This window comes from Notolepis coatsorum (genome assembly GCF_963971535.1).
Source record: "Notolepis coatsorum genome assembly, chromosome: 9".
Taxonomy (NCBI): Eukaryota; Metazoa; Chordata; class Actinopteri; order Aulopiformes; family Paralepididae; genus Notolepis; species Notolepis coatsorum.
The window spans coordinates 6,911,950-6,972,897 of record NC_140173.1 but is presented as its reverse complement, the minus strand read 5'-3'; the positions used below and the strand labels follow the sequence as shown (position 1 = coordinate 6,972,897).

The following is a 60,948-nucleotide window of genomic DNA, read 5'->3' as shown; positions in this document are numbered from 1 at the left end:
CTGTTTACCTGTGTAGACAAGTTGTTTCCATCAGTGATTGCCTTGGTGCATATATATCTGTCCCCACTGGAGGGCGCTCTGGGCGTAGCCACTCAGGTATTCTACCTTAGGGCGACTATAAAAGAGGTGGTGCCCGCCCCTGTTCTCTCCTCCAACGTCTCTCAAAGAGAGAAGAGTGTTGTTGTACTGCCATAAAAGAAGCCACGCCAGTTCAGGCACAAGGTAGAAACCATGCCTCTTGACCACATTATTACCGCCTTGAAGTGAGTTCTGTTAACAAAATTGTGATAAATGTCACTATTGAAAATGGGGGACCCCGATGTAAACAAGACGAAAGTCTTTCTCTGGTCTGCATCCCCTTAACAAGTGTGTGTATTGAGCTGTATTGTATTGTACCCATTCTGCAATCTGTTAATACAATCAATCAATCAGGTAACGTAATCGTGAACGCGCCTCGTCCTCTGCGTTGATGGGAACTAGCCTCGTGATTGTGGGAATGATGCAACAAAACCGCCGTGCTGCTGCTGTGCACGTTGTTACCAAGTGAAAGCAAGACCGTGGTGCTGCTGTGCGAGTGTGAGGGGGATGGGTCGTTGTGACTCAACTGAAGGACCGAATGATAAGCGAAGAGGCGACTGTTGTTCATACACGGGTAAATGTGTGATTAATATTACAATATTTAATATTGCAAGCCACCACGTCGCTTAACTAACGTCAACGCGAGCTAATTTAGTCAAGTGTGGGCAGATGGATGGATAACCATGACATGTCGAGCTACGCTAACGTTGTAGAAACTGACTAACTGGCTTCCTCTCGCTAACCAGTACATGCTAGCTCCTCGGCCAATGTCACAGAAGCGTGTGTGCTCTAGCTAACGTTATTATTATCACAATGTGCTCGGGTAGCTTTAATAATGAACTGGCTGACTTTGTCATTATCGTTGAGAAGATGCGTGTTTCCACGTTGTGTGGAGAGGGAGCAGGGTGGCTATAACGCTACTAGGCTGCCTGTAGCTACATGCTAACTAACCCAGCTAACGTCGCTGTAAGTGGCGTCTCTTCTCTGCTGCTGCATTGTAACGATAAACCACGTAGTTAGAACAGCGAGCATTATAGCTACAACATTGCTCGGTGTCACTACAGGCCAAGTATTACAGGCCGACGTTAATGTCAAACAGAGACGCATGCTATACACGGCCCCAGGACAGTTAGCACATTCTAGCCAAGTCACCAGGTGTTTGATTGATTGAAAACTTTATTAACAGATTGCAGAATGGGTACAGTACAGCTCAAATACACACAATTGTTAAGGGGATGCAGACCAGAGAGAGACTTTCGTCTCGTTTACATCAGGGTCCCCCGTTTTCAATTCATCGGGACATATATGACATACAGATAGACAGTACTGCTACATGTACAGTGTTGGTGACGTTATCTGGGTTATTATGGGTGGTTTTTGTGAATTTGCTTGAGCCAGAGGCTATATTGGCCCAGCAGCCTCGAATACAAATTGGCTGTATGCGATCAACTAGATGGAGCCAAACAAATCCAATTACATATAATCACCTTACAGACTTCGAATTAACCCTGGCTAGCCACCAGCCAGGCACTGGTAAATTGTATCTGGGGCTTGTATTGGGTAACTTTAGTGTTACCTCTACATAGATAAGTAGCGTTAACCAACCTGTGTTTGATTGATCAGTCTTTTCTATTCTTAAAAACTAATGACTTAATTACGAATTAAAGAGTCTAAATTAATCATCCACTATATATATATATATACTAACTATAGGCTAAAAAGTTGGTTTCATGCAGGCAGGGCGATATGGTTTAATAACATTAGTTAGCTGACCATGTGAATGCACTGACCTATATCTAGCAAGGATAAGTGAATAATCACTCACTGAATCATAGCAAGCCATATGGTATGATGTAATATGTAGCCTCTGTATTATACTGCACCTACAACACATGGATAATGTTATGGGATAGGTTTATCAGAACAGCTAGTGTAGACCTAAAGGGATACAGTAGTTGTGGTTTTTAGAACCCTAGCCCCATTTCCTACTTACTGATGTTGTGGATTGGTAGAGTCCTTTCTTGGCACAATCCATGCTAGTAGCCACAATAGATAGCCACAAGCCAAAGCAAAGTCAATGGGATCATTTCAGTTAACTTCAGTCAGCTTGTACAGACATTGCTTTTGCATTCGTTTCTGGCAAACCAGTTGGCTTGTATGAGGAACAGCATGAATTGAGCTGAGAAAGGACTGATCAACAGCATCATTTTAAAGTAGCAAATAAGGCAAGGGTTCCAAAAATTAGAACTATCCTTATCAAATGGCTCCTCCACTCAACTAGTTTTTTTTTCTACATTTAACTCTTATTGGAGACATGGCTTTGACTATACAGATTGTTATTTTTGCAGAACATGTCACTAGAGAGCACCCTTTTCACAGTCTTCCACTGGGTGGGAAGGGCTTCTCTGTACTACCTTAAAACCAGTGTGATGCAACTAATCCTGCAAACCTAGTATCATGGTCGCTCTTGCCCACTGTCATCCAGGAAATGCTAACGTGAAACTCGTATTATAAGTTGCTACATCTAGTGATCATCTATTGATTGTGAAAACTGAAAACAATTGTTTTTTCCAGCTAATCTGTTCGTTATAACAAGATTGTTGTAAGTAGTGTTGTGTTGGAGTGAAAACAAAATTTGACCATTTAGGTGGAAAAAGAAGTATTGAAATACATGTGATGGGGATCTTTAATCTGTGTAACTATGCAGCCTCACTTGTTTATGCCTGCATCTTTTTGTCCAACTGCAGGTGGGTGTACAGGAGAGGGTGACGATGGCGCATGTGGGGGCAATAGTTGCATCAGTCATGGGAGTGATGGCCATGCTACTACACTCCTCCGTTCACAAGATAGACGAAGGACACCTTGCTGTTTACTATAGGTAGCCATGACTACACTGACTCTTGGAGGATAAGACCAGACCAGTGTCATAAAGCTATTTCTTTTTATTGTCAACATAGCGTATGAAAACACCCCAAACCTACAATGCATTTCTCTTACTTACAAGTATGGTCCATTTAGCCAACACCAGATTATAGCTCATATCCAGATGTCATAGTCAATTATAAAGGGTTAAAAGTCATAATTTGTGACTGGGCATTGTACCTTTTCCCCGGACTCTCGTGTAGGGGTGAGACGATACATCGATCCAGATCGATATATCAATCTATTATCAATGATCCAATAGGATCGATGCAATGTAAAAAGATCGATATTGCGATACTCTTATTTTGAAAATCCTGCGGAGAGTCGTATCCGCTCTACAGCACGGCAGTAGCGTCTGAAACGTGGACATTACAACAGAGCAAGGCTACATAGTGTGCCTATTTTGCGACCCAAAACAAGTCCCTGCTGTTTTATTCCGCAACTGGTCAAATGCATCTAACATGCTTTGCAATCCTCGCTATTCCGTCATGCCCACGTCGAGTTAAAGACCGAAATTAATGTTATGTTAGTGTAAGCTAAACTCTGATCAGAGCCATAGACGGAGAGAACAGCAGAGTGGGGAAAGGGGGGGGCGGGGCAGGCATTCTCCCTTTCTGTGTGCGCGTTTGGAAAGATCAGATGAAGTCAGAGTATATTATATTGATAGTAAATGTACTGAGGGTGAGGGTGGACAGATAATGTTGATATTTAAACATAAAAAATACAATACATAATAAATGTATTCATGATCATCATCCAACATAAAACAATTGTAGGAACGGTTTGGAAGAGGAAGGCGTTTTAGGTTGTGAGTTCCAAAACATTTTACTTAAAGTTTAAAGCTCAATATATCTAAATGATAATAATAATAATAATAACTTTATTTGTATAGCACTTTTCATATTTCCGTTGCCTTTTTTTAGTTGATTTAAATGTTACTGATTGTGTTAAATGTGCATATAATATCGTCTCATATCGATCGCAGGCCTGAATCGAATCGTATCGTGGCAGACTTTGTGATATTGGCAAATATTGTATCGTTGTCCAAAGAATCTATATCGTATCGTGATGAAACTGGTGATTCCCACCTCTACTCTCGTGTAATGCATAATATACTCTGGGACTAAATCAAATCAAATGTATTTGTATAGCCCAAAATAGCCCCATGGGCTTTACTGGTCAAGAAGAAACATCAGATGGGCATAGAAACCTGACATTTCTTATGTGCATTAAATGAGAGGGAGGAATAAAAAATGACTCCCAAGGTTTTTTATGGTGTAGCTCAGACGCATGATGGGTATCAAATTTGAGAGATGTCCTCAAACCGGCTTCTCTGATTTGGGGGGCCAACAACTAGCATCTCCCTTTTATCTGTGTTTAAGGAGCAGAACATTTTGCGACATCCAATTTTTAATGGCAAGCAGGCAAGCCTCGATATTTTGTAGTTTGGGAGGAATCATTCGGCTTAATAGGTAGGTATAATTGGGTGTCATCAGTATGGGAACGTATGGGTTCCTGGTTGAGAGGCAGGTTAGGAGATAGGAAGAGTATTGACAGTAGAATAAATGCATTGTAGGTTTTGTTTTTTCTTTGATGATAATGGAAAACAAAAATACAATTGCACCTTTTAACTCTAATCGCTAACAAATGTATTTGAATTACAACATAGTAGACTACCAGTACCACTTTTCCCTCCCAGCATCACAGTTTTCTACTTGTAATTCAGACTAAGTAATCGGTATGTATGTGTTTCAGAGGAGGAGCGTTGTTAACGGGTCCCAACGGTCCAGGATACCACATCATGCTGCCCTTCATCACCACATTCAGATCAGTGCAGGTACCATCACCTCTCACCTTGTACAGATCAGTGCAGGTACCATCACCTTGTACAGATCAGTGCAGGTACCGTCATCTCTCACCTTGTACAGATCAGTGCAGGTACCATCACCATGTACAGATCAGTGCAGGTACCATCTAGGGCTGTCTTAAATACTTTGAAGCTTTGTTCAATGGCACAAGCTTCGAACATAAAAAAAAAGTTTAAAAAAAATAACTAATAATAATAATCTTTTTTTTCAATTTTTTTTTTTTTTTACTTCAATTTGTGTGTGCATGGGGCCATTGGGTGGGGCCGGGGGACAAATACACTGGAGGAAAGTAACCCAGCTCAGCACTGCCCAAATTATATCATCACTATTGCCTGTTTGAAGGATATCATCCTCAAACACATATACACCTACATGCCTTGTAGAATTCCACACATAAGAAAGAAAGATACTGGGATGAATAAACAAAATAGGAAATAAAATGTAGAAATGCATGCAATACATAAATAAATATGAATCTCCATATATGAAATAGAACATTTAGATAAGGTGCTACTGAGATGTTTTCGTGAGTTCTTTGTTTTTTTGTGGAAGTAGCCCATAAAAATGCATGAACATTCACTGATAATTGGTCTGGAGTCTACAAGGTCTACATTGCCGGACCATGTAGAATCCGGACCTTGTAGACTGACATAATTCTGTGCATAGTTTAGTCTACACAGGCCATATTTCAAATAATCAAAATCTTACTTCATTCATCTTACTTCATTCATCTTAAACATTCTTGATTTGGGGGATTGGTAGTTCCCATGAAATCTGAAGTTCAAACGACAACAGCGATCCACCTTGAATTAAATCACACAGCCGAGTGAAACCTTGTTGGCTGCGTCAGTCACAAAAGGGGCTACTTAATTAATTCAATCCACTTTATTTATAGAGCACATTTAAAAACAACAAAGTTTACCAAGTGCTGTACAAGTCTCACAACATACGATAGAAAAAAAATATATATTAAAAAAAAGCTAAAAATTTTCCCGAAGCTTCGAATTAAAATCGAAGCTCGGCCCCGAAGCTTCGATTGCCAAAAAAATGCTTCGAAGGTCAGCCCTAGTACCATCACCTCTCGCCTTGTACAGATCAGTGCAGGTACAATCATCTCTCACCTTGTACATATCAGTGCACTTACCATCATCTCTCACCTTGTACAGATCAGTGCAGGTACCATCATCTCTCACCTTATACAGATCAGTGCAGGTACCATCATCTCTCACCTTGTACAGATCAGTGCAGGTACCATCATCTCTCACCTTGTACAGATCAGTGCAGGTACCATCATCTCTCACCTTGTACAGATCAGTGCAGGTACCATCATCTCTCACCTTGTACAGATCAGTGCAGGTACCGATCTGTACAATCCTACCACTGCAGTGAAATGAGAAAAAAATAAAAATAAAAATGTACCTTCTGCCCATCCCCCAAAACCATAACGGGTATAGAGAGCCACTGTTCAGAACTAGTATATTTATCATAGTATATTTGTTAACCTGTTAACACATTTGTGGCCATTCGATTTCCCCATCTAGCTATAGCTGGGCCAGCTTTCCATTACATAGTTTCACTGTGCGTCACCTTGTTTGTAGAGCTAAATCTATATTTTATTATAGCTATGGATACAATACCATGGTAATTTGACAGTAACTATTAGGGGTGGAACGGTTCACAAAATTGACGGTTCGGTTCGTATCACTGTTTTAGGTTTACGGTTTTCGGTTCGGTTTATGTCGTTTTTAATAAAAAAATTTAACCCTCCAAAAATACCATACATCAACATAAGATATATAGCCTAAAAATAATCCAATTTTTCAGTTATTCTCAAGGACGTAGTCATGCAAAAACTGAAAGAATGAGGCCATTTGACATCGGGCACATTATTTTGACGGTTAGAGCTAGGAGAGATTTTGGTACAGCAAGAGGGGAGGCATTGCTGATTTAAACATGCTTCTCATTTATTTGGTAAAATAAACTGACTGAAAAATAGGCAACATTTGTCAAAGTATTAACTTAGTGCAAACAAACAAAATAATTAAACCTTTCCATTTTTGTGGCCACATTATAGACAACGGCCAACATAAAGTATGCATAATGCTCAACCAGCACTAGACTTTTTTATCAAAGTAAAAGTCACAGAAAAGATGATTATGGTTTTAAATAAGGACGTTTATGGGGTTTCTTAAGGAATGTTGTAACTGTTACAAAAAGGAGATGTTACAAGGGAATGGGGAATATAAACCCCCCCACAGTGGTGTGTGGAGTTGGTACGTCCCAGCAGGGACCAGGATGTTATGGGTTGGCAATACAGACGCAGTTGACACACACGCTCTAGTCTCCTGGCTCGTTATTGAACACAAACCGTTATCTTTGAACCTCTGTTGTCAAGCTTCGTCAATATACCCCCCTTCTCCACTAATCGAACTGGTGTCGTGGAGTCACTTCGCTGTGAGCGTTTCCACGGTTAGCTTGTGGCTAACGTTAGTTATCTCACGGCTAAAGTTAGTTAGCTCGTAGCTAACGTAACATTAGCCTAGCTCGTGGCTAACGTTATATAACAGAACAATCCACACATGCCCCGAACCGTGGAGGTCGTACCGAACGGTGTACGGTTCGAATGCGTACCGTTCCACCCCTAGTAACCATCTTCCGTTCAAGATGCAAAATATAATAAAAATGTTCATGAATACGTTCACGCGTTAACCTGTGGTGAATATAAGTATAATTTCGGAATGATCCAGGCTAATTCCTGGGAGGCCGGCTACAGGGCGCAATGTGAATTCTACTAAAACCATTGGCGTTTCGTTCCTGGTCACGCTACTATTTTCTTTTTTTAAAAACTTTGACCAGTCAGCTGGTTCTTTTAGCGTTTATCGCTTTTTCTGGTCAAGTATGACCGACAGAAACAGGTTGAATGGGGTATAGATCGGGGGAAAGACACTCTGAGAAAATACGGCGAGTCCGGGAGTCGAACTCGTGTACCCCAGATCCGTGACGCGCACGGTTGTCCCCGACGCCGAAATAGCGTCCGAGGTACGCGGTGAGTTACTGGAGCTCCCCCACGCTACTATTTTCAAATCGAATCTATATCATAGTTATGCATGAAAGGGGGGGGTCGTTTCTGATTATTTGATTGCCAGTAACGTCATTTGTTATTACCACAACACACGCCGATCAGGGGGATGGGTATGATAACCTTGCACGATCAAGCTGAAACGTCAGATTGTCCGTACCTGTGGTCGGTGGTATCTAGGGCTGTCCCCGACTAAGGATTTCGATGGTCTACTATGATTGGCCAAAATTTGCCGTTAGTCGACTATTGGTCGACCAAAAAAAAATACATATAATATTAACACTTTAATAGCCGGAAACGCCGAAACTCGTCATTGCCCGCCATGCTCATTCTGCCGAAGACGCCGTAACACGTCTTTGATGTCAATATTTCAAAAATCTGTGATCGAAATCATATTTCTCCCCGGGGACCTGAGATATACTGCTGAGCTCCACTCAACTCCCTAACTGTTCAAGAGCGCCATCTGGTGGCCGATCGGCAGATCGCCCAACAGGAAGTCATGTGGATGAAGTGGTGCTCACCCATATTTCGTCCGGGCACTCGCTATCATTAGCAGGACTCCATCTTGACACAGTGAACACTGATCGGTGCAAATAACTCGACAAACATGATTTGGACGTATATACTATTATACAACCTGGAAATGGATCGGGTATTTATACATCGCCCAGCGGCGCGAGGAAGATACGGTAAGATCCAGCGTTATTTTCCAACGTGTTCTTTACTAACTGCTCTGATGATCATATCACCCACACTAGATGAATGATATAGCTTTGCCCACGGAATTATAAACGACCCCCCGCCCATCCGGTCAACATCAGATCATACGTAGTAACTCCTAGAACCACGTCCAGTTGAAATTTTCTTATCTCGCACAGATTCCTACCAAACTGTATTTGATCATCAATATAATGCATTTGGGGCTATAAATCAAGTTCTGGAGAAAGCTGCACAAAACGATAAAAACATACTTATACTTTAGACCGTATTTTAGTATGAATATGTGAATGAAAAAGTATAACGTTGATACACCCTGAACAATAGATATAGGACTTTGAATGGGCCATGGTAATGTCAATTGAGCAATACAATTTAAAAAGTTATAGCCCTGCAAAGAAGGGGAACTTCTCCATAGACATAGAGATGGCGAGGGATGGTAAATTATGAATTTAACCATGGCGATCAAAGTGTTAAACAAAATAATATATATATATTTTTAATTTTTTATTTGTATCATTACATTTGGGCTGTGGGGGTGCTTAATGTCTGAAGGAGTCGACTGAAGGCTTCTTCTCCTCTGCAAAAGCATGCAATTGGTCCACTGATGGATACATCTTGATATTTGTCTAGTGTGTTCATTAGATGGGTGAAATCCTCTTTCAGTGCCTGTTTTCGTAGGCAGTTAGCCTCTGGTATGCGTGCCATTAGCGTTAGCCACGCTTCTAGGCCTCTTTTCTTTTGGAAAGAATGACCAAAAAAAGAGAATTTATAAACACTTTTTTTTAAATATATATTCGACTAAGAGGTTGGCCAATCTACTACGGCTCCTTTTGACAGATTAGTCGACTAATCGACTAATATGGATCAGCCCTAGTGGTATCTCAAAAAGAATATTCCAATTATTTGATCGCCATCTGGTCCATCCTATGTCCATCTGGTCCACAACATAACCCACCACAACATATGGATCGGGGGTCCCGAAAACTATTCAATGCGATCGGATGAAGCCCTAGGTTACCCATTACTAGAAAAGTCCGTCCGGAGCGGTTTAAATGTAGCACCCGGTCTGGAACAGGGTTTACTGCACTCTCGATACTGCCTACTAGCAGGATCTTGCCGGTACTGGACCTTCGGAGTCCCAGTATGCCTTTTAACGAGTAGCGTCCAGCTGCAGCTCCGGAGCTATCCCCTCACGGGGCGCTGTGGCAGCCACAGAGAGTCCATGCTGATTGGCGGAGAGGGAACCGTGCACTGATTGGCGGAGAGGGGACGCCGTGCGCTGATTGGCGGAGAGGGGATGTCACTCCACATTGGGCCTACCCCCTCCCCCTTGACCAAGCTCGGTTGAGACGTGCGGTTGGAGAGAGGGTCGCGGCCAGGAATTGATTGATTGAACATTTTATTAACAGATTGCAGAATGGGTACAATACAGTAAAATACTTTCGTCATGTTTACCAATGTACAGTTTCTTCCCCTTCGGATGTACATATCTTTTATGATCTCTTTTTACTACACAGTTCTGTATTGTCATAAATGTCCTGATGAATTGAAAATGGCCAGGGGACCCCGATGTAAACAAGACGAAAGTCTTTCTGGTCTGCATCCTCTTAGCAGCCGTACTGTATTGTACCCATTCTGCAATCTGTTAATACGGTTTCAATCAATTTGCTTTAGAATTTCTTTTAACGTTATTGCCATAAAACAGAACGCAGTTCGTTTCTCTACTTTTCTGTGAACGTCTAGCAAAAAACGGCGTTGCAATCTGATGAAAAATGTCTGATATTCTATAATCCTATTTCAAATTGCATATGTCCGGAATCCGGATGGCAGAATTCAGTACTGTATCTACAAAACCTTCTGTTTAATCATCTTCCCTTTATTCTTTTACTTAGATTTTTTGTACACGTGATCTCAAGCAGGTGTTGAATGCTTTTCCATGTCTGGTCAATTTTAGCATGGTGTTATTCATCGTCAAAGATGACCACATTAAAAAGAAAAAAAAAAGATATTCTCCTTTGGTTCATTACAATTGACTCAAGCCTATATTTCTGACACTGGGAATACATTCCCTAAGATCCATAGATGTCCCTAGATAAGAGGTTAATGGTGTTACATCTTATCCTGAGTATTTTGAGACACTGGGTAACAAATCCAAACATAGTTCAGTTATTGGGTTGTAATGCTAAAATGTGTTTAAAATCTAATGGCATTACATAACTATTTACAGCTTTTACGTAACGCAAGTGTTATTGATCTAAGCGATAGTTATTTCAACATGTAAATGCAATGCAGAACCAGTCCCATGGCCAAATTATGGTAGAATGGCATTATCTAGAAGAAAGCACAAACATAATTTCTGTTAGGCCAGTACAGCTCTTGTGCATTAATCTCTTCAAATAAGGGACAATAATAGGACGAGAGTTGCACACAAGAAATTGGCCGCTCATCACCACAGATCAAACTGAGGTTGAGAAAGGGTAGGGACATAGATAGATAGGTTTATTGTCACAGCTTTTCAGTGGCGTCGCGTGGGTAAAATAACAGGGGAAGCCAAAAAAAATTTATTAAAAAGAAATTATTAAATATTTTTATTATTATTATTTTTTTAAGTCAAGCAGTCACCATGTACACTACAGTATGGCTCGGCGGCCAGTCAAACTTTCTTTTTATTTATTTAACAAATTGCAGAATGGGTACAATACAGTATGGCTCAATACACACAATTGTATAAGGGGATGCAGACCAGAGAAAGACGTTTGTCTTGTTTACATCAGGGTCATTAATACTGCTGGAGCATTGGTTCATTTTTGGTCCGATTTTTACTTGCACGATTTTGCGCGCCGCGTGGGAGCAAATTCGAGACGCATATTCGGTTGCAAAAAGGTGTCCCACAGTCTCCGCTATGGCCGTGAATATTTTCACGCGGATCGGAATAACGGCGCGCCCGTGGGACACTTTTCCGTTTCGGCGAGTTTATTCCACGCTTTCGGCTTTCCTTTTCTAAGTATTTTCGGGGCTACATGTGAATGAGTAAAAGTTGCGGGACGCCCAGATGTTTCCACGATAGAAAGCTTGCGTGGATCCCATAATAGGCTCACTTAATACAGCGTTTTTAAAATCACGTGACATTTTCAGGGTCACGAGCCGACCTTTTCCCCTCGTTTTCGATGATGGAAGTGATTTAGGAAAAGCTTCGGCACGCCGAGAGGTACCCGTGGATTTAATCTTGCGAGGATCGGGGCAATATTCGGCCCGTGGGAGCAGTCATGGGTTAATACAATTTTCAGAGTGCAGAGGGGAGGTGTGCAGAGGGGATGCCAGACTAATTATTCTGCTCACAGCCCCGTTTTAAACTTTTAAGGTGTGGCAGTCAGCTCGAATCTGATTGGCTAGTATCGGTTTTGGACTCTACATACATGAATCACATGGTTGAGGCTGGAGAAAGACACCTACCCCCTGCCTCTCCTCTAGCTGCAGTGAGCATAGTGAGTCTGACAGTGTGTTAGAGAGTGAGAAGGAGAAGAGGGAGACATTTAAAAAAAAATATATATATATATACGGTATATATATATATAACACAGATGCACAGATGAAAAAGAATGTAAACTATATTAAAAAAAAATTATATATATATTTTTTTTTTCTTATTTGATATTAATTCATATTTTGATAGGGAGGCCTGGCTTCCGTTGGCTTCCATAAGGATTCGCCACTGCAGCTTTTAGAATGTATATAAATTCCGAAAACGTGATATTCTTGTTTTCCTTGGCTCCTCAACCGCCATATGAGTGTTTTTGTTATAGATTATTATTATTATTAGTATCATTATTATTATTATTTCCAATAGAAGGATATGATTTATGGGAATATTATGATTATCTGTGTAGCCAATTGAATGGACTCTCTTGTACTGTGGGTGGATCACCTGTCAGGCGGGCCAGCCACAGCGCGGCAGAGATCATAAATTGGTGATAGGAATCAGCTGGGTGGTGTAGCCACGGGGGAAAGCGTGCAATTTTCTGACCACTTTAGATAGTCTTTGAACCATTATAGGAACAATAGGATCGCTTTGATCACCTCTCCCATGTAAACCATTTATTTTCTAAATAAATCGGATATCTGTGGTATCTGATAACGGAACTCAAGGTGTGGAGACTATTCTTTGGATGGAGCGCGTACGGGATCACGTCCCCGACTACCACTAGAAGCAGACCCAGGCAGAGGCTGCAGTACAACCGTAGTAGTGTGCACATACATTAAATAAATAATATACATTATATACATACTAGTGCTGGCAGGCGATTAAAAAAATTTATCTAATTAATTACAGGATTTGTAATTAATTAATCTAATTAATCGCATTTTAATCGCATTACCATTTTATGCCTCATATTCTATATTCTATAATCATATTTCAAATTGCATGTGTCCGGATGGCAGAATTCAGTACTGTATCTACAAAACCTTCTGTTTAATCATCTTCCATCTATTAATTTGCTTAGATTTTTCAGGTCTGGTCAATTTGAGCATGGTGTTATTCACAGTCAAAGATTAAAAAAATTATTGATATTCTCATTTGGTTCATTACAATTTACTCAAAATAAAATGTTCATTCAATCAATCACCGCGCAGATTGATTGATTGAATGAAAATGTTTAACAGATTGCAGAATGGGTACAATACAGTACGGCTCAATACACACAATTGTTAAGGGAATGCAGACCAGAGAAAGACTTTCGTCTTGTTTACATCAGGGTCCCCCATTTTCAATTCATAATGAATTGTAAGTAAGGGTGCAACTTGCACCGTGCAATCCATTCTTTGTGGATCTAGCCCACAGTATTTCTGACACTGGGAATACATTCCCTGAGATTCATAGATGTCCCTAGAATCAGATACCAAGAACATGCAAATGGACCATATTAAAAAAAATCTGTAAATGTGTATTCTACATGCTTATGGAATGAATGATACAAAAAAAATATAAAAAAAAAAATAAAAAAAACTTTTTTTTGTAATTAATTTTGAGTTAATTTTCATAACGCGATTATTTGCTGTGTAATTAATTAATCTAATTAACGCGATAAACTGACAGCCCTAATACATACAAATACAATACATTGAAATACAACAAATATACTTAAAATAATCCTATACTATACAATATTACTTTAACAAGACATTTTGTACGTGACCATGATGGTTCAGACGGAGTCTCTCAGTCAGTAGCCTATTGGCCCGGTGGAAGTAGCTGTTTAGAGTTATTTTGGAGGTGGATCTGAGACTCGTATAGATAGATAGTATAATAGATATATATAATCTCCACTGTCCACATTCTTAAAAGGTTATCATAAATCTGAAGTAGAGTACTTGTCAATTTAGCAACACATATTTTTTTCCTAATTATATAATAATAATACAAGGTCATATAATAAATCTTACCTTTTAATTGTGTTTCTCCATCTTTGATTAAAGTATGTGTTATAATATTTTAGCATTTGGATTATATATTAGTGTCATGGTTCCTGCCAGGCAGTGCTTCCTTCCCCTCTATATTGGGTTCCAAACACAACCTTGATAATTACATTAGATTTAGACTATTGTATTATTAGATTATATATTGCAACTATATTTATTGTAGGGCAAAATAACTGAGGACATGCATACCCTCATCTAGGGCTGGGCGATATGACGATATTATATAAATATCGGGTACAGTTCATTAACGATACACTTTTTTAACGTATCGTGGATATCGTGATGTTTTGCCCAAGAGGATTGTGTCGCGTCAATCTGGTCCACCCCGTTCAAACTTTTGAACAACGCCGCTCCCACACACACACTACTGCATCAAAGTTAGTACTTATGATTAACAAAGGCATTCGTTTTGTGGCATTAACGTTCTATAGTTACACGTTATATAGTTACACATCAGCGTATTTACCCAAACATAGCAACGTCCGATGACGACATAGATAGCAAGCGTTACTGTTCATATCTCAGTCCGTGCCGAGTTGTGCGTGCCCATTCTGCGGTCTGTTAATAAAGTTTTCAATCAGACAGATGTATGGAAAGGCTTTTATTATAACATTTGTTGCAGTAAAATCATTATGCCTCGTTGTCATGCTGCGGTGCGCTAGTAATCACTTGTCCGCCGCGGTGAGCTGTTGTTGTTGTCGTTGAGCTGAGCTGCTCTCGTTAAAATCAATGGAGGGCATTCAGGAATGTAAAAAAAGAATAGCGCTTGCCGTTTGGTGCTAAGAACAGCAGGGCGGGTACAAGCGGTGTGACGTAATTGGCAGACTCGACTGTCAATCAAAATTATTCTGTTGCCGGCTGAATGATTGAATGAATGAAAACGTTATTAACGATTGCAGAATGGGTACAGTACAGCTCAATACAACAACAGTGGACTGACTGGAGGATGAAGACCAGAAAAAGACTTTCGGCTTTTTTACATAAGGGTCCTCCATTTTCAATTCATCAAAACATTTAGAGACATACAAATATACAGTAGTTTCATAAAAATGCTAAAATCCTATTGATTGATTGATTTAAAACTTTATTAACATATTGCAGAATGGGTACAGTACAGCTCAATACATACAGCTCAATACATACAATTGTTAAGGGGATGCAGACCAGAGAAAGACTTTCGTCTTGTTTACATCAGGGTCCCCCATTTTCAATTCATCATATTTCATATAATATCTCATTGCTAAATATATGCAATATATAATCTAATAATCCAATCTAAATCTAATATATAATATAAAAATGCTAAATGCATGGGTATTTTATTGTCTTTAATGTTAGCTTGCAAACTCAAATACTGTCTTGGTAAGCCTCATAATGAATTGTTTGGGGAAAAAAAGAAAAACATCATGATGCGTATCGTGTATCGCCGAAAGGTCAGAAAATATCGTGATATATTTAGGCCATATCGCCCAGCCCTACCCTCATCTCGCACCTTGTTGCTCATATGCACATGTCCAGAGTTAATAATATTGTATATTGTTTACACTGCCTTTTTATTCTATTTTTATTTTTACTTCTCCCCTATACTATAATTATGTGACCTGTACCTGTATGTCTTCTACTACCTGTACCTCCCCTCCCCCCTCCCCCATGCTGCTATACCTGATTTTCCCCAAGTGGATCAATAAAGGAATATCTTCTCTTCTCTTATAAATTAATAAGGCTTACCTTGTAATTGCGTTTCTCCATGTTTGCTAAGGTAGAGAAACTAACTGCATTCTGCTTTCGGTAGAGACACTTTCTGTTTACGCCAGACTAGGGCTGCGCGATATGGCCTAAAAATTAAATCCCAGATAATTATTTTTTAAATCGGATTTAATCTATTTTTTCCCCCTTGAAAACTAGAAACGCCAAGGAAATCATTCAAATAACCTTTGTTTTTATTTGACACAAAAAAATTACCAAACTAAGATGAATGTCCCTATTGGGATTGGGAAGTGCAAACCTAACTTTCACCAATCTTCACTTAAAAATAAATAAATGTATAATATAAAAGGTTACTCTTGATCAAACAAAAATTAATGTCCCTTTTGGGATTAATAGTGCAATAACTTGCTTTTTCACCAAACTTCACCAATAGTCTTGATCATCAAACAAGAATGAATTTCCCTATTGGGATTAATAAAGTGCAAATCTAACTTTCACCAAACATCACTTTGTAAAAATAAAAGGTGACTTGAAGAAATTGTAATTATTTAAAAAAAAAATTGAAAATCGATTTAAATTTTTCTAAATCGTCCTAAATCATTCATTCGAATTAATCGATATCGATTAATCGCCCAGCCCTACGCCAGACGTAATGTGGGTTTACGCCAAACGTAACGTTGGCTAAGGTAAAGAAACGTCCGTACTTTCCACCAATCGGCGCGCGCGCTCTCTGTGGCTGCCACAGCGCCCCGTGAGAGGATTCTCCGGAGCTGCAGCTGGACGCTATTGCTTTAAACGGCAACATACAGGTCCCTGACATTGAATAGGATATTAAAATAAAAAAAAAGGGGGAAACGATTTTGGCCGTTAACCGCTGGTGCCCAATAACGTGTATATATACGTGGTTGGCCGCGAAAGTGTTGAGCTATAGCCCCATTTTCAGAACTTGCCTAAAGGTACATGCCTAAGTAAATGGAAGATTGCTCCACTTCTACAAGGTAAATTTGCATGTCCCTGGTATCTAGGGACCTTGGGGGTATGTATTCCCAGTGTCAGAAATATTACTGTTACTAGGCTTGAGTAAATTGTAGGGATGCCCCCCGGACCCCGGTTCTAAACGGGAACCGGTACTAAATTAGAAAAAAACTGAGTATTGATAAGCTCCGACGTTATCTATACTCTAGAAATTATTATTACTATGAGTTTTTTTTTCGAGGAATTTAAACGTTGCGAACTATCTCTCCTCTCTCTGTCTCTGCACGAGAAGCGAGCCGCAGCGAGCCATTATTATTCGCACTCAACTTCTTTTGCCATTGCTATGTCTACTATACATTTTCTTGGTTTCTTGTTCGAATGCATTTATTTCTATAGACCAGTGGTGCCCAACCAGTCGGCCGTGATCGACCGGTAGATCAATGACATGCAATATAATTGATGTGAGCAATGTTAGCTGCTAACTAGTAATACATAGGTTAAGCTAACTGGCGTTAGCCGCTAACCCTGGAAAACGCTCAAAGTGGACTCCACGACACCAGTTCCATTCGTGAGAAAAGGGGGTGCGTTATATTGACACGGCTTGACAACAGAGGTTCAAATATAACTTAATATTTATTGGTTATTTGTTTCTTTATATCAGCATCCAGTTTCCACCACCGTGTGTTAAAACTCTTCCTGTGTTGACGTTAGAGCGTGACATCATCGCCTACAACAAGCTTACACGCTCAAAACGCAAACCGTAAACGCAACCCGGAGCGCACCAAGACACAGCCTCTACTAATAACATGGAGTATTGAACCGTTTTTAACCCTTTCTCCGCTGATGACGTGTTAAGACGTCATTCTCCGCCATGTGTAATCTGCCAATGACGTCTTTGAGATCAATATTTCATATTTTCGTCATGGTATTCACATTTCACCCACGGCGTCTTTGCTGGTGTTGTAGGACTCCGCTCAACTCTCCAACGCTTCAATACCGCCACCTGGTGGCCGATCGGCGAGTTGCCAAAACCGGAAGTCACCGGAAGTGCTTAGTCCGTCCCCTATTCTGTCCGGCCACTCGCTATCGCTTGCGGGACTCTATCCAGACACCGTGCATATCGATCCGTTGTCATAACTCAATAAACAACATGATTGGACGTGTATTAGTATTATACAAACCGGAACTGGATCACCTAGATCAACATCCTATAATGGCGATCTTTTTGCTCCACGCTCATCACCCAACGGTAAGAGGAGACTGGGGTGAGTTTCAGTGTTTTTCTTTACCATTTTCGATACAAACTGCTCTGATCTATATATCACCCATACTACATAAATGATTTAACGTCGGTCATTGAATTATAAACGACCCCCCCCCCCCCCCCCCCCGGTCAACCACAGATGAAGAGTCATAACGTCTAGGACCGTGTACAGTTGAAATTTTTAATCTGGCGTCGATGGGTATCAAACTGCATTTGATGATCTAATATATGCATTTATGGCTATAACTCACGTTCTATGAAATACTGCAGAACGATAGATAATTGATGTTGAATGGGCCATAGTAATGTCAATTTAGCTATACAATTTAAAAAGTTATAGCCCTGCAAAGAAGGTGAACATCTCCATAGACAAATAGAGCTGGCAGAGAGGCTACAAGGATGGATATAAGCTCCGGCAATGAATGGGTTAACAGCTGGGTATTGGGTGGGACATTCTGATTTAAGAACTTTCTAAATAAAATAGAAAGTCTCAAAATAGTTAATTTATCTGACTGCTTGTATTGATTGATAAAAAAGTAGCCATGTGCAGTAATAGTTATATAAAAGAATAATAAAGCAATGTCGATTCTGTTCTTAATTATTTTTTATAGTATCGAGAAAGTACCGAACCGTTAAGCAGTATCGATGAGCGTAGTAGTATCGATAAAATCCTAACGATACCCATCCCTAGTAAATTGTAATAAAGAAGGAGAATATAAATTATGATTTTTATTTCGCATCTGTGCCAGTGAATAACACCATGAAAACATTGAGGTTCTTCTGCTCATTCAGCACCTTCTTGAGATCAAGTGTACAAAAAAATCTAAGCAAATGAATAAAGGGAAGATGATTTGTCATGTACGAAGGTCTAATAATAACAACTGGAGGGCGGCACATGAGCAAAAGCAGCCTCTCTCAGTAAATACGTTCAAATCAAGGTCCCAGGTAGAGGTAAAAGAAGACGCAACACAAGACGTTTTCCAAATAGTAAATTATATATTTAATGGAGGTAGGGATTTAAACCTCCTCCATGGTGCACAGGGGAAAAGGTAGGGGAGGACAAACAAGACATACATATAAGGCAACTCAACCAAGATAGACAAACCTTGAGGTAGGGCTGGGCGATATAACGATAAATATCGCGATATATTTTAATCTATATCGAATATCGAAATAAAAAAAAAATAAAAAAATCGTCTTTTTTTTTTTTTTTACCTGCAACAGGGCAGTTTTAAAACCAGAGACAGTGGACAGACTTGTCTTTCTTGCCTGCAACTTAAAGTAATGGCTTTGCTTGTCCAAATGACAATACTGACCAAATTCAGATTTCTTTTTCTCTTGTCCATTTATTTTGTTTGCTTTCTAATTTAAAATACATTTTGAAACCGTCTGTACACAGTAGGCTATGTGTGCTAGCAGAACTAGACTCCAGTCACGAGTCACAGTGCACATGTGCGGTGGTTTGTCCACCAAAAAAGCGCCAAAAGATCGAAAATAAACTAGCAGAGCCAGAACTATTCAACTCCTCTGGAGCCACAGCCAGCAGAGAAGCCGGTTTACTTTAGCTTTTAAACCAGCTGCAGCCTGAGAATTGGAGTGTGAGGGGATGTAACGCTAAAGATGGCGGCAATGACAAAGAATTGCTGCAAAATAAACAAATCTGTTGTTAAAAAAAAAAATAAAAAATTTTATACTTATAACAATTCGATAATTATCGATATCGAGAAATAAAATAAAATTATCATATCGTTATCGCGATATGCTTTTTTTCCATATCGCCCAGCCCTACCTTGAGGCTACTGTACTATGTGGCCGTGTGAACATCAAAGAGCACACGCTTCCATACACAATGTGCAGAAACAGGCTGGCACAATCATCAGTCCATCAGGTCTATGGCAATAGGGCTAACTGCATATCCATACTATATGAACATACATATATATATATATCCCCACGCAGTGGCAAACAAAGGCAACCTCATACACTGAGGTCACTGGAAAATGACACAATGACGCGCCCCGACGTGTGTGTGCTGTCAGCTACTTGTGCACCCGTCCCTCTTGATGTGATTGCCATCAGCTGTCCCTCATTAGGCAATCAGCACCCTTCAGTATAGGGACGGGCAGCACCTGACAGGAAGAGAAGAAGAGATATCATTAGCTCTCATGTTCACACACACACACACATACAAACGATTCTAATCTGATGTTCACATGGTCTTCCAAATACAGTAATAATGATAATGACCAACCCACGTACGTCACATGATTAAACAGAAGGATTTGTAGATACAGTAATAAATTATATCCATTTGAATTATAAATTCATATTTGAACTTGACCTTATTATGGCCAAATCATACATCTATGGATGGGGAAAGGGGTCCTTTTTCCAATGGCAGTGTTAAATCTGGATTTTGTAATTTCCTCTCCGCTTTACGATAAAAGAGATATAATTCGAATTTTTCTATAAATTCTTATTTTCTGTAAATCTTATAAAACGGTAAAAATGAAAATATCAGATGGCCATCAAACAATTGGAATATAATTTTTGGAATACTCCCGATCACAGGTAAGGACTATCTGACGTCAATTTTAGCTTGATCATGCAATGCTTTTATACCGATCGGGCTGATAAGTGTTTTTTGTGTTCAATACGAATGCGGTTACTGGTAATCAGAAACGACCCCCCCCCCCCCTTTCATGCATTAATGATTAAACATAATACCTACTATATAGATTTGATTTGGGAATAGTAGCGTGTCCATGCAAGAAACACCTACGCTTATAATGACATACCGTAATTTTCGGATTATAAGCCGCGCCTTTTCCCTCATTTTTCGACCCTGCGGCTTATATAACGGTGTGGCTTATATGTGACTCGACGTGACCAAACCCGAAAATGTAAAAATCAAAATATAGCTTTTGACTGCATTGAAATGTTATTTATCTGTTCCCTTATTTGCTAAACTTCATACAACTTGTAAATTCTTGTTATTTGTCCGACAGTTGTGTCCCAATGCTAATTACATATGGTAATTAACATTAAAACACCTGCGGCTTATAGTCCAGTGCGGCTTATATATGTACACATCATTCAATTTAGCTACTGCGGCTTATATTCAGGTGCGGCTTATAGTACGAAAATTACGGTAATAAGGCTATTACTCAGCCTTTCGGGAATTACCCCAGACCACTCTGAAATTACTTATATTCACCACGGGATAACGCACGAATGTATGCATGGAAAAATGATCTCTTTTTTGCATCTTGACCGGAAGAAAGTCACTGTCAAATAAATGACCATAGTATTGTATCCATGGCTATAATATAGAATATACCGTACTTTTCGGACTATAAGCCGCAGCTTTTCCCCCCATTTTTCGACCCTGCGGCTTATATAACGGTGCGGCTTATATGTGGACCAAACCCGAAATTTTTTAAATCTAAATATTGCTTTTTTTAGTATACTATTGCACTAAATGGGTAACACTTGTTATGCAAATATGCAACTTGTTTGTTGAAATGTTAATAAATGGGAGCTTCCTCAAACAGCCATCTCTTTCTTGACAATCCCCTCTGTGCACGAACCCTTACATATGGTAATTAAACATTAAAACACCTGCGGCTTATAGTCCAGTGCGGCTTATATATGTACACATCATTCAATTTAGCTGCTGCGGCTTATAGTCAGGTGCGGCTTATAGTGCGAAAAGTACGGTAGATTTAGCTCTACAAACAAGGTGACGCACTCCTATCTTTTAAAGTGTTGGCATTGCTACAGCGGGTCCCCTTTAATAGCTGGCACTGAAAGTGTTAACATCCAAGGGCACATGTGGGCCCTCTTGAGGACGATTTGCGACGCGCCACTTTGCCGACCTCTAGCGGCTCGGTGTGCATTTCTTTTAACTCTTTCAGTGCCACTCACGAGATTTCTCGTGTTTTTTTTATAGGTGGTTGCTAGCCACTCACGAGATTTCTCGGATTTTTTTTTTTTTTCTTTTTTTGCGATCTGAAAAATTATTGCATCACCCGAGTATAGCCGAGGGGCGCCGACGATCACTGTGGAAAAAAGCGCCCCCTGTCGTCTCCCAGATGACATAAGTGATTTTGGAATGGACTCAATGAAAATGAATGGGGAAAAAAATCCGGTACTCCACATTTTCCAGTTCACTGATCCAGCCGGGGTTACCACAGTTCATTCTGGAGCCTCAGATCCCCGCGGATCATAGAGATCTACTGTGTCGCGTTGGATCCATACACTTATCGATTTTTTCGAATGGTGATCAGGAAGCCTGTACGTTAATGCCAAGCAAGCAGTGCAAAAATGCTTCCGCATTCGTCACCGCACGCCAGTGCGGTAAAGCGCCCTTCTTTTCAGACAAATGCTACCGTGCGTGCACCGGCGGCGGCGTGCTCGCTCAGGTGCGTGCGTGCGCCGGCGTGCTCGCGCGAGGTGCCCGCGCATGCGACACGAGCGGAGCTCAATATATATAAGTCACCGCCCCTTATTCAGTATCTAGCAAATAGCTCAATTGGCAAGGACACATGGCTGTGGATCCTATGGCTTGTTTGCTGGCGAGTTCGAATCCCATCGAAAATATTTTTTAACGTGATTTTTTTTTAACGTGTATTCTTTCGCCGATTAAGGTTAGGCATTGTTTCGGAGTTGGTTAAGGTTAGAACGGTTAAGTTTAGGCGCTGTTAAGGAGCTGGTTAAGGTTAGAGTTTGTCAAAGAGAATGGCAATATAATTTCTATGGTTAAGGTTAGGCATTGTTTCGGAGTTGGTTAAGGTTAGAACGGTTAAGTTTAGGCGTTGTTAAGGAGCTGGTTAAGGTTAGAGTTTGTCAAAGAGAATGGCAATAGACAGCCTATTTCCGCGCGACCTGGGCGCTGGGCGGCGGAAAATGAAAGGCGCATTACTGCATTCCACTACGGTAAATTTTTGCACTGCTTGCTTGGCATAAAGCTACACGCGATCAGGAATTGGAATATACCAGTTGGATACCATCTGATGTCAGGTAAGGACTCTGTGTTATCAGTGGTAGGATAATCGGAGTAAGTTTGATGAAGTTATAAGCTGTTTTGTGAAATGTCTTCTGGTTTCATTGTAAAAGTCCGAGAGGAAATCAACGGGGCGATTATCAGTGCGCGGCCGTAATGTGCGTGCGTGCACGTATAATATTGATCATCTAGCGTTTATTTGAAAACGATTCATAAAAAGGCCGACGAATATCAACGTTGTGGAATATTCCACTAAAAGACGATTTTCATAGAATGCTCCAGAATGAGCTGTTTTTTATATCAAAACGGGGGCTTTTCTAACTGCTCTGAAACGGAAACGACGCGATAAAAAAAGAATGCCTTCACAGCACTGACTGGAAAATAGTATTTGATAATGTGATGGGCAGATTAGACACATAGCCATAATTTAAAACATAGATTAGGCGATATTAACGTTAACATTGGGGCGGATGGTGGCATTCAAGCGGTAAAACGGAAAACCAGGCATGGCATTGAAAGAGTTAAGGCGAGACACCCCAGGTGAATAGGCAAATATACTTTTTTTTTGTTTTTGAGATTTTGTTATATTTTGCTTCCTAAACATGTCTTCTATGAAACTAGTGACAATAAAACGTCAATAACACACATTTAGTTGTTTATTTGACTTCATTTTTCCTTATTGCATCCATAAATGTGCACATATTTAATGGAGAAGTGCCTCATTTGCATATATAAACATAAAATTCAGAACTTGCAATATATTTTTTCTTAGTTTATATGTACAAACTGGGAAAGTTTCATAGTGATATCTATTCAAATATTTTTTGCCTATTAGGGGGTACTACACTGTACTATACTGTTTGTAGCCTGTGTGTAGTTCTGTTCAGTTCAATAACATAATAATTATTATTATTCAGTTATCAGGCATGCGTTTAGGTTGTCTATTCCTAATGGTTTGATTAGGTATTGTGTTTGTAAATATCTGTTTAAAAAAAAAAAAGTATGGCATTTTACAATACAGAACTTTGAAGGCGTTTTCCCAAAAATTAGTTTTGAGTTTTTCCTCATACTCTGAGCCAGAAATCTCCACTTCAGTAGCATTCACATACACCAAACCTTCCAGTTCTATTCATATCTATGTTCTGAAGGTATTTACAGAAGGGTTTGTTGATATTGCATTCATACCCTGATTTATATCACATTTTATTCCTAAAAACATGGCGAAATATGCAATTTGACCATAAAAATGGACTGAATGGAGTATTTTCTGATTTAGGAGTGATAAAAAGAGATATCCAAAATCCCCTCTGTAATAACCTTTGGCTCTAATGTCAATAAAATGAAACTATAATTTTGAAAATGGCTTTATCCAATTATATGGAATTATATGCAAATTAGTGCATATTTAAGTAGATCATGCCTCATTTGCATATTTAAACATACAATTTCAGAACTTGTAATACAAAAAAGTCTGGTCTTAATATAAGTAATCGACTGGGGAAGTTTCATTGTGATATCTATTAGTTAATTTTTTACCCTATTCACCTGTAGTGTCTCGCCTTAATACAATATATAGATAGAATTAAAGCCCTATTTGTTGCCTGTCGATTGCCTTATGAGACTGATTTTGGTACTACAGCATGCACTGGAACCAAAATGGAGACACACAAAACCAGTACTTTGTTTGTCCAAGAGAAGCAACAGTTGTTATCGGAGGATCAAGAAAAGAGGGCACGGTTTGAGATGGGTCAGTTAGAGGCAATGGGTCTCATTCACCAAGCACTTACGACAAAAAGGGCTTTCTCTTAGGGCCATTTGAGACCCTTTCGGGCCGATTTTGGGATTCACCAACCGTCCCAATAAAACATATGTAATTAATATTATATTGTCTATATTCATGTCTTGCCCGAAAAGGTCTCAAATGGCCCTAAGAGAAAGCCCTTTTTGTCATAAGTCCGTTGGAGAATGAGACCCAATATCTTCATCCCCTTCTAATCACCTTTCTGAATCTGTCTGTTTCAGACGACACTCCAGACAGATGAGATTAAGAATGTGCCTTGTGGGACCAGGTAAGAGTGAGATTATTATGCATGGGAGTGTGCCTGGTTGATGAGATATGGACTAATTTGATAACAAATCCACAGTTGTATTTTTAACAAGTTCCCCCCCCCCCTTCCACAGTGGTGGTGTCATGATCTATTTTGACAGGATTGAGGTGGTCAACATGCTGGTCCCTTCAGCAGGTACAGTAGAAGCAATTGGTCAACCTGTAACTCCCAGACACTTCAGTGTAGGGCTGACTCCTCTTTATTGATGAGTCGGTTAAATGGTTGATTTGGTTGACCAAGAATTTCTTAGTCGATTAGACGTTAAGTCAGTTATATACTGAAAAATGACAAGGATATCTCTGGTAAGCATTGCATTTGACAAGGCTCTTCTGCATGATTGCATGTGGGAAGCACAATTTTACAGATAGAATTTTACACTGTAAAAGTAAGAAATGAGTTTGAACCAAATATGTGCCTGAAACAAGATAAAATAATCTGCCAGTGCAGTAAGCAAATGTGGCTTGGCAAGATTTCTTGAAATAAGTAAGAAAATATATCTATAGTTCTTTCTCCTAATTGGATAAAGTGGGAAGGGATACAAGAAAATGTATTTTGTGTTTACTGCAGATTGGAGGGACTGGGAAACCCATGTTACTGACCAAACACTATCATTGATGGCTGTCGGAATGTAGAGCTATTTAACACTTATTTTAACAGAAAAATACCACTTACAGCACCTTTTAACATCCTCTTGTTCCTTCTGTCGCTGCAGTGATAGACATAGTGAAGAACTACACTGCAGACTATGATAAGACGCTAATCTTCAACAAGATCCACCACGAACTCAACCAGTTCTGCAGTGTACACACGCTACAGGAGGTGTACATAGACTTGTTTGGTGAGTAGTAGTAGTACATACCTGAGCATAACACAATGCCTTCTTTTGTATTTCACGTTTTCTGTCTGGAGGCTTCTGTCTGGGTCACAGTTGTTTGCCAGCCAAGTCCTAAGCGTTTATTCATAATTGCCTGTGTTTAATTTTTTGTGTCTCATAGACATCATAGATGAGAATCTAAAGATTGCCTTGCAGAAGGACCTCAATGTCATGGCCCCCGGCCTTACGATACAGGTACATACATACACGCACACACACATGTATGCACCCCATTGCTATGTTTCTAATTCTCTGTTACTCAAATTCTGCACTGACAAAAAAGTGTATTATACACTTAAAGATTATTATTATTATTATTGTACTGCTCATATATTTTGTTCCCAGGGAAAACACAGGTTTGCCAGTAAGAGTTTATTCTTAATACATGATTGCACAGGTATACTGTTATATACAGTTATAATTGGGGGTGTCCGATATTATCGGCCTACCGATATTATCGGCCGATATTGGCATTAAAATGTAATATTGGAAAATATCTTTTTTTACATTTATTTACCCAGGCAAGCAAGTAAGAACAAATTCTTATTTTATTTATTGTCAAAAGTATGCATATATCGGTATCGATTGATATCGGTATCAGAAATTAAGAGTTTGACAATATCGGTATATCGGTAAAAAAGCCAATATCGAACATCCCTAGTTATAATAAACCAATGTAAATCGTACCGATCGTACAAGATTTATTTCGCGTCATAAATAGATCAATACTGTCCGTATTAATTAGGGGTGCACCGATATATCGGCCGATAAGTGCCTTGTTGACTGCCATCGGCCTATAAGCTCAGATGTGCCGATGGCAGTGGCCGATAAATATCCGTCAATTTGTGTCGTGTAAATCTGGTCCACATGTTCAAACTTTGAAAAGTTTCAGTCAAGCTACTGCATCAAAGTTACTACTTATGATTAACAAAGGCATTCGTTTTGTGGCATTAACGTTATATAGTTACACGTTCAATAACATCAGCGTATTTACTCGACCATAGCAAGCATTACTCATTCATATCTCTCACTTCCTTCCTTTGCTCAGAGAGCCTGTACTGAATTGTACCCATTCTGCAATCTGTTAATAAAGTTTTCAATCAGACAAATGTATAGAAAAGCTTTTATTATAACATTCGTTGCAGTAAAATCATTATGCCTCGTTTAGTACTCCTGCGGAGCGCTGGTAGTTTACTCGTGGCCGGCGGGGAGCTAGCGGTATTAGCTTTGTTGTTGATCTCTCGAGAAAATCAATGGCGGACGTCTCTGAAGTAAAAAACGAATAAGCGTTTGCCGATTGGTGGTAAGAACAGCAGAGGCGGGTGCAAGCGGTGTGACGTAATTGGCAGAATCGACTGTCAATCAAAATTGTTCTGTTGCCGTCTACCTGCATTGCTTTGGTTGAGAGAGATAGTGCTCTCTTACTAAAACTAATAAACAAGTCTTGAGCAAGACAAGTTGGTCTGTTATGAAAGCCAGTGAGTATTGTATGACTCAGACTTCAGCAATAATCATGACTCATGAGCATTATAAAATAAAAACGCATGGCATGGTGGAATTAATACCATAAACATATTTCTTGATGTTTCCTTTTTGTAAGTAAGTAAAGAGGCATATGTTCATATCGGTGAGCACAATTTGTAACACAAAAAGAGAGACGTGTAGCCCATTTATTTATTTAATATTTTATTTATTCATATTGTTGTTTTATTTGTTGCCATGCCTAAAATAATAGTCGAGCATAGGGCTAAAACATTTTCATAAACAATAATATAATTTTTTGTTATATGGTTATAATAAAAGCTTTTCTATACTTTTGTCTGATTGATAACTTTATTAACAGATTGCAGAATGGGTACAGTACAGCTCAGTGGACTAGAGGATGAATACCAGAAAAAGACTTTCGGCTTTTTTACATAAGGGTCCTCCATTTTCAATTCATCAAAACATTTAGAGACATACAAATATACAGTAGTTTAAAAAAAATATATATTTTTTTGCCACAAATATCGGTATCGGCCGATTGTGTTAGTTGAACAATCGGTATCGGTGGCAAATTTTCATATCTGTGCATCCCTATATTAATTAATGTTTCATTTCTTTTTCAAATGTAGCCAAGAGTGAAGACCCTAACCCTATCAAAACAGCATTCAAAGTGTATATTTTCAGCACTGTTTTTTTTACCAATGATTTTAACACTTTCAGCGCCACGCTATATCCCCATCTCTGCCGTTAGAAGGCCAGCTTAAAATGGTCATTTCCCCGGTGTTTCACGATGTTTGCGGAGCTGTGTGTGTTCTGTATTATAGCTGTGGTGTGGCTCATTTGACAGACACTACTTGTAGTCCAACATGGAAAAAAGAGTTTGTTTCTACACACTGTAGTTTGTAGTTTATTACACGCTAAACATTGCACATTTCCAAGATAATCCAGTCTTTTTCCATAAACGCGTTATGTGCAATAAGCCCGAATCGCTCGGGTTGATTCCCTGAAACCCCAAATACTCCGATTGTCTTACCCCCCCCCCTTTTTCCGTTAGAAAAAGCCTCATTTATGACCGGTAAAGTAAGCCACTGTGATCGTTACATAAACATTGTTTTCATATTCGGCTTTGCAATTCCAACGTATACAAACGAGCCAGGGACGCCTAGAATGATCCGGATGATTTTAGAACGGGGATCAGAGGAAAAAGATCAAAGGATCAAAATCCCGACTTTTCTCTGGTTTGGCGCTCAACCGCTGGCGAGATAACCTGACTTTTTTCGTGATTGGTGCAGAATGAGTTAAGTGTTATTAGCTAAATAAGAATTTATTCAAATCTCTGCGCATTGCATCGGAAACCGGATGATTTAGACGCGAGGAAATGACGGCGTCATGAAATCGTTGTAGTTGTAAAAAAGAGGAGATCCAGGACTTTCCATGGACGTCGAAATTTCACAAAACTACACTACCCAGCTCACACCAGCCGCTGTCAAAGCTGCTGACGTGGCTGAAAAATATTGATGTTATTTTCCTGATATCATACGGGTCGAACAAACCTGAACGTTATTGCCATAAAATACAATGTATATTGTTTCTTTACCTTTCTGTGAACGTCTAGGGAAAAAACGTGTCCGTCTGGTGAAAAATGGCGGAGCTATGGACATTATACAAAAGTAACTGTACTTACAGTAAAAGAGGAGATTTGGCCTGATCCAAAGATGTATGACTTGGCCATAATAAGGTTATTTATAGGCCTGATTTCAAATAGCATGTGTCCGGATGGCAAAATGCATTACTGTATCTACAAAAAAACCTGTAAATCATCTTCCCTTTATTCATTTGCTTAAATTATTTCTACACTTTATCTCAAGAAGGTGCTGAATGAGCTCAGTGGCGTCTTGTCAATGTTAGCATGGTGTTATTCACTGTCAAAGATGGAAACAAAATTATTTATAATTTATATTTGTTTCATCACAATTTACTCAAGCATAGTAACGGACACAATATTTCTGACACTGGGAATACATTCCCTGAGGTCCATAGCTGTCATGCAAATGAGGACAATCTTCCATTTTGGGTGTCATTTTAGGCAAAAAAATATATAGGGCTTAAGAGGTTAATAAAGCGAGGATACACAGTGTCATAGATGCAAAGCATTCTTGCATAGATTGAACTGGAAGTGTGAGTCGGTGAACGGTGAGTGAGTTGGGGGCATTGCCGGGTTATCGAGGATCTTGGCATCAAAAAATATGGTGGACAGGGGTTGGTTTTTTTTTTTTGAGGATGTGAAACAAGCAAAAATGACACTGAAATGAAAAAATATTTCATCAACTAAGATATTTAGTCAACAAAAGGCTTACCTGTATGCCTGATATGTGGTGCGAAATTTGCGAACAATGAGAAATTTACTTATTTTATAGATTTTCCACAAATAAGGGAAGGACTCTAATAGAGCTGCATAGTTCAGGGTTTTATTTCAAAGTACCGTACTTTTCGCACTATAAGCCGCACCGGACTATAAGCCGCAGCAGCTAAATTGAATGATGTGTACATATATAAGCCGCACTGGACTATAAGCCGCAGGTGTTTTAATTTTTAATTACCATATGTAATTAGCATTGGGACACAATACTGTTGGACAAATAACAAGAATTAACTCATTTACAAGTTATATTAAGTTTAGCAAATAAGGGAACAGATAAATAACATTTCAATGCATCAAAAAAGCAATATTTAGATTTTAACATTTTGGGGTTTGGTCACGTCGATTCACATATAAGCCGCACCGTTATATAAGCCGCAGGGTCGAAAAATGGGGGGAAAAGCCGCGGCTTATAGTCCGAAAAGTACGGTAAGTCTACAGATGCCAGTGTTTTTTCTCCTTTTCTGTGTTTTATTTCAAAGTAGGTCTACACATGGTAGTCTTTTTTCAAAGTGGACTGCTTTTTATTTTATAAATGTTTCACAAATAAGGGAAGGACTCAAATATACCTGAATAGTTCAGGGTTTTATTTCAAAGTCGGTCTACAGACACCAGTCTTTTGTCTCCTCTTCTGTGTTTTATTAAAAAATAGGTCTACACAGCCAGTATTTTTTCTCCATAAGAGTTTGAGGTTTTCCTTTGTTATAACAGGTAAAAACAGCAATAAAAAGTCAAAAAGAATTGTTGCTTTATAATCCTTAATGCAACAAACTGTGTGCTATAAGTATAAAGTATAATAAATCACAAATTACTTTGGGTATGCAATTGTCAGGCGTTTTATGCTAAATGTGGGGTATGCTTGGGGATATATAAAACGTTATGTAAGGGATAATGTATAGCTACGAGGTCATTGTCGCAAAATAATTGACCGACACGTAGTTTAAAATACCGAGCCGCCTCGGCGAGGTGTTTTAAACGTCAGTGAAGGTCAATTATTTTGCGATTATGACAGAGTAAAGCTATACATTATCCCGCTTATTACATGGCTAACTTACTAACAATATACCTAATTCATTTGACAAATCGCAGTTGTTCTGTGGCTCTGTCGGCCCAAATAAAGTGATTATTATTATCGCGTGCAGCCCGGCAGGTGTGTCTGATTGGCTGCACTGAAACAGTGTTTGTCAGTGGGCTTGATTGCGATCAGCTGCGCACAGCGGTCATTATTGTCCCACAGCGGTCATTATTGTCTGATAACTGACCTCTGACGCGCGCTATTGACCAATCACAAGCAAGCATTTTCGGCGAATGTGAAAACGCCATGTAATAAACACTGTTATCTTCATTTTAAGGGTAAATAGGTTGTGCGGCTCCCTGAGCATTTAATGTTGTGGGACGGGGGAAAAGTGGCTCTTTTGATAGTAAAGGTTGCTGACCCCTGACCTAACCACTTGTGGAGCTAAGTAGCAAGCTGCTGCAGGGATGTTGTTGTGGGCTGGAGGTTCTGCCTCCCTGCTTTTATCCACCCTGAGAAATTATCAGCTCTGGTGTGTGTGACATTTAAAGATGTGCTTTTGCATTGTTGCACATGGTGAAACATACATTTTCACAGATTTGTCGATGGAATCAACAAATCAATTAGGTGATGAAGTCCTTGACCATTAGTCAACTCAGGATTTCTTTAGCCATGGACAGCCCCTGGCTGGTGAAGTTTAGTTCCCCACACCTGTGCATCGTGCGTAAGACTTTGAACATCACTTATCTGTTGGAAAATGTTTTGGATGGTGTATAAGCCCTAAAGGTACAGTGATATATTTTCGATCTGAGATTATTTATACCAGTTGATACAGATTCCTATCAATTCCACGCTGTTGTGACACCATGTCTGATCACCTGCCAAATACCAGCAGTTTGAACTCTATCTCTTTTTATTCTTAATTAAGGCGGTCCGCGTTACGAAGCCAAAGATCCCAGAGTCTATCAGGAGGAACTTTGAACTCATGTAAGTCTATGACCAGCGCGATGTCGACACGTGTTTGTGTAGGAGGAAGCCGAGAAGCATCCTCTTTTACTGTCCTCTTTATGTTTAGGGAATCGGAGAAGACCCGCCTCCTAATAATGGCTCAGACACAGAAAGTGGTGGAAAAGGAGGCTGAAACTGAAAGGAAGAAGGCCATCATTGGTAAGTAATGACATCTTACAGTAACATGAGTTTTTCTAATCCTCTCCAAAATATTAATGCATATTTCTCGCCACATAGTCCTTTGTAAATCTGGAAGCTCGAACACTTATTCTAGGGCTGTTGCTCCGGCCTGACTATGTGTATAGAGCGGGCTGTGAGCTCGTTTTACTCTGTGGTAACGCAACCTTTCTACAAATACAAGAGAGACCCAGAGTGGAATTCCCCCTCAAAGCTTCCAGCTTGGGATGGGCAGTGAAACAGTGGTACTGGTGCATCTCTTGTTTCTTACGCACCTGCTTCTCTTACTTCCTTGTCTCCCTCTAGAGGCCCAGAAGATGGCGCAGGTGGCAGAGATTCATTTCCAGCGGAAGGTGATGGAGAAAGAGACTGAGAAAAAGATCTCTGAAATAGAAGGTCAGTCTCTTTGTTGGTTGGTTTCTGTTCTGTATCCGTGAGATATTTTGTCTGTCTGAGGAGTACTGCCATGTGTCCAACCCTCTGTCTGTCTGAGGAGTTAGTACTGCTATGTGTCCATATGTCTGAGGAGTTAGTACTGTCATGTGTCTGGAGTTAGTACTGCCATGTTTCTGTGGAGTTAGTACTGCCATGTGTCTGTGAGGAGTTAGTACTGTCATGTGTCTGGAGTTAGTACTGTCATGTGTCTGTGGAGTTAGTACTGCCATGTGTCTGTGGAGTTAGTACTGTCATGTGTCTGTGAGGAGTTAGTACTGCCATGTTTCTGTGGAGTTAGTACTGCCATGTGTCTGGAGTTAGTACTGCCATGTGTCTGTGAGGAGTTAGTACTGTCATGTGTCTGGAGTTAGTACTGTCATGTGTCTGTGAGGAGTTAGTACTGCCATGTGTCTGTGAGGAGTTAGTACTGCCATGTGTCTGTGGAGTTAGTACTGCCATGTGTCTGGAGTTAGTACTGCCATGTGTCTGTGAGGAGTTAGTACTGTCATGTGTCTGTGAGGAGTTAGTACTGCCATGTTTCTGTGGAGTTAGTACTGCCATGTGTCTGGAGTTAGTACTGCCATGTGTCTGTGAGGAGTTAGTACTGTCATGTGTCTGGAGTTAGTACTGTCATGTGTCTGTGGAGTTAGTACTGCCATGTGTCTGTGGAGTTAGTACTGTCATGTGTCTGTGAGGAGTTAGTACTGCCATGTTTCTGTGGAGTTAGTACTGCCATGTGTCTGGAGTTAGTACTGCCATGTGTCTGTGAGGAGTTAGTACTGCCATGTGTCTGTGAGGAGTTAGTACTGTCATGTGTCTGGAGTTAGTACTGCCATGTGTCTGTGAGGAGTTAGTACTGTCATGTGTCTGGAGTTAGTACTGTCATGTGTCTGTGTGGAGTTAGTACTGTCATGTGTCTGTGAGGAGTTAGTACTGTCATGTGTCTGTGAGGAGTTAGTACTGTCATGTGTCTGGAGTTAGTACTGTCATGTGTCTGTGAGGAGTTAGTACTGCCATGTGTCTGTGAGGAGTTAGTACTGCCATGTGTCTGTGAGGAGTTAGTACTGCCATGTGTCTGTGAGGAGTTAGTACTGCCATGTGTCTGTGAGGAGTTAGTACTGCCATGTGTCTGTGAGGAGTTAGTACTGTCATGTGTCTGTGAGGAGTTAGTACTGTCATGTGTCTGTGAGGAGTTAGTACTGTCATGTGTCTGGAGTTAGTACTGTCATGTGTCTGTGAGGAGTTAGTACTGTCATGTGTCTGGAGTTAGTACTGTCATGTGTCTGTGAGGAGTTGGTACTGTCATGTGTCTGGAGTTAGTACTGTCATGTGTCTGTGAGGAGTTAGTACTGTCATGTGTCTGAGGAGTTAGTACTGTCATGTGTCTGGAGTTAGTACTGTCATGTGTCTGTGAGGAGTTAGTACTGTCATGTGTCTGGAGTTAGTACTGTCATGTGTCTGTGAGGAGTTAGTACTGTCATGTGTCTGTGAGGAGTTAGTACTGCCATGTGTCTGTCGAGTTAGTACTGTCATGTGTCTGTGAGGAGTTAGTACTGTCATGTGTCTGTGAGGAGTTAGTACTGCCATGTGTCTGTCGAGTTAGTACTGTCATGTGTCTGTGAGGAGTTAGTACTGCCATGTGTCTGTCGAGTTAGTACTGTCATGTGTCTGTGAGGAGTTAGTACTGTCATGTGTCTGTCGAGTTAGTACTGCCATGTGTCTGTGAGGAGTTAGTACTGCCATGTGTCTGTGAGGAGTTAGTACTGTCATGTGTCTGGAGTTAGTACTGCCATGTGTCTGTGAGGAGTTAGTACTGCCATGTGTCTGTGAGGAGTTAGTACTGCCATGTGTCTGGAGTTAGTACTGTCATGTGTCTGTGAGGAGTTAGTACTGCCATGTGTCTGTGAGGAGTTAGTACTGTCATGTGTCTGTGAGGAGTTAGTACTGTCATGTGTCTGTGAGGAGTTAGTACTGTCATGTGTCTGGAGTTAGTACTGCCATGTGTCTGGAGTTAGTACTGTCATGTGTCTGTGAGGAGTTAGTACTGTCATGTGTCTGTGAGGAGTTAGTACTGTCATGTGTCTGGAGTTAGTACTGCCATGTTTCTGTGAGGAGTTAGTACTGTCATGCGTCTGTGGAGTTAGTACTGTCATGTGTCTGGAGTTAGTACTGTCATGTGTCTGTGAGGAGTTAGTACTGTCATGTGTCTGTGAGGAGTTAGTACTGTCATGTGTCTGTGAGGAGTTAGTACTGTCATGTGTCTGTGAGGAGTTAGTACTGCCATGTGTCTGTGAGGAGTTAGTACTGTCATGTGTCTGTGAGGAGTTAGTACTGCCATGTGTCTGGAGTTAGTACTGTCATGTGTTTGTGAGGAGTTAGTACTGCCATGTGTCTGTGAGGAGTTAGTACTGTCATGTGTCTGTGAGGAGTTAGTACTGCCATGTGTCTGTGAGGAGTTAGTACTGTCATGTGTCTGTGAGGAGTTAGTACTGTCATGTGTCTGTGAGGAGTTAGTACTGCCATGTGTCTGTGAGGAGTTAGTACTGTCATGTGTCTGGAGTTAGTACTGCCATGCGTCTGGAGTTAGTACTGTCATGTGTCTGTGAGGAGTTAGTACTGTCATGTGTCTGGAGTTAGTACTGCCATGCGTCTGGAGTTAGTACTGTCATGTGTCTGTGTGGAGTTAGTACTGTCATGTGTCTGTGAGGGGAGTTAGTACTGTCATCTGTCTGTGTGGAGTTAGTACTGTCATGTGTTTGTGAGGAGTTAGTACTGCCATGTGTCTGTGAGGAGTTAGTACTGTCATGTGTCTGTGAGGAGTTAGTACTGCCATGTGTCTGTGAGGAGTTAGTACTGTCATGTGTCTGGAGTTAGTACTGTCATGTGTCTGTGAGGAGTTAGTACTGTCATGTGTCTGTGAGGAGTTAGTACTGTCATGTGTCTGTGAGGAGTTGGTACTGTCATGTGTCTGTGAGGAGTTAGTACTGCCATGTGTCTGTGAGGAGTTAGTACTGTCATGTGTCTGTGAGGAGTTAGTACTGCCATGTGTCTGTGAGGAGTTAGTACTGTCATGTGTCTGTGAGGAGTTAGTACTGCCATGTGTCTGTGAGGAGTTAGTACTGTCATGTGTCTGTGAGGAGTTAGTACTGTCATGTGTCTGTGAGGAGTTAGTACTGCCATGTGTCTGGAGTTAGTACTGCCATGCGTCTGGAGTTAGTACTGCCATGTGTCTGGAGTTAGTACTGTCATGTGTCTGGAGTTAGTACTGCCATGTGTCTGGAGTTAGTACTGTCATGTGTCTGTGAGGAGTTAGTACTGCCATGCGTCTGGAGTTAGTACTGTCATGTGTCTGTGTGGAGTTAGTACTGTCATGTGTCTGTGAGGAGTTAGTACTGTCATGTGTCTGTGAGGAGTTAGTACTGCCATGTGTCTGGAGTTAGTACTGTCATGTGTCTGTGAGGAGTTAGTACTGTCATGTGTCTGTGAGGAGTTAGTACTGTCATGTGTCTGTGAGGAGTTAGTACTGTCATGTGTCTGGAGTTAGTACTGTCATGTGTCTGTGTGGAGTTAGTACTGTCATGTGTCTGTGAGGAGTTAGTACTGTCATGTGTCTGTGAGGAGTTAGTACTGCCATGTGTCTGTGAGGAGTTAGTACTGTCATGTGTCTGTGAGGAGTTAGTACTGTCATGTGTCTGTGAGGAGTTAGTACTGTCATGTGTCTGAGGAGTTAGTACTGTCATGTGTCTGTGAGGAGTTAGTACTGCCATGTGTCTGTGAGGAGTTAGTACTGCCATGTGTCTGTGAGGAGTTAGTACTGTCATGTGTCTGGAGTTAGTACTGTCATGTGTCTGTGAGGAGTTAGTACTGCCATGTGTCTGTGAGGAGTTAGTACTGTCATGTGTCTGTGAGGAGTTAGTACTGCCATGTGTCTGTGGAGTTAGTACTGTCATGTGTCTGTGAGGAGTTAGTACTGTCATGTGTCTGGAGTTAGTACTGTCATGTGTCTGTGAGGAGTTAGTACTGTCATGTGTCTGGAGTTAGTACTGCCATGTGTCTGTGAGGAGTTAGTACTGCCATGTGTCTGGAGTTAGTACTGCCATGTTTCTGTGAGGAGTTAGTACTGTCATGTGTCTGTGAGGAGTTAGTACTGTCATGTGTCTGTGAGGAGTTAGTACTGCCATGTGTCTGGAGTTAGTACTGCCATGTGTCTGTGAGGAGTTAGTACTGCCATGTGTCTGGAGTTAGTACTGCCATGTGTCTGTGAGGAGTTAGTACTGTCATGTGTCTGTGAGGAGTTAGTACTGTCATGTGTCTGTGAGGAGTTAGTACTGCCATGTGTCTGTGAGGAGTTAGTACTGCCATGTGTCTGTGAGGAGTTAGTACTGTCATGTGTCTGGAGTTAGTACTGTCATGTGTCTGTGAGGAGTTAGTACTGTCATGTGTCTGGAGTTAGTACTGCCATGTGTCTGTGGAGTTAGTACTGTCATGTGTCTGGAGTTAGTACTGTCATGTGTCTGTGAGGAGTTAGTACTGTCATGTGTCTGTGGAGTTAGTACTGTCATGTGTCTGTGAGGAGTTAGTACTGTCATGTGTCTGGAGTTAGTACTGCCATGTGTCTGTGGAGTTAGTACTGTCATGTGTCTGGAGTTAGTACTGTCATGTGTCTGTGAGGAGTTAGTACTGTCATGTGTCTGTGAGGAGTTAGTACTGTCATGTGTCTGGAGTTAGTACTGTCATGTGTCTGTGAGGAGTTAGTACTGTCATGTGTCTGTGAGGAGTTAGTACTGTCATGTGTCTGGAGTTAGTACTGTCATGTGTCTGTGAGGAGTTAGTACTGTCATGTGTCTGTGAGGAGTTAGTACTGTCATGTGTCTGGAGTTAGTACTGTCATGTGTCTGTGAGGAGTTAGTACTGCCATGTGTCTGTGAGGAGTTAGTACTGTCATGTGTCTGTGAGGAGTTAGTACTGCCATGTGTCTGTGAGGAGTTAGTACTGTCATGTGTCTGTGGAGTTAGTACTGCCATGCGTCTGTGAGGAGTTAGTACTGTCATGTGTCTGTGAGGAGTTAGTACTGCCATGTGTCTGTGAGGAGTTAGTACTGCCATGTGTCTGTGAGGAGTTAGTACTGTCATGTGTCTGTGAGGAGTTAGTACTGCCATGTGTCTGTGAGGAGTTAGTACTGTCATGTGTCTGGAGTTAGTACTGCCATGTGTCTGTGGAGTTAGTACTGTCATGCGTCTGTGAGGAGTTAGTACTGTCATGTGTCTGTGAGGAGTTAGTACTGTCATGTGTCTGGAGTTAGTACTGTCATGTGTCTGTGAGGAGTTAGTACTGCCATGTGTCTGTGGAGTTAGTACTGCCATGTGTCTGTGGAGTTAGTACTGCCATGTGTCTGTGAGGAGTTAGTACTGTCATGTGTCTGTGAGGAGTTAGTACTGCCATGTGTCTGAGGAGTTAGTACTGCCATGTGTCTGTGGAGTTAGTACTGCCATGTGTCTGTGAGGAGTTAGTACGGTCATGTGTCTGTGAGGAGTTAGTACTGCCATGTGTCTGAGGAGTTAGTACTGCCATGTGTCTGTGGAGTTAGTACTGCCATGTGTCTGTGAGGAGTTAGTACTGTCATGCGTCTGTGAGGAGTTAGTACTGTCATGTGTCTGGAGTTAGTACTGTCATGTGTCTGAGGAGTTAGTACTGCCATGTGTCTGTGGAGTTAGTACTGCCATGTGTCTGTGAGGAGTTAGTACTGTCATGTGTCTGGAGTTAGTACTGCCATGTGTCTGAGGAGTTAGTACTGTCATGTGTCTGTGAGGAGTTAGTACTGCCATGTGTCTGGAGTTAGTACTGCCATGTGTCTGTGAGGAGTTAGTACTGCCATGTGTCTGTGAGGAGTTAGTACTGTCATGTATCTGTGAGGAGTTAGTACTGTCATGTGTCTGTGAGGAGTTAGTACTGCCATGTGTCTGTGAGGAGTTAGTACTGCCATGTGTCTGGAGTTAGTACTGTCATGTGTCTGTGAGGAGTTAGTACTGCCATGTGTCTGTGAGGAGTTAGTACTGCCATGTGTCTGTGAGGAGTTAGTACTGTCATGTGTCTGTGAGGAGTTAGTACTGTCATGTGTCTGTGAGGAGTTAGTACTGCCATGTGTCTGGAGTTAGTACTGTCATGTGTCTGTGAGGAGTTAGTACTGCCATGTGTCTGTGAGGAGTTAGTACTGCCATGTGTCTGTGTGGAGTTAGTACTGTCATGTGTCTGTGAGGAGTTAGTACTGTCATGTGTCTGTGAGGAGTTAGTACTGTCATGTGTCTGTGAGGAGTTAGTACTGCCATGTGTCTGTGAGGAGTTAGTACTGTCATGTGTCTGGAGTTAGTACTGTCATGTGTCTGTGAGGAGTTAGTACTGCCATGTGTCTGTGAGGAGTTAGTACTGCCATGTGTCTGTGAGGAGTTAGTACTGTCATGTGTCTGGAGTTAGTACTGTCATGTGTCTGTGGGGAGTTAGTACTGTCATGTGTCTGGAGTTAGTACTGTCATGTGTCTGTGAGGAGTTAGTACTGTCATGTGTCTGTGAGGAGTTAGTACTGTCATGTGTCTGGAGTTAGTACTGCCATGTGTCTGTGGGGAGTTAGTACTGCCATGTGTCTGTGAGGAGTTAGTACTGTCATGTGTCTGTGAGGAGTTAGTACTGTCATGTGTCTGGAGTTAGTACTGTCATGTGTCTGTGAGGAGTTAGTACTGCCATGTGTCTGGAGTTAGTACTGCCATGTGTCTGTGAGGAGTTAGTACTGCCATGTGTCTGTGAGGAGTTAGTACTGCCATGTGTCTGTGAGGAGTTAGTACTGCCATGTGTCTGTGAGGAGTTAGTACTGTCATGTGTCTGTGGAGTTAGTACTGTCATGTGTCTGGAGTTAGTACTGCCATGTTTCTGTGAGGAGTTAGTACTGTCATGTGTCTGGAGTTAGTACTGCCATGTGTCTGTGAGGAGTTAGTACTGTCATGTGTCTGTGAGGAGTTAGTACTGTCATGTGTCTGTGGAGTTAGTACTGCCATGTGTTTGTGAGGAGTTAGTACTGTCATGTGTCTGTGAGGAGTTAGTACTGCCATGTGTCTGTGGAGTTAGTACTGCCATGTGTTTGTGAGGAGTTAGTACTGTCATGTGTCTGTGAGGAGTTAGTACTGCCATGTGTCTGTGGAGTTAGTACTGCCATGTTTCTGTGAGGAGTTAGTACTGCCATGTGTGCAGCCCCTCCGTCTCGTTGTTTAATGAACACTGTCTCTTTGTTGCAGACTCTGCCTTCCTGGCCAGGGAAAAGGCCCGGGCAGATGCAGAGTATTACACTGCTGCCAAAACTGCTGACTCAAACAAGGTAAAAGATCCCTCCATGTTAATAACGATATCAATGCATCACTTTGACTTCTTGTATACTCCGCTAATCCGCTCTCACTCACTTGCTGGTATGCCAAATGTATATTCTTGCGCTTGAGCGCGTGTCTGTTCTGTGCGCCACCTCATACATGCACAAGTCAGGAGGTTATTAGGTAATTAATTAGGACAATATTAAATAAAACGAAAACACCAAGCTCCTTTGTTTATTTCTTTACAGATATCTTTGTTATAAGGATAATGAGCTAGCTAAGCAGTATAGATGCATGACTATAATTTAAGAATGACATTCCTCCTCTTCTAATCTTGGATAATACAAGTGGTGATACAGTTAATTTGTCTTCCAGCCTCCACTGAGAGCACACTTTGTTGCTCTCATTACCTCTGCGGCAGCTTGGCACGTAGTTAAATTTTTCAGGAAGCGTGCCTTCTCTGCGCTCTCCGTTTCTGCACAAGTATAAATTAGGCTTTAGTCTCTCCCGTGTCACCGTTTCAGTCGCTGTATGACGAGGTCAGAACGATTGAACTCAAACCCGTCTCTCTTTCCAGGTGAAATTAACTGAAGAGTATCTGGAGCTGATGAAGTACCAGGCCATAGCTGGCAACAGTAAGATCTACTTTGGCCAAGACATCCCCAACATGTTTGTTGAGGGACTCAACGCCTTCCCGAAGTCTGGACGCTCCCGTGCCGCCCAGCCCACCGAGTAGGACTTCCAAGCCAAGAGAGAGGAGCACCGAGATCCCCAGAGCTCTACCCCTCTGCACGGGGGCAGGGGAACCTTTTTTAGGGGCTTGGCTCATCCAGAAGGGGGAGAGAGCACTAATGGTTTACGGGTGGGATTGGCTTCGCAGCTAGTTGGGTGAAGAGCATGCTTCAGTCTTACTCCTAAATGGCTGAGAAGGAGGGAGGAGTGTTGGGGGAGAGGAGAAGGTTGGGAAATGGGGGTGGAGGGGCACAGGTGAATCTTTTCCTGCTGCTCTTTTTTGGGGGGAAAAAGACAAAGTGATCGGAATGAGAATGATTCCATAATTAAAACTTTGAAAGCAGTATAAATAAAACTTTGAAAGCAGTATAAATACCTATGCTTGGGAAGGTTCAGTGAGGCCAACACTTAAAATGGGCTTCTACTGCTAATCTAGTCACCCCACAGTACTTTACCCGTGCTTTGCATCCAATGCAACGTTTTGCTTTGCTTTCAGAGCTGCATTAAGTTTGTTTGTTTGTATGCAAGATGATTGACCCGTGTTGAAATTGAGCGTGATTTTCTTTTTGATTGAGACGTTTCTTCCTGTGGTTTACGCTAAACTGGAATCTTAACCGGTGACACTAATTGTAACGGGGAGGGGGGGAGGGTTAAGAGTCTCGGATCTGCGGCGGCGAGTCCTTTCTTAAAACACTGCTTCAGAGTCGGGCTGGTCTTTACTCTCGTCTGCTCGGACGTGCTCAACCGGAGCAGCCAGTCACTGTTGGGAGTTCAGGCGGGGGGATTCCAAGAGTAAACATCCACTAGGTGCTTCTGCTCGCACACGACAGCGGTGGAAAAGCAAGAGGGGGAGCGGCAGAGAGAATAAAAGGACTTCAGTGGAGCAGTAGAACGTCACTAGTGTTTTCCTAGACGCCTCGCCTGTTAAGAGGACACTTAGCCACGCATGCCTCTAGCTGTCACCGATTGGCTACTTGTGAGAGGTTTCGTAAACGAGGCCTCATCATGACATTAGGTCGAGGCCTGATGGATGGGGGTCATGAAGGTTTCGCACTATGATCCTGCTCTAGGTAACGAGTGAAGGCATTAGACCCTTATAGAATCCTAAAGACTCCTTTTTATAATTCCCATTAGAACCTGCATAATTGCCTCAGACCGATGTTACTATACTTTGTCTCTACTTTTTTTTTTTATGTTTTTTAGGGCTACTGGGGTGTGTAGTTGTTGTAGATGTGTATTGTGTAGCAGGTATTGCGGAACAGGATTTGGGAATGGCCAAGAATAATTTTGCCCCAAAATGCCCCCTCCCCCAATTGCGCTAAAACATGTAGTTGAAATAGGTAAATTTGCAAAGAATACATGAATGTGGATAACACGGGTGCATTGTGCAGTCAAAATGATGTTAGACTTGAGGACATCTTTATGTTTTTCATTTCTGTTGAGGGGACTTTATTTTAGGCAGCTGGCTGATGTCATAAATGACAGCTAAAATGTATTGAAGGATTAAGACATCTAGCCTATACATGGATTAAAGAAGGCAGCGCCGTGTTCCTGTTTCAGAAGAAATGTGAGTAAGAGATCATTATTCGGATCATATACACTAGCAACATTTACATGCAACTTTTGTTCTTCCTTTTTGATTATGAGAAGAGTTTGATTATGCTGCTATCATACATGGAAAGGAATGATATCTCTTCAAGCTGTAGCCATGTTTCTTCTGTGCACTGCCCTGGCATGAGTCTCTTGAAAGCCATGTTTCTTCTGTGCACTGCCCTGGCATGAGTCTCTTGAAAGCCATGTTTCTTCTGTGCGCTGCCCTGGCATGAGTCTCTTGAAAGCCATGTTTCTTCTGTGCGCTGGCCTGGCATGAGTCTCTTGAAAGTCGCCATGTTCTCTTATCCAAATTGCTGCGCTACAAGCATGTCTTCACTATACAAAGAGAAAAGCGCCACCGGTTGTTTTACCAGCTCGGTGCGGCTCGCGAGCCAAAACGCAACCATGTGCACGCTTTGAATGAGAGTAAATCTGGCAACTTCTGGGAACTCTTGGCCTTAATGCAAACTAGCTCTCCATTGTTCTGACGTGTCTAGGGAATGCCATGCCAAAAACCTTTGACCAGTGTAAATGCAAAACACGGTACATATTATGTTAGGTAAGGGCTGAGGTCATTGTGAACTTTGGAACTTTGAACTAAATAATTGTCTTTCAGATTTGCAGATGTAGGTTATTGGCCCCTATTGCTATGAAAAACCCACTACAATGAGCAGATTTGCTCCACTTAGTCCAAAGTTCATTTTCTCCCAATCCCCTAAATAGATTTGTTTTCTGCCTCCCCGTATTTGGAAAGGGGGAAACGCCACCCGTCTGTAGGCCTATAACTTGTTGGCCCTATGTGTTCCGCGGTCCCTGTTGTGTAGTGTTAGAGTAGTTAGTTGTGCTTTTAGTTATTTTCCGTTTGTTCTACGCTGGGCCAAGTTGGCTGATTATTAGTTTTTGAGGTGAACAGCACCCTCCACAGAGGTGGTTGAGATGCTGCACAAGCACCTGCCGCTCGGCATCTACTGTGAAATTTAAGCAAGGATAAATAGGTTTAGGCTGCTAAAAGGAAAAATGATTATCACATTCAGTTGATAAATGAATGTGAGTTTAACATTAATGTGGTTAATCACTGGACAGCACTGTAATTTTTGTATTTGCGCATTTTGCCATGCTGACCTAATCTGACTGAATTGGTACTAACCCGCAGCAGTGGCTCTAACTACTAGAGGGAGCTGTGGTTTCCAAGTCTGGGTTTTCATTAGAGGAATCTTATTGGGGATCATCCGGTGTATTAATTAAATTGACTGTTAGTGTGAGTGTCATACTCCTATTAAGCAAACTTAACATTGGTAGATAGTAACTTTTTGAGTATCAGGAAAAGAGGCTTTATGACATAATCTTATGTACCAACTTGTCATCTGCTCTCAATATTACACCTAGATCTTAATGATAGAAGCTGCAATTTGTGCACAACCTTACTGGAGGTGGCAGGCACCAGGGCAGTGCTTTCAGACAAACTAAAGGAATTAGCTGAATTAGCATTTTGAAGACAATTGTGCCTGAAAATCTCAAGAATGCCCACTCCCAACAGAGTTAGAATAGGCATCTAATTATTTGAAAGGTGTAGTAACATGTTGTATTGTGCATTAGTGACTGCATATGAGCTGTTGCATTGCTAATCTAATTTCACAACTGCCACTATTCACTAAAGTCTGGAATACAGTATTTAAAAATATTGTAATGCCTTTACTGGTTGTGTTTTCTGTGCCCAAGGTTAATTGTTAGGAGTGATGAGTCGAGCACCTTTTTTTTGGGGATAATTTTAAGTAAAACATGGCTACAAATGAATTACCCCAGTAACTTATTCAGAACAAGAACTCAACTTCTAAGTTATGCTGTGCGCATTATGGGATGCGTTGAAAACGAGCTTCATGATTAGTTAATTGACCTTAAGACCACATGGACGTTTGCTTGTTTCCACTTGAGTCGAGTCGCTGCCTAATAGACTTCTGTACAGCTCCCTGGATTCTGACCTTCACAGAAATGGCTCCAGGTAGAATTCAAGCCTTAAAACCGTCAGTTATCTTCAACACCTCATCAGAAATGCTCAGTGAATCGGTGTGGGTTGACGGTGGGTAATGTACAAGTTAACATCTTTTGCTTTGAAGTCAAATAACAATTTCACAATGAAATGGCTCCTATACAAATATATTTGCTACCAACTACAGAATATGGCAGTTTAGGAATATTTTTTCCCAATTTTTGAAAACATCACCTTTATGGATTTCTTTACCACAAGACTTATCTAATTGCATTCTTGTGACAACCTTTCCTCGAACCTTAAAGTGTGATGCTGCATCAAGAAGCCTAGATAACTATGAACAAAAGTACCCTGCTTTTGTTCTGCTCATCACACAGGGAATCCTCAATAAGGACCCTAAGCTTTCAGCACATTGCATTTTCTGTTATTTTTTTAATGCATTGAGTGTAGAGAAGAGGACAAATTTACCTGAGCCTTTTGTCAAGTCATTTAGGAGCGAGCGTGTCCACCTCGTCAGATTATATGCGTGACCTATGAACTCGATTTGAAATGAACTTTGATGCCCGTGTGAGGTACTGAAGCTATTCTACGAGAGCGGAACACTACTATCGTAAGCCCCAACTAACGGGACGGTCACAGGCCCCGGGTGGCACCGGCAGACAGGACGAGGATATGCTCAGTGCTACAGGCTCTAGTTGAATCTGACACACATAGCCACGCCACAGACTAGCCGAGACAGACTAAACTAACGTAGGGAAGCTGTATTTTATGTTTACTTGATGTCGGAATCTCGGTTGAAATTCTGCATTCTCCTTTTTTCTTTGGTGTCTGGTTCAAATAATAAAGATGCAAAGAGCGGGTGTGATTCCTTTTGAAAATAATAATTACAACTTTTGTCAATGTTACTTTTGTACAATCTGCAAAACAGTTTGAACCTTGTCTCCTTGTTTTAAGAGATTTATATGCAAGATGTTTTCATCAAAGTTTTGACAATGTTGGTATATGTAAAATAAAACCTATTTTGATACCACTTTATTTTTCCTAAGAGTGTGTGTGCAATAACCATCTGCATGGTGTAATGCAGTTTAGGGGACTACATGGTGGATTGTCACAGAGTGATCACCAGAGGGCGCTGTTTGTACTAAATGTTCAGAATTGGGAATCTAAGGTCACCTAGACTAAAAGGCCCCGTTTAGACGGAAACGCTAGCGGGTGAATCCGCAAAAATATTTTTTCGGATGTGCCTTTCGTTTATACGTAAACGGCGTTTTTACGGGGTGAAACCGCAAAAAAGTGAGACTACCTTCCAGGGTGGAATTCCTAGAAACGCAAAAGCTTTGCGCTCTCGTCTAAACTGTTAAACCGTATAAATCTGTTAAAACGATGACGAAAGGGTTGTCACGGCTCTGGTCGCGCGTACTGCTTACGTCACAGGTAGCAGGTATGCGCCAGTAGCCGAGACGTAAACAAAGCAAGTATGTCTGACTATATCAACGGAGATCACCTGAAGGCTACATTGGCAGTACTTTTAACCCTTTCACTGCCACACGACAGAAGGTTAACCCTTTACTATCACACAACCGGCTGTCGTGTGGCAGTGAAAGGGTTAAATACACAAGAATCTGTCCCGCGGCGTGAGTGGACCCACTGTCTGAGTGACTGCTTTGGTCCAATCACATTCCCCATCCACAGTCTGCGAATCAGAGGCAGAGTAGGGCGGGTCTTCACAGCACGTCATGTGACATATGCGCCAATCGTGTGACAGCGGCAATAGTATCCAGCTGCAGACCTTCAATCTCGACAGCGGGGCTCCGTCGTTAAAGCGTCGTCTGCACGGAGAATTCCACCCCAAAACGCTCGTCTAAACGTAAAATTAAAAGTGAAACCGCAAGACTACTTTTGTGGTTTCTGTTCACAAAACGCTCGTCTAAACGTAGCCTAAGTTCTCTGGAGTGAGGACTTTTTGTTTTTCATGTCAAATTGTAAATATTCAGCTCCTCAGTATTTTTCTTTTAGGCTTTTACACAATGGGTTTATTACAAAACAATTGTCACCATTAATACAAAGTGAAGGGAAAGCTATAGTTTAGATTGTTAGCCTTGATGCAAGAAATACCATTTGGGGTTGGTCTTCACGTTCTCTTTGGGGTTGGTTCTTGTCACATGTGATGAGAGGAAAAACTTCTCAAAAGAAACAAGAGAAAAGACGGGAGGAGTCGTCTTCATCATATGAGTGTTTCTGTGTATGTAGAGCCGTACTCCCAACAGCCGTTCAAGGGGGTTACAGGAGCCGTGTTGTGTGAGCAGTGGGCACAAGCTACATTTGTCATCACTGTCTCTCACATAGTGAGTAACATCAAGACTTACGTGTAGCCTAGCCATGATATAATAGGCTGGCCTAAAGAGAACAACAAATGTCTCCTGTTTATGTTCCTTGGTCAATTGTGTATTTTAAATTTAGTTGTGAAAATTGCCTTTTTTTTTTAATGTTCCCCATTACAATAACATGGGACAACCAACCAACCCCCACAATGGGTTGATGGTCCACACATCTTCTGAACAGAATCATCTTAAGGAGAGTAAGGGCACTCCATTACTATGTGACTTCAGACCTCTATTACATGTTGAAAGGGGAATCTATAAATGATAGTCTTTGAGGGATTAAAATTTAAGAATTTTTTTTTACAACCAACCCTGTTCTCTCCTACTAAATAAATTGTATGCAACAACAACAGTATTGAAATGTAAATAGAAAATTATCTATTTGGAACTTTATTAAATCTTAAAATAGAAATATAGATCCATTTTACTCCAGTGTTCACAAACATTACCAATGCCAACACGCTGTCCACAGCCACACAATATAGGAAATGCAATTTAAAAACTACTAACCTGTTGTCTAGTTGTGTTTGTACTCATGTCATGAGTCAATCAGAACGAAAATATGTCTACATTCCTATTTCTTATTGGGGCTACCTCTTTATGTTTGGATCACTGATTAGGCCTTTCAATTAGAATTTGAGAGACAAATGGATAGTTCTTGAGTAGTTTATGGTTAATCTACATTAGATATAGATGTGTCATTGGTTGTTGCTAGGTAGGCTACTTAATCATTATTATTGTGCCCCCTAAAGTAAAGTGTTACACAGAAATATTTTCGTATGAGACTTGAGTCAAATGGGCCATGATCCGATGTGGATCTTTGGGGGCCCTATATTGACGAGTTGTTTCGGGAACTTCCTGTGTAATACACATAATTGCCAGCAGGAGGAGACCGCATACCGTGTTAAATAGTTACCCCTGCCCCTGGGGCAGAAACTCATGCAGATATTCATGTTTCTGCCGAGAAAAGATGCATTAGCAGTAGCACCCAGAGCATGGATGCAGTCGTGAAGTTTTATGAAGGAGAGAAAACAATTAGTTGCTATGGGCGTCTTTGAAAGATCTCTGGTACAGTCACAGAATTGAGGAGAGACTATGTGTGTACTTGTTGGTGGACTTCGGGAGGAAGAACATACATTATGCCTGGTGCCTCCTTAAACATGTGCATGTGTGAATGAATGAGAACTTTATTTAACAGATTGCAGAATGGGTACAATACAGTACGGCTCAATACATACAATTGTTAAGGGGATGCAGACCTGAGAAAGACGTTTGTCTTGTTTCCATCAGGGTCCCCCATTTTCAATTCATATAGACATTTATGACATACACAACATGCAAGACATTTATGGCATAGGGCCATATAGGTATTTAGTACTGATACATTTGTGACAAACGGTATTCAAATATACAGTACTGTTACCCCTAGATCCTGACAGAGTATATACATATGATGGGGAGGGGACTGTACATTAGGAGGGGGTGGGTGGGTGGGAGAGAAATATACATACTGCAGGGAGGGAATATATACATGCGGTGGGGAGGAGACTGTCTATTAGGAGGTGGTGGGGGTTTTGGGCATTTACAGTGGCCAGTTTCGAATTGCAGCCTCCCGTAGGTGCTCTTTAAGAGCGGTTTTGAATGTGGGCAGGGATTCACATTCCTTTACAGCTTTGGGTAGGGCGTTCCACATTGTTGTGGCATAATTGCGAAACGTGTTTAGTCCCTTGTTTGAGCCGAATCTGAGTTTAACATGATTTGTTGAGCTTCCTCTGGTGTAGTGGTTGTGGTATTCACTGACCTTTGGGAAGTATTTTGACATGTACATGGGCACCCCGGTCGTATAGTGTATCTTGTAGACCAGGCCCATTGCAATTGCTGTACTCGGTTGTCTGCTCTAAGCCATCCTAGGTTGTCAAAGTGGGCAGGGGTGAGGTGGGTTCTGGGGTTCAGGTCAAGTAGTAGTCTGACCAGTTTGTTTTGTGATGTTTGTAATTTTGTTTTAAGCGCCTTTGAGGTGCTTTGGTACCATGAGGTGCACGCATAGTCATAGTACCCTTGAATGAGTGCTCCTGCCAGAGTCTTCAGGGTATTCTTGTTTACCAGAGAGGAGATCCGGTACAAGAATCTAGTTCGTTGGTTGACTTTTTTTATTACATTGGATGCCATTTTGTCACAGGAAAGATTTGCCTCTAGGATGGAACCCAGGTAGGCTCTGTACTGTTTGTGTTGGAGGGTTATTGATAAGGAAGGAACAGGAGATGTTTTGGGTGACTATAGCTTGCATGAGGATGACTTAGTGAATGCACACACAAACCAGCTTGGGCACAGTCCCTTTTTGTTGTTCTGGCCTACATTTCCCTCTCCCATTCTCTCTGTCTGTCTGTCTCTCTGTCTCTCTGTCTCTCTCTGTCTCTCTCTGTCTCTCTCTCTTTCTCTCTCTCTCTCTCTCTCTCTCTCTCTCTCTCTTGGACACTGTGGACAGAGTTCTATTTGTGTTTATTGGTGTGTGTAATGAATGCCCCAAGAGACCGACTCTTCATCCTACACTGCCCTCTGCATGGCCAGACGGAGGAAGGAAGCAGTGTGTGCATGTGACGTGTGTGTGAGCGACTGTCATCGTAGTGGGTGAGTGGATGAAATATAGCCTCCCTCATATGACCTCTAGGTCCATACAGAGAACTCTGGCCTACATCCATAGTAAATTCTTCAGTCTGTGCTCTTTCTCTCTCTCCTTATTTTCCTTTCTTGCTGATGCTGCAAAAGCGATGCTGCAGTCGTACCACCAGAATGAGTTAGCATGTTGTGGCTAACTACCTCAGGCGTGTCTCTGCCTCTGGCTGCTCCTGGAGTCAGCAAAGCCCCACAAGGGGACTTCTTTTGTCGCTAGGCTGATATATAATCCTTTTCAGGAATGGAGAAAGACTCCTTATTTTCAGATTTGATAATCAAGTATTTTTTTAAACTGTAGATTGGGTTTTGAATGAACTTCATGACATGGGACAGTGGGCTCAGGAGGTAGAGCAGTCGTCTGGTAATCGTAAGGTTCCCGGTTCAATTCCCGCTCCTCCCGGGCAGCGTGTCGAAGTGTCCTTGAGCAAGACACTTAACCCCTAATTGCTCCCGATGAGCAGGTTGGCACCTTGCATGGTTGCCTCTGCCATCGGTGTGTGAGTGAATGGGTGAATGTGAGGAACAAATTGTAAAGTGCTTTGGATAAAAGCGCTATATAAATGCACCGTTTACCATTTATGACATCACAAGGGGACCATACAGCCGAACGTCTAGGTTCAAGAGGAAAGGAAGAAAGGATGACCAAACTTATGAGGTTTTCACATGAGAGCAGCGATTTGTGAGGCAGGATGACAGAAGATGTAAATAAACAACTGCTGAATGCTGCTTAAGCCTCGACCCTTTTGTCTTGTTTAGCTCAGGACAGGAAGTTGTTCTCGTGGGAGGTGGTCAGCATTAGTGCAGGCTCTGCACAGTGAAATGGTCGATGTCATTTCTATGACAAAACCCTTCATACTTGTTTTAAGCCCCTCCCAGTCACAGTCACTCGGGATGTGGAGTCAAGGTGAGGTGGACACGCTGCTTCCTAGATGGTCCGGGGTTCCTCCTTCCTTTCTGTACCCAGGTCCTGTCTGTCTGATCCCTGCATGATCTGGCATTTCCAGCTCCCTGCTCTCTCTCCATCCCGTGTCTGTCTGTCCCGCCCTTAGAGGATAAGGGCCTAACGTTAGCCCCTACACCCTCCCATCTGGTTCTTTTAGCTGGCCCGCCCTTAGAGCAGAAGGGCCTAACGTTAGCCCCTACACCCTCCCATCTGGTTCTTTTAGCTGGCCCGCCCTTAGAGCAGAAGGGCCTAACGTTAGCCCCTACACCCTCCCATCTGGTTCTTCTAGCTGGCCCGCCCTTAGAGCAGAAGGGCCTAACGTTAGCCCCTACACCCTCCCATCTGGTTCTTCTAGCTGGCCCGCCCTTAGAGCAGAAGGGCCTAACGTTAGCCCCTACACCCTCCCATCTGGTTCTTCTAGCTGGCCCGCCCTTAGAGCAGAAGGGCCTAACGTTAGCCCCTACACCCTCCCATCTGGTTCTTCTAGCTGGCCTGGGAGGCAGGGTTGGGTGGCAACGTATTACAGCCAGATTAGCATAAAACAATTACAAAAAAACAACTGTAATCATTTACAGTTACTGTAAATAATGTAGTAATAATCAGATACTGCTTTTGACAAACTACACCACTAATACTACCACATACTTGTGTTTTTATGGCTATTCTTTGTGTGTTTCTTTTTTATTAATGTTTTTTAATTATGTGTTGGTATAACCATTGTCTCTGGTGTGTGTGTGTGTGTTTAATGATTTTCAACCAAATTTCATCTGAGGGGACCACAAATAATTTATGTACAGTATCTGCAGATCGTGGTTGACGTGACATGGCCTTTTTGGAGTCCTTAGTGTCAAAGATAAGTAAATTATGAAAAGATATGAGAACATTTTGTTATATTGCACAGAACATTTAGTATTATATGAATGCACAGAGCATTTTTACGAATATTGTTCCAGTTATTAAAAAATGTCAGCCAAATGAGTAAAAGCTCATATGGTGTGACTGTCCCACGAACATTTTACAAAGTTTGATTTTGAATAAAAACAAGAAAATGTATGCATTTGTTATTTATTTAACTACATATTGACAACTCAGATGTCTACTTGTTAATCTGGTCTTCTAAAAGTCCAGGAATAATATTTGGAATGCTCCAGAAACAAAAAGATTTTGTCCCAAAATTTGATATCATATGGTGTGACACCATTTTCATATTTTTCAACAGGCAATTGTTTGGAAACCTTTGGGGTGGAGGGGTCCTTCATCTTTTCAGGAAGTAGGACAACATCTCTGAAAAGTCATTACAAGGTTAGAAGGCGAGTTACCCCTCTTAGTTTTCTCAATATATAAGGTATATTTTGGCACTTCCACTTTTAGACCTTTCACACTGTCTTTTGGTGTGATGCATTTTACGCAAAAATGCCAAAAATAAGATACTTTTTAGTCAATACTAAACTTAAATCTATATTGCCATGTGCCAATGAGCATGTTGTTAGCATGCTAGCATATAACCCCAATGCATAATGATGTGCTAAGTTCATGAAACATCATATGGTGTGACACTTCATCATGGTTTTCTCATCACACCATATGATATGAACTGCATTTAACTACATATATAATGCTATTTCATACATATTTTATAACTAATACTTAAGTTTAATGAATATTTTGTCCTTTTAACACTTTGTCACTGTATTATCAACACGTTTTCTAAGGTTTACCTACTTGTATCTCTACTTCCCTACTATTCCATTTCTCAAACTAAATCCATGTCTATCTACAAGATGTTGTAGTTGAAATATTTCCCTTTCACTTGTTTTTCAGTTTGAGACAGATTTCATAGAGGAATAGCAAGTACAGACAGAACAAGAGAATACAGGGAGAGGTTAAATGGAGATCCTGTAAGGAGAGAGGATGTCCTGAGAAGAAGACGAGAAAAGTAAATGTAACCATTAAACGTATAAAATATATTACTGTAGTTGTACAACATGTGCTGTACACAGGTAGAAAAGCCCAGTATATCTAGAAATCTCATAGTGTAAACGTGCGCGCACACACACTTGGATGAAAAAGGTGAAGATTTGACATGGGGTCTGAGAAAACAGATTGCTACCAGCCAACTCAACTTTGACCACAACACATCGGATGTGCCCTGTGCCGAGTCAAGTAGCTCTCCTGCTGAGGTGCCACCTGACCCATCAAGCAAAGGTCCCGTCATCATTCAAGTTCAGTCAGATCTCATTGACGAAGATGGTGATGATGATGATGAAAAGTATGTCAAGGGGCTATTCGTAATAGTGAAGTATGGAGAAAGGCCATATGTGGGGCAGATAATGGAAATAGATGAGGATGAGCTGAAGGTGAATTGTCTGGAGCAGCTTGGGAGGCAGAATGCTTTTGTGTGGCCAAGGAGGCCCGACTGCATTTTCTACCACCAAAAATAAATACTGATTAAAATCACACAACCCCAGCATTGCAGTCGCTTTGCCATGCTTGCCAACTACGACTGGCTTCTGTTCAATCAGTACTGAGCTGGCAATACATAATTGAGGCTTGTTGTTCAGTCACTGTTCAACTAAATTGCCTTGACTTACAAAAGAAATAAATGTTCAATGATTATTAGAATTGATAAGAAAATATTCAAATGAGACAGCACCTTGGAATTAATACAGTTGGACGATGTTTCTTCAGGTTCTTCAGTTGTTCAGAACCCAAGTGCTATTAATGTCTTTTGTGAGACACTATTTTAAAACTGTTTTTCAAAATGATTCTACTGTTATGTTCGACTACATTTAATGTATGTCTTGAATAAAAAAAAATCTTTAAAAAGACATTTCAATGATTATTACATTTACAATTGATTGTAACGGTTGGACGATTAATTCATATGTTTCTTCAGGTTCTTCAGTTGTTCAGAACCCAAGTGCTATACGATGTATTTTGTGACACACTGTTTATAACATTTTATAACAGTTTTTCTTAATTTGAACCCATGATATAATTCATATATTTTTGGTTGTTTGTTAAATTTATTAAATACATGTTTTTGCATTACAGGTTGTTGTGTGGTGTGATTCATCATATGTGTGACCGCATATCATTTTGACTTTCAGAATTATGAAATTATGAAGGCTTTTTGGTAAGAAATGTTAAAATCATCAATGGGACAGATAAATAACAGTGTCACCTAATATTTCTAGCATTTTGGTGTTTTTATAAGAAGGTTTGCCAAAATGAATTAGAAATACATAGTCAAATTTAGTGCAATCGTCTTACCATGAGTTTTGATTAAGAAAAATTATGCAAAATGTAACTAATTTGCACAAGTAAATGCTAGAAATGTGTATAGTAGTGTTGAGGAATGCTGATAAATAGACATACATAATTAAAATATACCCCTTTTCAATTTTGTACAGAATAACCTTCATGTCACACCATATGACAATTGTCCTCACTAGCACATTATACTAATGAAAAAAACAAAAATTTATTACACGAAAAAACTACAATACCACACATATTTTTTGAAAGATAAGAGTCCGTAAAACAGAACTGAATGATTTCCATTACTCATATGCGATATATTTAAAAAAAAAATAGTTTTGTGTAATTGTTGAATTACACATAACAATAACATAATGAGTGTTTGTAGGAGCTAATGACGACACGATACAAATTACAAGCTGTACATCTACATTTTGGAGGCAAAGTAACTGAAAGTAATCAGATTACTGAGTTAAATCATTCATTGGATTACACCACTGATTGCAGTTCTAAAGCGATAGTCACGCCATGTGTAATGGATGAGATTTTGAAGAACGAGCGAGGTAGATATAATCTCCGTTGTCAAGACAGCATTGTGGCGGCTATTCAGTGACTAGCCATCGTTCAGGATTACACAAAGCAGCTCTGTTCTAGAGGTGCCCTCACATTCCAATCCTCTGCATGTGTGTTGGCACTGGTATCTTATCACTCACACACACAACAACACACGCACAAGAACACACACTCACCCAAGACACACTGGAAAGAAAGAGCAGTATCCCGTAACCACAGCCTCACTCCTCCCAGCCTCTCCCGTGGGGTGACTACCCTCTATAGGTATCCCCCCCCCCTCTCTCTCTCTAATGAGGCATTTCATACTGGATCACTGTCTCTGCACATCACTTCAGTTGTATATGTCAACGGAAAGCTACGGGGGTAGCGACTAAAGCATTGATTTAACATTTTTCAGTTTTCTGTATCTTGTTTTGAGTTTTTAAACAGTCGACCGTCAACACTGGTCCTCATGAGTGATGTCACTTCCTACCTTTTATTTCAGGTGCCTGAAAAAGGTGCAATTATTGAGTGTTGTGGGAACCTATACTTAACCAGGCAAAGTGACTAAGAACACACTCATTTACAGAAACAGCCCTGGGGAGTATACACCCCCCCCCCCCCCCCCCCCCCCCCCCTGGGAATCCAGTACAACCTCAGTCGTCAGCTGGTGGCCCCTGAGCAGCTCCACTGGAGCAGTGGGAGTTCAGTGCCTTGCTCAAGGGCACGTCTGCAGTAGATGAGGGAGGGGAGAGCGTCATTCATTCACTTCCCCCCACCCAGGTCTCCTGCTTCTCCCCCACCCAGGTCTCCTGCTTCTCCCCCACCCAGGTCTCCTGCTTCTCCCCCTCCCAGGTCTCCTGCTTCTCCCCCACCCAGGTCTCCTGCTTCTCCCCCACCCAGGTCTCCTGCTTCTCCCCCACCCAGGTCTCCTGCTTCTCCCCCGCCCAGGTCTCCTGCTTCTCCCCCGCCCAGGTCTCCTGCTTCTCCCCCACCCAGGTCTCCTGCTTCTCCCCCACCCAGGTCTCCTGCTTCTCCCCCGCCCAGGTCTCCTGCTTCTCCCCCACCCAGGTCTCCTGCTTCTCCCCCGCCCAGGTCTCCTGCTTCTCCCCCACCCAGGTCTCCTGCTTCCTCTCACAAGCCTCTCGCTGGCAGCTGATAAAAGTCACACCAGGATATGCATATTGAAAAATGACAACACTGTACCAAAGCAAAATAGAATGGATGATGTTGCCTAAAGAAAACACATTACTACACCATCTTGGTTTATATCAGCTGGTCCAAGGGATTTAAAAGGATTCAATGCAAGGACTGACCTTGACTGATGAAGGTCGTTTGACCAAAAGCTCAGTTTAATAATGTCAAATATAGGCTTTGGCAAAAGTGGGCAGATATATTCTCTCTTGTTATTCAGCACAGTCTTCACGCCGAATCTTCATGTCAAGGACTGTAAAATACAATAGGCTATTGACCCCCATTTGATATTTTACCCAGGAACTCCTATCTGAGAGGAGTATTGATAAATATGATTTTGTACAGGTGAATACATTAGCCATTATACTATGGATCATAGTAAGTTGTGAGTGTATAAAAAAAAGAGGGCAGGGTTTGAGATGGGTCAATTTCTATCCATCTCTCGTTGTGACAACTTATAGTAAAAGCAATAATACTGAAATTCTAAAAAACCTATTCCTCGTCTTGCTTGAGGGGCCCTCTGGAAGCCCCCCCTGAAGGACCTCTTGGGATCCCTTGAGTTTGAGGAGGCCGTCTATCTTCTGTTATTCTACACTGGCAGGGGGAACAAGACCAAAGACGACCCACAAACAGACATGCATTAGTGAGTCTTATCTGGTGTTACTTGACAAAGATAGGGGCAAAGACAACACAGGCAGACCCCACAGAGACATCAAAGGAAGAAGTAACCAATTAGACCGTTAGTGTATCTCTCTGCAGTCCCGGGACCCGGGCCGGGAGGCAACCGATTCCGTTATTGATGGTCTTTGTATGTGTCATCAATGGGGTAACATGCTCAGTCTCAGAAGCAGACACAAGAGTTGCTGTAAAAAGTACAACAGATCATACAGTATGTCAGTCATGATGGAGTAATTCTGCAATCTGCTTGAGACTGTGGAAAGCCAACACTTGCTAAAAACAGTGACAGAGGGAAATTAAAGTAATATTTTTAGAACCCGAGGCCACGGCTTACTGTGTACATTATAGGTTGTTAACGGTATCTCTTTTCAGTCCTTTCTTCTGTTTTGCTCATATTCACACACTCCTGTTGTTGCTGTATCAAAATGGTTAGTTTATTTACTGAGCTCTTAGAGGTTAGATATCATAGGCTGTTTTAAAGGCACAGTAGAGGAAGAAAAGACGAGATGCACACACATACAAACTACAGTACACAGGTTCTTCATGGAGAATGAATTACAGTGGTTAAATTAAACTAACATGAATAACATGCATTTAATTAAATCAAATAAATCACAGTAGAATCTAATAAATCAGCTGGGATGATGCTTTGACAACATAAAAAATGTCAAAGAACTCCTTTTTTTTATCCACTTTTTCTCCCATTTTCTATATTTTCTCCCATCCCAATTTCGTATCATCCAATTCAACCCTCCCCTGTCACGAACGCTGTTTCTTGCCTCCCACAAGCCGGCTGCAATGTGGACTAAGTCATACATAGCACAAGTCCCCTCCGGTACTTGAGGTAACAGCAGTCGCATCTTTTCACCTGCGCAGCTCGATCTCTCAGTGGTGAGGAGTAACGCGTGGGAGGCTCACGCTGCCCCCAACACTTCCTGATTCCACTGCGCAGGCGCACCAACCGACCTGTAGGAGTCGCTGTCCACAACGCCCAATCCCCACCCATCAGTTTCCCACCCCCTAATACGGCCAATGTGTATTAGTACGGACGACCAGCTAAACTGAAAGCAAATGTGGAGCGCTGGGCTCGAACAGGCGAGCCCAGCGTCTCCAGATTTCGTGGTGAGTGCCTTGCCCACTACGCCACGTAGCCGCCCAATGTCAAAGAACTCCTATAACTGAACAGTCATAACAAACAACTGCTTCCCTCAGGTAACAGTTGTGATTGGAGCATCAAGAAAGGAGGGCGGGGTTTGAGATAGGTCAATTGTGTACAATTGTTAGGAGGTCCCTCTTGATACATGCTATTAAAACATTTCAACTTCAAACTGAGAAAGTACATATTTCTTGGGGATATATATGCATGCACAACCATATTTATCACGTCCGCCAAGGAGCTTGTCTTCTCATCCCCGTTTGTTTGCAGTTTTGTTTGTCTGTCTGTGAACAGGATAGCTTGAAAATCAAATGGCCGTATTGCCAAAAAAAACATGCTGTGAACATTCATGGCCCCAAGAGGAAGACAACTACTGATGTTGGTGACCCCATGACCTTTCCCACAGCACCACCATTTGGGCCAAGCTTTACATTTTCCAAATGATCTCCTGACCCATTAGTCACACAGTCTTAAGGGGAAAATGTGTTGTCGGTGAGGAACAGGCTCCATATCCTGACCATATCGCTCACAACCTACACGCCGCACGGCTCCAGTGAGCATCTCTTCTCCCTCGCTCCGGCAGCTCTAGTGCTGCTGGTGGATATGTGGCCTGTTTGGGGAGTTGTGCTTTTCACGAAGTCGTGAAATGTTGGAAACGAGGGGCCTCCATGCAAATTACACTCTCCCAGTGAAACTCCTCACTGTCTCATTGTATTTGAGGAGGCATGTGGTAGTCTACAGCGCAACGACCAGGAGGGAATTAGCGTAACGACTTATTAGGGAATGAGAGAAAAGGCAGAAAATAATAATAATAAAATAAAAAGTGGCGAGAGTTGCCTCTTCCTCTAAATGTGACTATGAGAGTGACGGCAGAGTGGGGAGAAAGCTCGGCGAAGGTCCGCACTCTACAGACTGTATCCTTCTAGTTGCAAAGGGCTTCACTCATCCGAAGATGTCACTGTTTAAACAATATCCATTTCCAAGGGATGGTTTTGGTTTTATTGTACCGTCATCCAAACATACTTGGTTTAAGACAACTATACAGTATTGAAATGGAATAAAAGATTTGTTGTTGGCGAGTTTAAACAGGCATGATTCCTTTTGCCAGAGTAAAATTATCTAAATAATATCATGGTAAACTTCCCTTGCCTTCTGAGATATATTAGTCCTCCTTCATGAGACTGGAACTTGTTCTCCAAGCCACTGTGATGAAATGCAGAGTGTGTATATGTGCGTGTGTGTGTGTGTGTGTGGCACTAGCTGTGTACCACACATCATGACATATTAGTTCTGGTGTTGTATGCCTCCAGATGCTGCGTTAGGTCCTCAATGCGCATATCCTTCAGGTGCACCAGGCGCTCTAGTCTGTTCACCTTCATCTGCAAGATCTAGACACACACACACACACACACACAGACAGACAGACAGACAGACAGACAGACAGACAGACAGACAGACAGACAGACAGACAGACAGACAGACAGACAGACAGACAGACAGACACACACACACGTGTTCATGCGTCATGGGGTCATTCCATAGACTTACATTGATTCCCTATTTCCCTACCCTAACCTTAACCATAATAACTACATGGCCAACCTTACCATAATCCTAACCTTAAAGTGATCTGGAAGTTTTGTAGAACATTTGACTGTATATTATGTTCCTTACCCCGATATAAATCCATAAGTAAATTAACTAAAAGCAGAACTAAAAGCTCAAAATAGAACAGAATTCCATTTAATCCTTTTTCACATTTGAGATAAAAGCATGTTTTTGAGACTCGGTTTGCGAAACACGTCAAAGTGAGGGAAGAAAAAAGGAAATCTTCGTCCTCCACACAGCAACCAGCGACCACAGAGACTACTGGTGAAAGGGACTGGCAGCATATGGACTTATATGGCGGTGAGGAACATATACAGTCAAGTGTTGTACAACACTTCCATATCACTTTAACCACAGCCCCCTTTGACCAAGCCGCCGCCCTGCCCCCTAGTGGATATCATGCCTCAGTGCAGTTGCATGTCTTTTAACACTCTGGTGAAACTGTATCTGGAGAAAAGAAGGCATGTCATGTGACTCATGTCCGCTGAGCAACTCACTTACTCACTGACCACTGCTGACGCAGCTCATGACAGACACACACACACACACACACACACACACACACACACACACACACACACACACAGACGCACATCCGCCACAAAGTTCAAAGTTTATTTGTCGCATACAAAACTCACTGCATTTTGTGATTTTTTGTATGGCTTGCACTTCCCTTATACAGTAGGACACAAGTCAGGAGGGTTGTGTGTCTATGTGTAATTTTCCAGATTTTGGTGTGTGTGTGTCTGTCTGTCTGTCCGCCTGTCTGCCTATCAGTGCAAGTGTGTGTGTGTGTGTGTCTGCCTAGCTGTATATATATATATGTATAATAATAATAATAATAATAATAATAATAAACTTTATTTGTATAGCACCTTACATTTACATTTACATTTAGCTGACGCTTTTACCCAAAGCGACTTACAAGTTCTGTACGACAAGTCATCAGGAAGGGTATAACTCTATCAGCTGAGTAACAATGTTCATCAAAGTGTTGAGTGCTACAGTGTAGGTTAGTTTATTAGGACAAGTGCATGACAGTAAGGTTATTTAGGGTTAGATTTTTTATTTATTATTATTTATTTGTATTTAAAAATAAATTCAGATAATGGTTGAAGTGCGTCGTTCATACAATAATTGCAGCTCAAAGTATAAAACAAGCATATAATAAATAGCAGCAAAATAGACAAAGTCAAGGTAAGGCATATAACATTAAATCACATCGTTTTTCATATTAGGATCTAACATCTTAATAGGGCTCTTTGTTTACGGTTTGATTATCACTGATACACATAATATAGACATTTAGATGTTTAGATTTGTCAGAGCTGCATAGGTCTTTCTAGTAATAAAAGAGTAAAATAGAATAGAAAGAGTAAAATAGTGCAGTGCAATAAAATAGTTCTCATCTACAGTACAGCAATCAAAGTGCTTCAGCACAGCAGTATTTTAGATGTTTAGTGCTTTCAGAGCCACAGGTCTTTCTCATATACTCCACCTTTCCCCCCATTTTAAAGGAAAACTCCAACATTTTGGGAAATTAGCTTATTTAACATCTTCCCTGGAGTTAGACAAGAAGATACATACCTTTTTTGTCTCTGTGCGTGCATTTAGCTTTGGGAACAGTCGCTCCGTTAGCGTAGCTTAGCTTCATCACTGGAAGTGGGGGAGATCCGGAGCTTCATCACTGGAAGTTGGGGAGATCCGGAGCCTGACGTTCCCTTACACTGTATACAGTCACGAAATACACTCCAAATACAACTCCAAAACGTTCATGTAAACATGTTGTGACCTGTGTATTCACCACGTGGAGAAATAAAAAATAATTGAATTAGACAATTACGTTTTATAAGCAAATATACTCTGAAATTTTTTTTGCCTAACCACTCCTCTCTGAGCGCAGTCAGTGATTTCAACGTGTCGTTGTGATTGTTGACATTCTCATTCATTCAAAGGATCCGAACCGATTGAAGTTTATGGATACCATGACTTAAAATCCTCTTACCTTGACGATTAAAAGCCTCCCCAATTTAGAAAACAGTAATCCAATGGCTGGTATTGATAATATACTACTAACTACTGGACGCTCTGAGCTAACCGGAGCTAACACAGGACAGGATGGTAAAGCATATATAATGACTTCCTTTCTGGGGTTTTCAAAATAAAAGTGCGACGTTTATAGCAGCGGAAAACGTTTATTTTGTACATTATCGAACGTTAA

General features: G+C 41.3%; 2 protein-coding genes across 2 annotated transcripts in view; one reads left to right on the top strand and one right to left on the bottom strand.

Moving 5' to 3' along the window:
* Positions 1 to 521: 521 nt before the first annotated feature.
* On the top strand, positions 522 to 43,746 carry erlin1 (ER lipid raft associated 1). Its single transcript, XM_084321715.1, has 12 exons — positions 522 to 652; positions 2,826 to 2,956; positions 4,756 to 4,837; positions 25,119 to 25,165; positions 25,278 to 25,339; positions 25,917 to 26,042; positions 26,200 to 26,273; positions 31,926 to 31,984; positions 32,073 to 32,164; positions 32,489 to 32,578; positions 39,901 to 39,980; positions 40,547 to 43,746. Exons 1-12 carry the CDS (start codon positions 617 to 619, stop codon positions 40,703 to 40,705), a joined length of 1,038 nt encoding a protein of 345 aa, XP_084177841.1. The 5' UTR covers positions 522 to 616; the 3' UTR covers positions 40,706 to 43,746.
* An 11,106-nt stretch (positions 43,747 to 54,852) lies between these two features.
* Positions 54,853 to 60,948, bottom strand: part of spef1 (sperm flagellar 1) — a gene marked incomplete at both ends in the record, with an annotated part of 26,989 nt that continues 20,893 nt past the window's right edge. Inside the window, 2 exons of the mRNA XM_084321245.1 lie at positions 54,853 to 55,246; positions 58,401 to 58,507. Of these exons, the coding sequence (XP_084177371.1) occupies positions 54,853 to 55,246; positions 58,401 to 58,507 (501 nt within the window). The remainder of the gene's footprint in view (positions 55,247 to 58,400; positions 58,508 to 60,948) is intronic.

Bases quoted from the DNA above. Each gene is read 5' to 3' on its own strand.
- erlin1 (XM_084321715.1), top strand. From the start codon at position 617: ATGATAAGCGAAGAGGCGACTGTTGTTCATACACGG. The intron at 2,957-4,755 runs GTAGCCATGACT...TATGTGTTTCAG, and splicing joins CACCTTGCTGTTTACTATAG to AGGAGGAGCGTTGTTAACGG. The intron at 4,838-25,118 runs GTACCATCACCT...TGTCTGTTTCAG, and splicing joins CCACATTCAGATCAGTGCAG to ACGACACTCCAGACAGATGA.